Source organism: Ambystoma mexicanum, chromosome 10, assembly GCF_040938575.1.
Source record: "Ambystoma mexicanum isolate Mex_15411 chromosome 10, UKY_AmexF1_1, whole genome shotgun sequence".
Taxonomy (NCBI): Eukaryota; Metazoa; Chordata; class Amphibia; order Caudata; family Ambystomatidae; genus Ambystoma; species Ambystoma mexicanum.
In genome coordinates this window covers 1,132,650,449-1,132,722,537 of record NC_090932.1, presented here as the reverse complement: position 1 = coordinate 1,132,722,537, position 72,089 = coordinate 1,132,650,449, and positions in this window count along the sequence as shown.

Below are 72,089 nucleotides of genomic sequence, written 5' to 3'. Positions count from 1 at the left end.
GTTTCCCGTTTTGTATGCGCAAGTGGAGTTCTCTTCTTTGTATTTTGTATTTGTATGTATTGATTTGTCAAGCGCTTTGCCCAAAGTGTTGTACATAATAAAGTGGCACACAAATATAAAAAAGGCAAGTTAAGCATCCATGCAAGGTTAAAGATAAAGAAGAAAAAATAACATGTTTAAGTTGTGAGTGGAACAGAGAGTAGGTAGGAGAGGATCTGATGTTAAGAGGCAGGGAGTTACAGTGTTCAGGGGCCGGTAGGGAGAAGGCACGAATGGGAGAGTGAGCGCAAGGTGATTTGGGGACTGCAAGAAAAAACTGGGCTTGTGATTGAAGAGGGTCAAGGGGGAATATAAAGTGAGATTAAAGAGGAAGCATAGGGGAGAGCGAGATTGAAGATGATGCAGAGGAACTAGAAGAGTAGACAGGATTCAAAATGTATCTAGAAAAGGGACTGGAGTGAGGGGAAGATAGAGGTATGGAGAGAAAGGCTGCTGGGCATGCGGGTAGCAGAGTTAAAGACAGAGCATAGGGGGAGAGTTGATAGGAGGGTAGACCAATAAGAAGTGGAGCGCAGTGATCTATGTGAGACAAGATGAGTGTAGTGATAAGTAGGTTAGTGGCATAAAAGATGAGAAAAGAATGAGCTTTACATATATTGATCCTCAGGAGTGAGCTGATGTTAGCAATGTGTTAAGAAAATGAAAGAGGAGAGTAAAAGGAAGCACCCGGATTGCATGCTGAAGGGAATAGAGGAAGAACATTAGAGGGAGTAAAATGGAGGTTGGGGAAATAGGGATGAGTACAGAGGAGGGTTCCATGTGTTAATAGCCCGCAAAAATATTGGCATACAAAAATATCCCCATATTTTTGCGCCGATATTAATGCATGGAACCTGCGGGGGACACCCCCGCAACCCCTGCATTATTTTTAAAGGAGCGAGGCACACCCCCGCAACCCCTGCTGCCAAAACCCCCCAAAATTGTCCCCCCAAAAAATATCGCCTATGGGCATTCCCGACGACCATATATATGGCGATATTTTTGGTGGGGATAATATGTAGTGATACCCAGCGGAGGCAGGGAAGAAGAGGATCTCAGTTTTTGATGCATTAAGCTCCAAGAAATGAGTGTGCATCCAGAACCGGATTGCAAAGAGACAGGGAGAGATGAGAGGCATGAAGAGAGTCAAAGAAGGATGAAAAGGAAACACAAATCTGAGAATTGTCGGTGTAGAAATGAGAAGATAGCCTGAAGGAAGAACTAATAGAGGAAAGGGAGCGGTATAGTAAAATAAGGGAGGAGCCAGGACAGAGCCCTGAGAAACACTATGCAAGAAAGGGAAAATAGGAGAACATTTGCCACCCCATGAGATAGAGAAGGATAGATCAGATATGATTGGAACCACCGAAGAGCAGAACCAGAGAATCTCACAGAGGCAAGAGTAAAGCGAAGATAAAGGTTGTTGACAGTGTCTGCAATGCTGGAGAGAGGTCAAAAAGGATGAGGATAGAAGAGAGCTCATAGTGGCCAGTAGATAGAAGTTAGATACACAGAGGAGGGCAGTAGCTGTAGAATGGAGTGGATGAAAGCCAAATTGGGATTGCGGAAGGAGAGAGTAACAGCCCAGGAAGGTGTGACAAAATGGCTTTTGTCTCACAGCAATAGAAGAATGATTGATTGATTGATTTTGTTATATGCTTGTAACCGATCGGCTTTGTATATACAACATAAATGAATACATGCATTAACACATAATTCTTCCACTTAATATGCAGATATATTCATGGTTATAAACAAACTATATTATAGCTAAATAGATTAATGGCCTATCACAAATTAATTATATATTAAATACTTCCTAATTTAGGATAGAACTTTAAAAATCATCAACATTTTCAGATAAAATTTCACCATAAAAAACATAAAATTAACGTCATTGCCATTCATAAAATGAGGCCATATCATATTTGTAACACTAGTATCTACAGCATTATCATAGGATTCACGTAACTTAGTTAAGCTTTACCAATTAACAAGCAAGTGATCTAATGTTTCTATTACATTACATCTAAAAGCACTAGTTTTTTTCCTCGTATTGTTGCTTATTTGACTGTTTTTGGCCCTTCCAAGATGGCCGCCGTGGTTTTCTTTGTTGTGTAGACAGGCTATGCTGAATCGCCTCTCCCTGTGCTGCACTCCCATTGGTTGCTGAGTGTTTTCTTCCATCCAATCAGGGACCGGCAGGTTTCAGCCGGCCCTCTCAGCAAGGCCCACTGGCTGGAACTGGTTTCTTTCATCTGCTTCTCACTGGGAGTGAGGTCCTGTTTCCAACCTCCTGGCCATCTGTTGTTCTCCTGCACATGTGGAGTTTGTGCCTGGCTTTCTGTGCATTACTGCACCTCCTGGGGAATTATTGAACCTGAAAAATCGAAATTTGAAGAAAAAAAAAGAAGGAAAAGAAAAATAGAAAAATGTGCATAATATTGTTGGAAAAGACTGTTTTATTTGGCATTTTCATTGTGCAGCCATTATTTTGAGCTTTTTAATGCCTGGAGCTGCGTTGCTATTTTGAAAGCACTAGTTTTTTCCTCCTATTGCTGCTTATTTGACTGTTTTTGGCCCTTCAAAGATGGCCACTGTGGTTTCCTTTGTTGTGTAGACAGGTTGTGCTGAATCACCTCTCCCTGTGCTGCACTCCCAATGGTTGCTGAGTGTTTTCTTCCATCCAATCAGGGACCGGCAAGCTTCAGCTGGCCCTCTCAGCAAAGGCCCACTTTCAAGGCCCCTGTCTGCTCCCTGTCCGCTTCCAGAACGCTAATTGGGGTCCTCCCTGCACCTTAACCACAATGATGTGGCCACCTCTCTCCTCTAGGGACTGCCTTGACTTTGCCACCTCCAGAGCTATGGGTTAGTTCCCTCCTTATGGACTCACTTCTACTGCCTTTGACTATCACTGTTCTTTCTGCTTGTTGGTCCCATGTTGTCATCTTGCTGCGCAGTGCTTCCTAAACCCTTTGCCAACATCCGATTCCAAGATTGAAAAAGTCAAATCTTGCTATTTTTGCTTTGCTCTTAAAAGTCAAATCTTGCTGTTTTTGCTTTGTGCTAAAAAGTAAAATGTTGCTGTTTCTGCTTTGTGCTAAAAAGTCAAATCTTGCTGTTTTTGCTTTGCTCTTAAAAGTCAAATCTTGCTGTTTCTGCTTTGTGCTAAAAAGTCAAATCTTGCTGTTTCTGATTTGTGCTAAAAAGTCAAATCTTGCTGTTTTTGCTTTGCTCTTAAAAGTCATATTGTGCTGCCCAGTGCGACATTCTCTGTATTTTGCTTGTATACTGTTTCTTCTCTGTAACATGCCAGCCCAGTGACCTCACCACTCTCTTTTGTCTCACACCTACCTGCCTTAGCCCCCCAGTATCTCCATCCTCTCCTTACTTCCACCCCAATGGCGCTTTCTGTTTCTCCTATCTTCTCCAACTGCTTCTCCATTAACTATCCTTCCCTTCTCACTAAGTCTGGTAGGAAGAAGTTCAAAAAGGATATCTTGGCCTCTATTCCTGGTCTTCCTATCGCTGACACCTACTCCAATGCTTCCGCCAGGCAGACCCTTACCGACATCCTCTTTGTCGTTCCTTCGCCAGATCTATGGACTCCTCATATGGTCTCTGTGCTCTGCCCTATCTCCTCCTCTCCCATTAATGGTGGCACTCGCTGGGAAGTTCTCATGGCTTCCTTCGACTCCTCTAAAGTCATCATTAATGTATACCTAAATGGCACTGTCATGGTCCAAGGCCCTCAGGCCAATCTCTTCCTCTTTGATAGGTGCGTCCCTCGTCTCATCAATTTCCTCTCATCTCCTGCTGTCCCCTCCTCTCCCCCATTGGCTACCTTGCCCTCTTTCTCCTCCTCCTCCTATGCCCCTCCTAGGGCTCTTTCTCCTCCACTGGGCGTACCTCTGATCTGTACCCCTCCCCGGAAGGTCTTTAAGGCTGGCAACCTTCTTCATATTGCCACTCTCAACTCACGCTCTGCCATCAAACACTCCTCTGACATCTGCCACCTCCTTGAAGAACTAGACCTTGATGTCCTTGGTCTTACTGAGACATGGCTCACGGCCAGCTCTGTTCCGAGCTTTGACACTCCCGTCCCTGATGGCTACAAGATTCTCTCAGCACCCAGATCCTGCCGGTCCGGTGGGGGGGTAGCCCTGATCTTTCCTGAGTGGATTCCTGCCTCTATCATTCCCACTCAGACCTACTTCTCTTTTGAATGCCTTGTCTACAGGCTTTCTCTCTCGCCTACCCATTCTCTTACGGTGGTTACCATCTACCGGCCTCCTGGTCAAATCTCTGAGTGGGCAGACCTCTCCTCCTCCCTCCTGGCCTCTACCACTCAACTCCTCCTCCTCGGTGACCGAAATATACATTTAGACTCTCCTCCTCTGTACTCTTCCGTGACCTCTGCAACTCCCTCTCCATGTCCATCCTCCCCTCTGGCCCGACTCCCTCTGCAGGGCACACACTCGATGTCTTGATCTCCTCTGACCTCCCCCTCTCCATCCCTCTGACCACTCCTCTCTCCTGGAGCGATCACTCCCTCCTCTCATCTCATCTCTCCCTCTCTTCCCCCCAAGCCAAGCCTACCCCAACACTGCCACCTACCTTCTCGGACATCCTGCCCATGAAGCGTGTGTCAGTTGAGGCTTTTGCTGCCACTTTCTCCCATGCCCTCCACCTTTGGCTGTCTCTCATCCTGATACAGCTCTGTCTCTGCTCTACTCTTTAATTTCTGATACGCTTGATGTTCTTGCCCCTGTCATGAGGATCCGTTTGAAGTCCAAAGCCAAGTGCAATTCCTGGTATGACTCTGACCTAGCTACACTTAAACGTAAGTGTAGGGCAGCTGAGAGGAAATGGAGAACTTCCTGTTAATCCGCTGACAAAGTGGCCTGTCGCCTGCTACAAAGGCAATACCGACTCTCTGTCCTCACCAAGAAGAGAGTCCACATTCAAGCTCGTGTCTCTGCGGCATCTAACAACTCGGCCAAACTCTTTAAAATCTGCAAGGAGCTGGCCAACCCTGCTGCAGTCTCTACCCCTCCTGTTGCCTCCCCGGCTCTTCGCAATGCCCTTGCCTCTCACTTCATTTAAAAAACCCAGGACATCCTGTCCACCCTCTCCACCCACACTCCTCCTCTTCCCTCTCCATCTGTGCTTGCTGACCCTCCTTTAGCCACCCTCCCACCATCCTTCTCGTCCTTTCCTCTTTTCAACCCTGACAAGGTTTCTAGACAAGTCCGATCTATGAAAGCCTCTACAAAACAGGTTCATCCCTGTTCCTCTAAAACCATCAAGGACCACATTGACACCCTCGCTCCGACCCTTGCTGATTTTTGCACCACTCCTTTCCCTCTGGATCCTTCCCCTCCCCTCTGAAGCACTCCTTTGTTCATCCTCTTCTCAAGAAACTCACAGCTGATCCTTCTTGTCCAGCTAACTATTGCCCAATTTCCATTACTCCCTTTCTTGGCAAACTCCTGGAAAGGTTGGCCATCTCTCAGCTTAACCTGCATTCCAATTCTGTTGGCTGTCTCCATGACCACCAGTCTGGCTACAGAGCTGCCAGAAGCATGGAAACTGCTCTCCTAAACATCCATGAAGATCTGCTCACCAACCTTCACTCTAACATTCCCTCTGTCGTCATCCTCCTCAATCTCTCTTCTGCCTTCGACACGGTCAACCATACCATCCTGCTCAACCGTCTCCGTGAAAACCTGAGTATCACTGATCAGGCTCTGGCCTGGCTGACCTTTTTCCTCTTAGATTGACCCTTCCAGGTCCAACTTGGGTCCTTCCTTTCATCTGTCTTCCTCTCTACCTGTGGTGTTCCCCAGGGGTCTAACCTCTTGCCCTGGCTTTTCAATCAATACCTGGCAACTCTCGCCCACTGCATTGCCATTTTCTGCTCAAATTTCCAGTGCTAAGCTGACGACACTCAACTCATTTTCAGGCTGCCCTCTGCCACCTCCTCTCCCTCTCTCATCTCTGATTGCCTAACTGCCATTCAAGATTGGTGTGCCGCCAATGATCTTTGTCTGAATGCCAGCAAGATGGAGATCCTCCTCATCGGCACACCTTCACCATCCTTTCCCCCTCACTCTCTGGCCGGCCTCCATTGGCCCTCCTCCTACCCCCACCTGCGAGGCTAAGAACCCCTGGGTCATCTTTGACTCCACCCTTTCCTTCTCCGCCCACATCTCTGAGGTCTCTAATAAGTCAGATTTACGACTGCACCTCCTCAGAGGTAATCTGCCTTTTCTCTCCTTCCCCCAGAAGCTCATGGTATCTCAAGCTCTGGTTCTCTCTAGCTTGGACTATTGTAACAGCCTCTTTCTAAATCTACCTGCCTCTACTCTCCGCCCTCTGCAACTAATCCAGAACAGGACTGCAAGACTTGTCCTTGGCCTCAAGCCCTGGGATCGTATCTCTCCAGCTCAGAAATCTCTTCAGTGGCTCCCAGTGGATGCAAGGATTAAATTCAAAACTCTCTGCATTGACCACAAGGCTTGCTGTGGCCTGGGTCCAAAATACCTTCAGCTATCCCTACGCAAATACCTCCCCTCTTGAGCTCTTCGCTCCTCTACCTCCAACTCACTCAGGGTCAGTCGTTTTTCTAAGGCCTCCCTCTGGAACAGCCTCCCTGCCACTCTAAAACTTGAAGAGAACCATCTCCGGTTCCGGAAGCACATCAAGACCTTCCTCTTTTCTTCTGCCTTCGCTCTCCCTCTCCCCTGCTGATCTGTTCTCTCTTGGCACCGTGCACCTGGCCACCGTCTGTCTTTTGGGCCCAGGTACCTGCTCATCCTGTCATCCTCCCGCACTGCCTCCGGGCCACCCCTTGCACTGGGGTCTGTATCTGTACCCATACAGCCCCCCCTTTTTCTTTCTGCACTTATCGGACCTACCCTGTCTGCTGCCTTAAACCTAGCACTTGCAAATTGCTGGCTGCATTACCACTGTTTGTTGCCTTTATTATTTATTTATTGTTATTTATCTGTTTCTCCTCTGCTTCGCACTTTCCACCTCTCCGCCCTTCCATGCACTTTTCCCCTCCCCCCTCTCCCATGCACTTGCGCGTTCTCAATGTCACTGGGCCTAGTAAGATCGCTGTTTTGTCTCCCCTGTTCCCCTCCCTTGCCTTGTCGCGCTCTGAAACACTTGTGTATGAGCACGATAGAAATAAAATATCAATCAATCAATCAATCATATAGCCTGCACAATCTTGAATTCCATATACTCCCCAATCTTTTCCCTACAATTTCTAATGCTAAACAAACATTGAATTTCATCAAAAGATGATTTCGAAATATGTAGGAATTTCGGTATGCTCTAATGTATCCTGACATAGCCATTCGAGCCATCCAATATTGGCAATATTTCCCACTGTTTTTCCTTGTTGCCAATTCTATCAGATGGCACTCTTGGCTATATATCACCATTTTATGTTTTAGTCATAGTTTAAACCTATTATGATAGCATCTGGGTAAGACTTGTACAAAACCATCAGCCTATTTCGTATACAATTCCGCAATTTTGCCAATGGTCCCAAAGGCCATCACATTGTCTATTTGCATGTACGCTTGAAAATAGGTGACTGCTATTGTATCATTATCTAGAAACATCAAGTTGTCATAAAATATCACAATTTTTTCAAACATTCAATAACAACTCCTTTCAATCCAAATGCTAAATATCTGTACTCAATAGTTAGGTTTTTTGGCATTCTGAATAATGTTCTTAATACACAAGCTTTTATTCTTTTTAGGTCATCTATATACCTCTGACTCCAGATCTCACTGCCATAGAGCAGCAACAGCATTATTTTCGCTTCATAAAACATCACTATCGCTTGTGTGGAAATGCCTGCGTTCTTCCCAATGAAAGCACTTCATGCATTTGTTGCCTTCATACATTTCCCTTTAGAGCTTTTCAAATGGTGATCCCATTTCAGTTTTTCATCTATCAATACTCCTAAGTATATGTATATTTTAACTTGTTCCAGTTTTGTACTATCTATTTCCCACGTATAATGTTTTGTGGTTGGAGTTGCACTGAACACCATTTTCTAAACTTTTTTTGTTGTTCACTTTTAATCCATTTAATTTAGCATAACTCATCAGGGTAATAGGGTTTGTAGCTCACTTGCTGTTAGATCGAATAGTAGCAAGTCGTCCACGTATGCAAGCCAACTTATTTTTGTGGTACCCACTTTCACAGGGTCGATCATCAGGTTCATGATGTGGTCACCCATGTCAGCCAGATAGAGGATAAACAGGGTTGCTGCCACCATGCAACCATGCTTAACCCTCCAGACTCGTAGGCATTGACACTCAGAGCTTCACTCTACCATCTAACCATATTCGTAGTGTTGTGTCTGCATATAGCAACATCAGCATTTTCAGCAGTTCTTGTCCCATGCATTTAGTTTTGTCCATAGTCTTTTTCTAATAACGTTATCAAACGCTGCACTGAAGTCGACGAAGGCACAACACACACTTCTCTCTTGCCTCTTCCAGGAGTATTCGACTGCTGTAGTCAATATCATGATGTTGTGCATAGTATTGGCCTTTGAACGAAACCCTATATGAGTTGGAGGTAGTATATTATTTTCTTTAATCCAAGTATTGAGCTCATTTAGCATTGCCAAAGTGCAATAGTTTGCTGAGTTATCTCAGAGGCCTTTTTTATATACAGCTAGCAAGTGGCTCATATGCCATGTTTTAGGAATCTTGCCACTTCTTCATATTTCATTCAATAGGATAAAGAGTGCATGTGCCCAAAGTTCTGGGGCAAGTGTAAGTAGGGCATTACACACTCCATCCGGTCCTGCGGTGCAGGACTTGTTTAGTTTTTCTATTATTACTACTAAATCAAGGATACTACAATTACAACTCCATTGTTCATTTGGAAGAGGCAGACGTTCTTCACAGTCTCTTTTGGATCCTAAGGTGGATTCAGTATGTTTGCTCCACGGACCTTCTGAGATACAATTAATGGTAAATTCTCTCTTTTTTGCCCCCCTCATCACTTCCCATATAGCAGAGTTGTTACATTGCGTAACAAGTTGTGTGATATTGTTCCATCGTTTGAATTCTTTTGATTTTTTATAGTTGGCTAACCATTTTTGAAATATCTTCTTACTTGTTTGAATGCATTTTACAATTATAGCCTGATCGCTTCTTGGTGTAGCTAGGCTTAAAATCGAGGTTCTTGCTCTGCGTAGCAATTTTTTAGCATCAGATATTTCCTTTTTAATATGTAGTCTTTTACCTTGATCTTTGTTTACTCGCGCTCCCGAGGATACATATGATCGTTTTTGGCAATTATTCTTGCTAATTGCCGACATCATATTAGAGAAAAGATCACCTATATTTTCTTCGTTAGTAATTTCAGCACATTGTTTGATGTATTTTGGGACAATCTGCTTTACAGGCTGATTTGCGAAATCCAAATTCTTATCGTGCCATTTAATGCGATTCTGTGCTTCATTCCAACCTATCTTAGCATTTTTATCATGCAACTTTTCAACAGGTGCAGTTAGTATGGGAGCTATCCATACACATAATGGAAAGTGATCACTTTTGTGTCTATGGACTATAGCCATATCAACTGTCAACCTAGTTCCACTATCATTTGTGAAGACATAGTCGATTGTGGACAATGTCCTTCCATTTTATCTAGTGTGGGCCATACTTGCATCATTGGGACAGTTACCATTAAGTCTTATAAGCCCATACTCCTCAGCAATTTTTGCCCATGGTTTACCTTGGCGATTAGAGGCGTTCATATTGACTGGTTCAGACACACATCTATCTTTATTCTTTTGCACTGGTGGGTTACTACCTATTTTTGCATTCAAGTCTCCTAGCATCCATATGGGATATCAGTGCACATATTTCTGTAAAACTGATGCTGCTACTTGCACGTTCTTAACCGTAGCCTTATAATTAGGGGATCATAGATGTTTATATATACTATAGTGCAATTTCGATGTTTCACTATTACTCCCTGGACGTCATTTGTTGATTCTTTTACAGTTGTTGCTACCCACAGAGATTTCACAGTTGGCAAACGTCCCCCCACTTGGCCTCCCTTTCGGTCCTTTAGAGGCTACTTGCTGAACTGTAATGTGACCATCAAATTGGACCGGCTCACTTAACCATGTTTCTTGCAAAGCTACCAAGATAAAACTATCTAAAGCCAATATCAGGCCACCATCTCCAAATATATGACAATGACCGTGTGTATTCCAAGAATAGATGAGATTTTCATCACCTGAGCGTTGAACTAAAGTGTTGCTTAAAAGCAAATAGGAGCCATTGCCAATAACTAAGGCTCTCAGATGTTTCCAATGCTTTCAGGAATTACCTATGGCTCTCGATCTCTCTGAACTGCCATTGCAATGTTAGTTACTCCACTACGGTTCGCTGGGGTTCGCTTATCCTCGTTATTTGCCCTGGTCTGCGGTTTACTTATCTTTTGGTGTTTCTGTACGGCATCCAGCTTATTGGACACTTGTCTAGCTCTAGTTTTAATCACTGGTATCTGCACTACTTTACAAGAATAACCTATTTGAAACAGCTCAACTTCCGATCGCAGCACATAATCCAAATTTGCGCTTCATTGGAACCAAATGTTGGTCTGATATTCCTGCATCTCTTCTTCTTGATCAAATATTTTGATCTCTTTGGAAGTAATGACTCTCAGTGCTACTACCGAGTATAATATACATAGCACTGCAGCTCTATTTAGGGGGGCCATATTTTCTTCTCATAATATTGGTTGTATTTGAAGTGACTATGTGAAACTTTCCTGTGTGAAACTTTCCTGTTCACTATTCCCTTCCTGCATTGGTACCAACTCACTTTGTTCTTTGGTACCAGACCAAGAACCTGGAAAGGAACTTTGTTTCAACGGTTTAGCACTCAGTGGGCATTCACTCAGATGCTTTTTGGTTCTATTTTCCACAAGTGCATTACTGGTCTGATCTGATTTATCTTTACTTTTTTGTAAACTGTCTTCATTTACACTGTTTATCGTCTACTATGCCGATTACTCCATTGCTTTGTGTTTCTTTTTTATTTTTGCCATTAGCTAAATTTGTCTATTTCAGATGTACCTATAGGTTAGTTGATGTACCTGAAATAGCCAATTCTGGTAAGCATTCTTTCTTAGAATTGTTCGATTATTGTACATAAAGGCATGATTAATTAAATTAGCTTTCAATCCTTTGATTTTGTTTGTGTGTTTTCTTTTTGCTTGATATTTGTCTTTCTTAGTATTCTGTTTGGTAAACACCTTTGCTTTTGCGCCATTTCATATTAGCTGCACTTCAACGCAGTTTACCTCATTAAATTCATCTGTATCTGTGCTACGCTCACATACCAAATTCCTACATTGATTTATGCTTTTATGCAATAGCAGTGATTGCAAATCTATCTTTTTTTCAATATTTTCTGATTTCCATATAAGATGTTTCAGTAAATTCTTGTACATTATGATTTCTAGGAAATCCTATCACTTTATATGGTTCTCTCATATTTTCATTTTGGCCATTCACCATATTAACTATTACTTTCAATTATTTTAGTGTGCTAGCATCTTGTTCGTGCGCTGGGGCAAAACATTCTTGAGGATCTATATCATTACAACTGTGAGAGAAAGACTTAGCCATATTCGCTCCTAAATATTCTATATCCATGTCATCACCCATCTCACACTCCAGATATATACTATTTTCTAAGATTTCTTTTTGACCATTTATACCTTTCCCACTGTTATGTGTCATCACTTTCAACTTCTCTTGCTTTACTAGGGTATTATTCAACTTTAGATTCTCTATTCTTTCTAAGTTTTCTATGTTATGTTTTTCTTTTTCCAAAGTGTACTCTTTTCCTGAGAGACATTCCTGTGTCTCCCTATTCATCAATGGAGTTGAAGCCAATACCCCTTCCAGCAATTTCGAGCCAACACAGCCAAACGCAGCATTTCAATCTTCTACTATTTCTTTAACCGGTGCCTCTTTATCTTGTGGTTCTAATTGCTGTTGTGGCATCTGTACTTTTGAAAAGTATTCAGACATTTGTTTATGTTTTCCAGTTATACTGGGCTTAGAGATTGTTTTGGGGATGACTATGCATCGTCCGTGCCTCAGTACTTTATGCAGACTCACATTTGTTGCTAACAGTGATAGCACTCCCAGAGACTTTTCACGCTCTGCGGAAGTACTATTTGCCATCATCTTGGTTAGTTTTTTTAAGTTTAGGGTTGTGTATTTTCCAGAACCTATTAGCCTATTAAATGCTTTTTCGGGTTATTATACATGGTGGTTGGAGAGTAGTTTCACACAACACGTTATAATTTTCCTTAGCACGTGCTTGATGTTCACTGCACTGTGTTTCAATGTTCCATGTTCTATTAAAGCAATTTGGAACTCTGTTAGCGGACTACTGAACCATCATCAGGGCACGCGTAATATAGATATACTTCAATTCCTGCCCACAAATCCAAGTTTTCCCGGCTTGCCTCAAAACGTTTGCAAGACGTTCGCAATTAGCATAGAAAGGCTCTCAGATCACTAACATTAACTAACATTCATCAACAACTCCTTGCACAACTGTATGAACAATTGACTCATTCAGGGTAGACATAATCGTAATCATGATCATAAGCGGTGGAATCGCTGGAACTATCACTTACAGTTTTTCCTGGCAGTTTTCGAAATACAGTTGCGGGTTCGCTCGCACTCCCGCGATAGTCGCAGCTCGTTATTTCATGTTAGTTCCCTTACTCCACACTGTAATCCACTGATTCGGGCTCTACCAGGCAGTAACCAACAGGTTTTTTCTTCTGTTTACATAGACAGCGGGCTGATGTGTAGCCTCTCGTTAGTTCCACCTACTAGTAGCTTCATACATATGACGGATTTGTCAACTCCTTACGTGCATATAATTGTCTATTGAAACAGGGGGACAGTGTTATACCACTATACCACATTATCTACTTTACTGATTACTCCATGACTATTCAATAAGGTCTGGATAGAGTTCTGATAGCGGGGGGAAATAAAGGCACAATTTCTTACTATTGCTACGTAGGTCTGATCGCCTGTGCTGTGCCGCGAGCCAACAAACAGCAAACAGCACAGACTTCAGCACGTGACTTAATGGGCCCAATCAGGAATGGAGACTTACCATTCCACCAAACCCGTGATCTGGCGCTAATAGCACTGGGGGTTTGGCGGTAGGGCTAATAGTCCCGGCAGTAATACCGCCAGGGTTAGCGTCCAACTCGTGATGAGGCCCATAGTCTTTCAGACTTTTGTCCTGCTGGCTGAGCAGAGATAGGCTGTCTGATTACAATACACACAACCTTTTCACAGCTGACCTGGGCTCCCATTGTTGACATATGTGTGATTCAAATCAGAGGTGGCTTTAATAATTATGTGAATTACCAACCACCATACCGCAAACTCAGGTATGACTTATCTTTAAAGATTACACTGCCAGATGGGTGAGAATTAAGCATACTTATGCAGCCTTGAAACATGGGTCCAGAATTAAGTGCGTGGTCTACACTGCAGTGACTTGGCTGGCACAGCAGCTGTAGAGGGAACCTATCAAATTTGAACATGCTCTGTGCCAATGGAGAACAGGATCTGTAGATAAGAAGACTGATTCAGCAGGGCACAAGTGCCACTATGTTTTGACATGGAATTTAAGGAAATGGTGGTCTGGTTTGCAGACCACCCTTTCTAAGATAGAATCACCTGCATCATTTTATATCCAATACAATTAAAAAAATCCAGGGCTTCGACAGTCTTTCCAGATGACAATTCCTCACAGTAGGATGAAAATTGAGAGTATACGACACGCTCTAGAATTTTAGATAAGAAAGGAAGAAGAGAAACAAAGCGGAAGATAGATGGCAGAGAAGAGTCAAGAGTAGGTTGTTTTAGAATAGGCAGGAGGACAGCGTTCTTAAAGTCATAGGCTAACATAGGTGAAGAGAGAGATATGATGATAGGGAGGTCAAGAATGGGAGTAAGAGGGGGTACGTCTTTGGGATGAGAGAGGAGGTAAGGGGATTGACGCAGTGGAATGAGCTCTGGAAAGATAAAATAACATGTCAGAATCAGAGAGATGAGTAAAAGAAGACAGAGAGCAGGACACCGGGGTGCAGCTTAGGTCAGCTGTATTTACTTGGGACTATTTAAATTGGGGGGGGGTTCACAACATAGCTCAGTTACAAGGAACTGAGCTATGCGGTCTAGTCTTTTGGGTGTGGCAGGCTTGGGACTACTTTACCTGGACTACTTTGTGTGTGGCAGGCCTGGGACTATTTTACCTGGACTACTTTACCTGAGTCTATTTAAACCACACTCAAACACAGAACATGTAGTGTGTTATTCTGCTGTGGGCAGCGTAACACTCACTGTGTCCAGTTCTTTGATGCCAGTTTACCTGAAACCAAGGACCTGCAGAGAGAGAAAGAACACTACGAAACTTACCTGGAACAGTATCCTGTCTTCAATCCATCGCCGACTTCATTTCCACTCACCTGCATCTTGGAATACCATAACCTGGAAAGAGGAGAAAGAAAGACAGCATTAGTAAGCGTTTACTCACGTTTCCTCCCGAATGAAGAAAGCCACACAATTCTTACCTGGGTAATCATCTCCTGGTCAGTATCATTGCTGGAACATTACTGCGCTCGGCTAGGAACATCGCAACCTGCAAGCAGAGAAAAGACATAGGTTAGCAATATAAAAGACGAAACAACGCCACGCATCGCGCATTACTCACCGGACAGCATCGCGCACACCGCGCTTTCACCTACCGGCCCATGCTCATCTTCAAACTGCATGACAACACCAAAATACCTTTCCATACCTAAAAGGAAAGAAGCAAGACGTTATTATTCAAACTAAGAGGAACATAAGAACTGCATATAAAGATTGTAAAGCAGCAAACCTACGGAGTCGCAGCAGGCCTGGATTCCCACAGGTGGGCTTGCACCAGTGAAGTAATTTGGTCGCTGCTCGCCCCCCACATCTACGTGCCCCTACCACGAGGAGCAGGACGGAGAATCCACCTTTTACAATATTAAGGTGAGGAGAGGGCCCAAGGGAGAGGAAGGAGTTGAGGCCAAGGGAGGTGGGAAAAAATAAAGACAATCTGGTATTGAATCCAGCTCTCCTATATTGCAGACCCATCCTTAACCAGAGGCCTTACCAAGGGACTGGGAGAGGGTTTGAGAGTGCAAATCATCCAACCAGGGCTGGGTGGCATCCCTCTGGATACCAGGTGAGTGTAACATAAAGGGTGGCAAGACAGGAAGCCACCAACAGTTTACCAGTGATGGACAGGTGGGCGAGGCTTAGGCAATGTGACCTAAATCCGCTTGCACCTGCTCACCAACTGCCAAGGAAAAGAGGCTGGATGGCTGCTTAAGTAGGGAAAAACTGTGGCAAAACAGGAAGGCACCAACAGCTTTAGCAGTGATTGACAGGTTCGCAGGGCTTAGGCCACGTGGCCTAGATCCACTTGCAGCTGCTCATCAACTGCAAAGGAAAAGAGGCTGGAGGGCTGTTTAGGCAGAAACAAAGTCTAAAGATCTCATTACAAGTTTGGTGGTATTACTATTGTTGAAACTGCAAAACCAGAATTACCATCACCACCGGCTATACAAGTGCTGCCACTGCATAATTTTGAGAATCCATTATTCCCCATCCAGATGTGCTACTGGACTTCACTGGGAAAATATGGTATTACCATCGATGGTAACACCATCGGTACCAATACTGCCTGTTTATGTGGATGTGTAGGCATTTTTCTTGCCTATGCGTTTACAAACCCATTCTCAGGCATCGGTAAAAAAGGTTCTAACAGTAGTACTATCTGTTTTACCACTACTGGCAAACATGTAATGAGGCTTATGTAATTTGTTGAAAGAAACCTTGCATGTTCTCGAGTGACTCATCAGTTTGTGTATTTCTAATCCTTGATGTTTAAATACTCCAAAGGAGTATGGTAGTATTTTTAACTCTCTAATGGGCATTGCCAGAGCCCGCTGGTGCTTCATTTTGTGCAACAGAACTGGTGCAAGACTCCCTGTTTGGTTAATAGCAGGGCCTGAAATTTTCTGACTTCACCTCCAACTTCACCTTCCCCTCCAGCTCTTCCTCTCCCCCCTCAAATGACATTCCTACTATCCTCCTCATCCCATAAAGTACTTTGAAGGAGATCCAGGGCATCTGTAAGTACGGTACAAACAACCGGTTTCCTATAGATTAGCACTCCTGCCTTTTCTTTCCCTAAATACTTCCCTTTCTCCATTTCTCCCACTTTCCCTTCCTCTTGATCCCCAGTGTACTTTGTGGTGGCCTCTGTAGGGCTATATTAAAGCAAGTGAATGAATTAAGCACCTTCTCATTCAATATAAGTAGTAGAAGGGGTCCCCTTTTGCACAAGTCAAAATGTTGACAGGTGGTCAGACCCCCTGCTTCCGGTCTTAGTCCCTCCCCCTTTTGATGTGCTTTGATATAAACTTAATATAAATTTGATATGAAAAGGATATAAAAAATGTTTGATATCAATTTTATATCAAATGTATATTGGATATAAATTGTTTTCTAATTCATATCAGTTTTTGATATAAAGCGAATATGCATTGTATATAAAATCTATAAATAGATGGGAGCGGCTGGGAGTGACACTTGCCGATGTTGCTTAGTCGAGCTCTGAGAGCGAAGTGAGCTCTGAAGACAGGGACTGTGAATCTAGGGTTTCGCAGAGTGACACAGTGATGATGTCACAGAGGGTTTCCGCCGGGCTGCGATGGGAAGTGGATATACATTTTTATATCAAATTGATAAGCCCCCCAAAGTTTTTGATAGCAATTTATTGAACCCCAATAATTTGTACATAAACTTTATAGGAAGTGGAAAATGACATCAAGCAATTTCAATATAAACATGTATATAAAAATATTTTTTGTATACATTTTTATAAAAATTAATATTAAAAATCAGATTTTGATTTGGAATTTTATATACAAAAAATTATACTAAAAAGTATATGTTTTATATGGAATGGTATTTATAAAATATTTAATATATTTTATAGAGAAATATATATACAATTAATATAAAAAGAATCCTCTTTTTTATCTGGAAATTTATATAAAAATTAATATATATCTTTTATATAAAATATTCATTAAAATGTTGATTCTAAAGTTCCCCAGATATGTTGATATGAACAATGTTTCATATAAATTTCAATATAAAAATTGTATATCAATCTTATATGAACTGGCTTTGGTACAGTGTCAATAATGAAAAGCAGTTTACTTTATAAGCAAAGTGTGCTTCCCAGAGCCTGTATAAAAGTCAAACTATTGTTTCTGAGGGGTCTACAGCATCTCATGTGCGGCATATGCGTGTCCTTCTGCGACCCACCAAAGAGCTGTGAATCAACACTGCAGTTTTTTTTTATTACGACAAGGCCCGGGGAATCCCTTAAAAGTGGTGACTCATAGAGAGGCATTCTAGCCACATCAGCAGAAAAAACAGATGGTCTTTATGTTTAGATCGCCAGAATATAGGGTGGTTGTGCCAGCTGTATAAACAAACCGCCCATGTAAATACATGTTTACCAACTAAAGCTAATGGTAGTTAGCAAGGCAATTTTAACTTATCACTGAAGGCCGGCAAAGGAAGCAGCTGCAGGCTGAACTTAATTTTAGATGTTTCCTGGGGCTGATGCCACTCGCAAACTCTTGCAGAGTATGCATGAAATACCATGCTGTGCTTCTGTTTATAAGAAAAATGGCATTGAGCCCAGGAAGCATCTGCAGGGGTGAATTTATTTTTAGATGTTGCTATAACATATAGGAAGCAGTATGCATGAAATAGAATGCTGTGTTTTGTTGATAATAGCCCCATTTCGGCAAACTAAACAGAAATACATTAATCTGTGCATTGTTGATAATGAAGCAACATTGAGCTTTCACCCCTTTAAAAGGACCCTTCTGATTCCTGCATGGCTACTGTCGACCACAGTGTCAGAGTCCTGGATTGATGCACCACTGCGGACACTGGCTAATTGACCTCAGGTGCTTTATTGCAACTCTGCAGTGTACCGTACTTCTCGGCTGGATTTGATCATGGGTATTTAAATACTATGAGAACCCCAGCAAATCCTGCTGATTGGAAACTGGGTCTGCTGTTTATTCTGAGTTTTATTTCAACAACAGCAGAAATGTGAGTTTGGGGGGGGTATTTAAATAATGTATTGTTTTTGTGGCTTATACAATTTATGTGGTTTTATTGAAGCTTTTTTTGTTACTGTATTTATCGATTGGCAGGCTATTTTTAAGATAGACCATGAGAAAGGTAATGAGACAGGCCCTTTTTGAGAAATGCCATGAGGCATGTTCTTTCAGAGACAGGTAGGGCATTTTTAAACTAAACAGCTATATGCTTTTAATGACATGTTTGAAAATGTATACTTGACTTAGAATGCTCTGTGGTTTTGCATGTCAGCCAAGATAGCGCATAGATGTTGGTCGCAGCAGATTCTATTTCTATGCATGGAGTTTATGTTCTAGAACTGTTATTCAATACTTGAATGTATTGTTTTTGTGCTTTGTACAATATATGCGGTTTTATTGAAGCTTGATAAGGATTTTTTTCACTGTATTTATCGATGGAAGGCTAATTTTAAGACAGACCATGAGAAAGGTCATGAGGCAGGCCCTTTTTGAGAAATGCCAAGAGGCAGGCCATGAGGCATGCTCTTTCTGAGACAGGCTGTGCAGTTTTAAACTAAACAACTATGTGCTTTTAATGACGTGTTTGAAAATGTATAGTTTGCTTTGAATGCTCTGTGGCTACGTATGTCGGCTAGCATAGCGCCTAGATATTGGTCGTGCTGTATTCTATTTCTATGCGTGGAGCTTAAGTTCTAGAACTGTTTTTGAGATTTTGACTACAACGCTTTGGAAGAAGTTGAAAATGTGTAGATGGTTTTGCAAGTGTTTAGTGTTTATGACGCTGCTACACAATCATTCAGATACTTCAACATCAAAGCTTGGAACCAGTCACCCTTAATGCCATTACAAACACTAAATTAGACATTAAATAAACCCTGGCTGCACTTTTGGGGCACTTGTCATTTTGTGATGCAACATATTTGCAAACGTGCAATGCCTTGTTGTAGTTTCACAGCGCCAATAAAGTTGATAAAATATTTCCAGTGTGGAAAATATTCAGCACAGAGGTAATAGTATGTGCCACACATGTCGTGCAAAAGCCATAGCCAAGATTTAATTTGTACAAACTGTTGGTATGACACTTTTTTAAGGGTTGTGAATGTCAGGGTGCTACATCTTACTTGATATGTTTGGTGATGTGTTATGTATTGATCAACTGTGCCAGTGCATGTTTTAGATTGTGTTAGATTTGTTTTTTACTTCCAAGTAGGCACTACATGTTATTTTATTCTGCATGTAGAGCGGCACAAAGTAAAACAAAATGTGTCTAATCTCTGTCTGCAAAAGGTGCAGTGTGGTGCCCCGCATCTTTACTTGCGGAAACTGCAATGTGTACTTTAAAAACACAATTGCGATGTAGACGTGTACTAGGAGTTTTAAAATACGGTTCTAAGTTTTTGTCAAGTCTTGATAGTTGTGTGGATTAGAAAGACCTCTGTCCCCAAGTACAACACAGAGAGATATATGACTACTCCCTGTGCAATCTTTGAGGCCACAGGTGACAGGTACTGGAATGCCGGAAACCCCTGACTGCTGTAAGGCAAACAAGCAATTTTTTAGAACACCAATGTTAGAAAGAACAAGGCAGCAAAGACCGGGTATGTAACAGAATGCAATGGTTTACCAAAGCGTAGGGGAAGGGAGATCTTGATGGAACCAAGGTGACTCTGCTAAGTGCGAGTACCTTGGGAGGCGTTGCATAGTACCCTCAGTGTAAGGTGAGAGGCGGCAGCAGAGAGGAGTTGGCAGTGTCCTCCCCAGGCAGGAGTGACCTTAACACTGAAAGCCCCTGAGTTCATAAATGGTGCGTGATGCTGAATTCAGGAAGCGTTGAAATCAAAATTGCCATAGCTAACGGAGGAACCAGATACAATCCGTGACAAAAAAATCTGTGGTAGGGTAAGTCTAATGAATGCAGGCCGTAGATAACCAAATATTTCCAAGGATTAAGGCAAAGGCAATCCAATGTACGTAGTCTGTGGTCCAAGATAACAGGTGAGTGGTTCGCAAGGCGGAAATCTGAGGGATAAGACAAAGGCATTCCGAAGTACATAGTCCATGATCCAAGAAAACTTGTAAGAGGTTTGCAAAGCAGGATGCCAAAACAGTGCTCGAAAACAGCTGTGAAGCACTGAATACATGCGAGGGAAGGATATTTATCATGTTGCCATGGGAACCACATCATGTGAGCACGCCTTGCACGTCACGTGACACGTAGTGGAATGTGGGAGCTTAGCAATGCAATGCCTTGCCTGGCCCAAAAACAGACGCCAGGGCAGTTGCCAGTGAAAGAAAGGGTGTAAACGCCCGAATGATGCAGACGTGTCTGCCCCGTCCTGAAGCAGTCAACAGTCCGTGAAGGAAATAAGCAGACATCCAACTGCTACCCCCATGATCGGGAATCAGAGGTAGAGTAGGGTGTGTTCGTTTTTGAAGCAAGGGTCTTTCGGGGCATGGAGTGCATGACAGTTTTGCAGTGTTTTGTACAATCTTGACATGCCCCAGGATACAGTGGATTTGATTTCTTGCCAAAGAACACACCTTTGATGAAGTGTTGTATCTGCAATTCTTTTTATATAAGCAGATTGAAATGTCTATTTCTTAGGCAGCTGCACTTGGTTGTTAAATTGGATTTAATATTTTGACGCTGACATTGTAAGATGCTGTGTGTTGCTACAGTTGTAACATTGTTGGTGAATATTGTTATGTGCTGATGCTCACTGTGTAAAAGATGACCTATCCTGATTCTATATTTTTCAGTTTTTTATAGAAATGTTTTCCAACAGCTGGATGTTATAGCAGGTTGTCCCGAAAAACAGCCTGCAGAGCGTAGCATTCAACACCGATTGAATTTATGAACATTTCTACATATAATTCAACAATTCCTTGTTGTTTTGAGGGTCAGAGAATGGTGTTTGGGGGCCTGACAAACCATCCTGGTCTCTATGCTGTTCCCGCACTGTGTTGGCATGTGGCCTCTCGCAACCAACATACGCTGACACAATGGATCTAGGAATACCCATGAAAATCATCAATGCTGGATCTTCATGGCAAGGATTTATGGAGTGTGCCATTTGCTGGTTCTCAGGGGCTTTAAGCCACAAAGGCCTGAAGAATGTCTTTTGGGTTAGTTTAAGGAACCCCAGTAACAAGTGTCTTGGGAAGGGACAGGGTTTCTGGATGCCCCCTTTATCCAAAAGCAAAAGGTATAGAGGGCGTGATGGCATCCTTTGCTTCATCATCACCAGGAGTTAAACCTCAGAGGAGCTGCTGCTACCAAGTTATCAATCAGAGGGTGCTACAGATAGTGGTTCTAATCTCCAGAACCGGCTCTACAGAATGTGAAGCATTGTTTTGAGGGCCCGAGGATGGGTTATCTTTGCTGTTGATCATAAGGGCCGACGGATTGCCTAGAGGGCCCTGCACATGCTATTTCTTTTTGTTTTTGATAAATCCAAGTGCCTGAGGAGGCCCGACAAGCAGAGTTGTTCTTTTTTTGATTCATCAAGGTCCATGTAATGTCTGGGGGCCCGACGAGGGCAGTTGTTCTTTTTTTGAATAATCAAGGGCCATGAAATGTCTGGGCACCATGATGAGCAGAGTTGTCTTTGATTTTTCAACAGGCCTCGAGAACAGCTGTTATGGGGTGTCAGACAAATGGCAACCCATTGGCCCTCATTACGACCCTGGCGGAAAGCAACTGACCTGACCGCCATAGCGTAAATAGCGTTTCCGCCATGGCACGACAGAGTAAAGTGCGGCTAATTCTGACCCATCGGGCACGAGCACTACGCCTTGGCGGAAGTGCAAAGTCCGCGATGGCGGAAATGTCCCCAAAACGCCCCTCACCGCCGTCGTACGGCGACCTAGGTGCAATTCCGCCACCGGACATAGCGGTCACCGTAATGAGCGGCAATCGGAAAATACGGTGACCGTAAATATACGGAAACGGAAGCAAAAACATGCTCCGGGAACGGGAAACAGCACGCCGTACACCTATAAAATCAGAATATTCACACAACCATTAAAAATACTACCCTGAGAGACATCCCAACCCGTCATCAACCCTAGTGAAACCAAAACAATGGGAAAAGTAGCGAAAAAAGCGTGCGACCGCAAGCGGCAGGTCCACTTCTCATGTGAGGAACTCACGGTGCTCACAGAGACCCTCCAGGAGAATGCTGCCGTCGTCTTCTCGACGCAAATTACCAGGGCGGCACTTGCGAACAAGAAGGCCATATGGGCCCTGGTGGCACAGCGGGTAAGTGCGGTGGGGACCGCACCCCGCAACCCACAGCAATGCAGAAAGCGATGGGACGACTTGCGGATACGCGTACGGAGCATACTATCCGCCAACCGTAACATTGCCACAGCTACCGGGGGAGGATCGGAATCACCCATCAAGTTGACCCCCTGGGAAGAAATCTGTGCCTCCACCATTGGAATGGAGACCATAGAGGGAGTCGGAGGGATGGAGAAAGGAGTGCAGACATCCGAAGAATCAGGTAGGTGGGCCAAATAAAACTATGCTAAAACCACAATGTCCAATCATGTGAAGTACCATGTGTCCACATAGTGCAACAGAAACACATGTCCAGGAGAACGTCCACTTACATTGGCCTGATAGCGGACATTAAAAGTCACAATAAATAAATAAATAATTAAAATTCCTAAAAACACCCTCTACACGTGCAGCAGGCACCCCCTAACTGCAGGCTGCAATACAACTGCACCCTCAATGCACACAAAAATGAAACCACCTCCAAGGCCCTGACCCAAATCACCCTCAGGTACCACCCCAATGCATGTGACACATTGCCATTCCAATTTCCACAGACCCATTAATAACGCTCGCCCTCCTTTACTCCACCACAGGGTCCGATTCAAACGACGAGCTCCAGGACACCCCTACCAGCACACCTGCAAAGAGGGCCAAGACCAACGGCCAAAGACCCTCCACCTCAGCTGCACGGATCAAGACACGGCAGCAGCACAAATCAAGTGGCAGCACACAGGAGGGGACTTCAACAGGCACCCCAGCAGCCAGCATGGCCACAACACCACCACCACCACAGGCCCCCCCAATGGATGCCACAGAAGGCACTGCTTCTGGTGGCAGCAGCACCATAGGTGACACTGCATTAATGGCAGCATGCTCCAACACAGAAAACGGTGATGTCGATGTACGATCCATCCATGACCTGTCCCAATCCCCCTGTTTGTTTCATCCCGTACAACATGAGGATACCACGCAGGGGCACTCACAAGACGACGACTGGCCATCCCCCACAAGCCCTGTGTCAAGGCAACATGAGGTGATCAGCCCCTCTGTGACACCACCGCAAATGGCCATGGCCCAGCAGAGGCAACAGTCCCTCGACCAGGTGATCGTGCAACAGCAGCAACTGGCCACGCTCCTCAAGGACCATGCTGATGAATGTGGGGGTACTAAGGCAGCCATAGAAACATGTACAGAGACACTAAGGGCAGAAATGGAGAGAAGCACAGAGAGCCTGAGAGTACAAATGGAGAGAAGCACCGAGAGCCTGAGAGTACAAATGGAGAGAAGCACCGAGAGCCTGAGGGGGGGAACTGCATGCGACGTCCAAAGACGTATGTGCTGAACTTGCCGCTGTGCGCCGTGTGCTCACTGAGCTCTCACAAACCCTTAGGGACATGCATGGACGTGAGCAGGCAGAGACATCATCCGTTGCAAGTTCCGTCCAGGGCAGCCCCCAACGTAGATCTGGGAGGAACCTGCGCTCCACAGGCAGGGGTGCCCCTGATACCCGGAGAGGGGGCTTGCAATAGCGTCTGCCCACTGACAATGAGCATCTTTGGACACTGGTGTTCGGGGGGGAGGTAGGAGGGTGGAGGGGGTGTGTTGGGCTTACTTGGGTGGCGGGTCGATGGGGTGTGTAACACAATTTCACATATGCTATAAACATTTCACAATCATCCAATGAGATGTGTGGACATTGATCTTTGTGTACGAGGCCATCATAGGCGTACAGTCCATATTGTGCATGTTCCAGACACACACACTGCCACAAGTCCCGTGTCCATGTATCAGCCACCAGGCGTGAGTGCTAGAAGCATGAATCTATGATAATCTGACGAATTTCACGGCCCTCCTGTGCCTCGCGGACTCCTTGAGGTTCTGCCACATCCCCACCCACATCATCACCATATTCGGGTGCTTGCAGTTCTGCGTCAGGGGGCATGGGCACATTTCTACGTATGCACATGTTGTGTAGCATGACACATGCCATGACCATCTTTGCAACCTTCTCATGGCGGTACAGGAGTGCCCCGCCAGACCTGCTGAGGCAGCGGAAACGACCCTTCAGTAGGCCGAATGCCTGTTCTATGACTACACGGGTACGTGAGAGGGCATGGTTGTAGTCCTCCTCATGCTGGTTCTGTGGGTTCCGGAGTGGTGTAAGGAGCCATCTCTTCAGTGGATACCCGGCATCACCTGTATGTGGACAATAAAGGATGTTTGAGGAATGACATTGCTACGTAAGCACCCCCCCCCCCCTTCCTGGCAGGTCATTGCCGCATCACATACCCCACATTATCATGCATGAAATGAGACTCACCGAGTAGCCAGGATCTGTTCCCTGCATGTCGCTCCATGCAGCGTGGTATTGTAGAGTTCCGTAAGACCATGGAATCATGGGTTGATCCAGGAAATCGGGCACAACAATGTGTAATGATCCTGTTTGAGTCACACACCATTTGTACATTAAGAGAATGATATTGGTTTCGGTTGCGGTACTGGGCCTCCATGGCATGTGGGACAACCAATTCCACATGGGTGCAGTCGATGGCACCAATGCAACCCGGTATGCCGGCAAGTGCATGGAATCCCACTTTTGTGTTCGTAATTTCCTGCTCCGAGCGTGGTAGAGAGATGTAGTCGTCTGCGTGCTTCAGGAGGGCATCAAGCACTTGCAATAGTGTCCGTGACAACAGTTGCTGTGAAATGCCATGCAACTGTCCGACTGTGTGCTGGTAGGTGCCTGTGGCCAGGAAGTGGAGTACAGACATCACCTTCAGTAGGGGTGGGATGGCGGTTGGGCTATCTATCATGCTGACAAGGTCAGCGTGTGTCATGTCCACAATGGCGGTTATGGTGTCCCGGTCCAAACGGTAGAGGGTGTGGATCTGCTCATCAGTGAGGTTGAACGGATGTGCTCGGAGGCGTGGGATTGCGGGCTGCCTGCGTGATGGTAGTGGCTGTGCTGGTGGGCCTTGCTGGCCCTGCCTTGCCCTCCTCCTCCTCCTGCGTCTCCTCTGTGCGGCTGGTTGTTGTAGTAGTTGGTGTTCGTCTTCTTCTTGAAGTTGGAGTACTTGCAGTGCTATCAGGTCCCCCAGGGCCAACATCGCAAGTCCTGCCGGTAGCATTTTGGAGTGGGTGTGGTTGTGGGAGGGGGTTGGGTGTGCAATTTATGTGTTTTCAAGCTGTATAGCCTCCACCTGTGGTGATTCATTCCACCTGTGCAAGCTGCAATCCCCTTTGGGCGAGCACGTCCCGCACACAACGCTGCAAATCGACGCATGGCATCTTGCTATTACAATCATGTATTTCATCCCGATGGCAGTGAGATATTGCTTCATATGTTAATTCTGCTATGGTCCCATTGTTTCACATAGAATCTTTGCAGTCGGGAACAAACTTGTGAAGGGTCAGTGGAATGTAGTACTTGATTAACGGTGGACCCTCATGCAGCGCTGTACCGCGGTTCACCGACGGGCGGGGCGTCCCATTTGTGAGTGAAGCCAGTTGCCATTTTTACACACTGGCGCACCAAATGGATGGATTTGTGATTTCAAGCGGTCACAGATGCCTTTTCGACGTGATGTTGCAAATGAGGAATTCGAAGGAAAGCTCTTTCGGTTTCCAGCTAGCGGCGAGGAGACGCCCACAGGTCTGACTGCAGATAGAAAGTTCTATTGTTTAATGTCCTTGGGACAGGGGCCATGCCGAGAATGCAATGATTGATATGAATAGTATGGGATGCGCAATAGCGTAGTGGAGGATAAGGCAGGACGTTCCCAAATACATGTTACTTCACAACACTAGAATTCCGGCCTGGAGCACAGTGGATTTTGCAGACTGCATTAAGCACAGATTCAATGGAAATTTCAAATGTTATGTGAGTAAATAATCAGGCGTTTTTAAACCGGGATGAGGGAATGATGTATGGATGCATGGACAGATGATTTAATAGAGAGTCTGCCATGTACATGGCTTTTTGGAATCTATCAACTTCCTCTGCGCTATGTGATGCAGGGCTGCCATAGTGGGACCATCGTCTATCTGCCCTTGTTGAACCCTCCCTGTCTCGACGCGCCTTCAAACACTTGTGTCTATGCACGTTACTAATCCCATCTAATGGATTCTGTTTTAACAGACGCATGCACACAAACACTTGTTTGTAATAGTGTTTTCACCTCGATTTATATAGTTATGATTCGCAAGTGATTTTTGGGTGCGAATAATCCTTTTGAGTGGGCTAGCATGCATATGGCTGTGGATTTAGTGTGATCTTTGAAGTGAGTAATTCAAACGAAGTTCAGATGCCCATACTATTCTTTTTCGTGTCATTTGGGTGACAGGTATCTCCTCCCCTTTTGCCGCTGCCATCTGTATGCCACTCCTGCAGATGGCTTTTACTCCCGACACCTGCTGCTTCGTGTTAATCAGTGGAGCACCATTACGATCTTATGGGACGATCGCCAATGGCCCACATGCCCTTACGCAGTACTAGTGGCTAGGAGCAACATTTCGAGCTTTCAGCTGGACTAGTGCCTACCTAATGGGACGGACCTGCGGTTCTAGGCGCTTCCATGTTGCCTTTTTGAACGTGAATGTAGCCCCTGTGTACCATGGAGGAACAGGGCGTCACACAAGAAGAAGCTGGTCATTTATTGCGGATGCAGCCCACAATTATGAGATATGATTTGGAGTTCATGACCTAAAAGCTGTATGGCCCGGGTGATTTTGTTGTGCATTAAATTTTGATTATGATATTGACCGTGTAGCGTTATTCTTTGCAAGTAATGTAGCATATTCCTATTTGTGGAGCGATGTATTGTGAGGAGATCTGCTTTGGGTTCGGCCTTCTGAGTATAGTTGCGTGGTACTGTACTGGGCGCGTTTGCCTACGAAGCCCAGTAAGGTCAGGGATAGGGGCTGCAATTATGTCTGTTTTGATGATGTCATGCTCATGGGAGGGGGATTAGCTTTTGTGTAACAGATGCCGGTCAGCCAGGTGGATTGGTGGAATGATGTGATTTTCAGAATATGGCTGGTCACAGGTGCCTGTGTTTGCGTGCGTTTCTTGGAGGGAGACTGAGGTCATGTCCATTGGAATAGCTTCTGTATTCGTGCCATCTGTGCCCTGCTGCTCCCATTGGCCCCTCTTGAGATGTGCCTGGCTGCTCAGTCACTCTGCCAACTTGTGTGGTACATGCTTATGCTGATGGTTGGTTTGTTTACTGGCAGGAGTACAGGGCTGGTGCAGTCTCACTCAGGATACTGCTTTGTATGTTGCCTTACACTGGTGTCAAGCGATGGGGGGCCTGTTTTTGTTTGTCTCAGTTTTCAGTTCATGTTGCTGTACTTGAAGCTTCACATGCCTGTGCTGCATCAGTACGGCAATGGTGCCATGGCTAATATGGATGGCCACTCACAAGGCACTTGGAGCCCCTAAATTCATTTGTTCGTTGGCATGCATGGGTGACTTGTACATTTCACTGGTTGCATTGTGTGACTTCATTGCACCTACGAGGAGTTGTGCAATGTGGCCAGGGAGTTGTGTACAGGCACTCAGTAGGGCCTTTTACGGTTGGTTCGCAATGCCGTACTTCTCACCATGGCGGAATGGTACTTTCCGCCATGCTTGATGGCGTTAGGTACATGTCCGCTAGGGTCAGAATTCCCGTACCGTTGCGCCATGGTGGTAATTACGGTTTCGCAGTGCGCGCGTGCGCGTACTTGGTGCAGTTAGCGTTGGCGTTCACTACGGTGTCGCTAATGGCATCGTACTTTACGGTGACGGGTCATAATCGCACCGAGCGGTATTCGATGGCGGTATTGCATTTCCGCCATCGTTTTTCGATATCCGCCAGGGTCGTAATGAGGGTCATTGTTTTCTACAGGAGTGATGGGGCGCTATATGTTGGATGATTTATTATAACTTCTAAAGATATGTTGTGTGTGATATACAATGCATAGGTTTTATACAGTTTTAAGGGGTGTAATGTTACATGTTTTTATTTGCCGCTTCTTGGTACGCTAGAGGAGGCCATGCATTTCATTGTAGGTTTTTACATAGCACTTCAATGCCAAATAGAGTAGCGCAAATATAGCAGTGTTTGTTTTATCAACCCCTAAAAGATTGAAAGGCCAACCACCTGCTGTGATTTAACCTCACCTGAGAAGCTTGCACTTAGATATGTGTACATGGTTTGTTAGTGGACTCAAATGTGTAGCCAGTGTGATGTTATTTAGTTATACAACATTTAGCATTTATAGTAAATTGACCCCAAAATAATATGGTCCACTTTTTATACGTTAATTGTATGTTGTATAATACATGTCTAAGTAAATATATAATAAGGTGCATTGAAAATAAGCTTTGAGCACACCCTCATTAGATGCAACAACATCTACTACCCTACAGATTACTGTTTCATGAACGATAGTAAAAAAATCCATGGAAGGGACATAATAGATATTGGGCCTCATTCAGACCCTGCTGGTCTGGAAACAAGGGTGCCATTAAGCTTACCGGCTCTGTGTTTTCCAGACCAGCATATTACTTGTCTGCCTGCCAGAGCCAACGTAACCGACATGTCTGACCCTGCCGGGCACAGCGGCCATGGTAGGCAGACTCGTCACGGAAGCACCAGCACCATTAACAACAGTGCCGGTGCTTCTGTGGTCCCCATTCCCATATGACTCTACGACTATATGGGAATGGGGACTTACAATTTGCTGGCGTCTGACTTTCCAGGCCGCCAGGGATGTAATCTCCCGGGGGCAGTGGGAAATCAGGCGTTAGTAAATCATTATGGGTATGGTGGCAACCTGCCAGTAGCAACGGCACAATTACCACCGGACCCGTAACGAGGCCCATTGTCTTTGAATGTTTACATCCTCCCTGCCAAAAGTCACATCATTCAAGCCTCATTATTCAAAGCTTTCTTCTCACAAATCAGGTATGCCAAACACAAAACCATTGGGTTGGGCCAGGCCCATCAACCCTCTTCTTCAGGCTCCCCACACAGATTACACAATGCAATGGCATACTAAAACAAGGTAGACAATGCAGTGGTAACTGAAAATGTACCTATTGAAGCAAAACGATAGAAATAAGCAGTGAACTTAACATCAGCATTTTTTTCTTGTAAGCAAATTTAAGATGCTAATTGTTTCTGCAAATATTCCTTAACACATCCTTCAGAGGCCTTTCTGGCTGGTGCACTCTGCTGTCATGTTTTCACTTATTTACACAAGAATATTTCTATCCACTGCTTAAGAAGTTCACTGGCCACCACTATGCATTATTATGCTTTTAATTTTCATAGATCAGTGGGAGCTGGTTTTGAATCCACTCAATTCACCTTTCCAAAGGATTCTGTGTCCCCTGACCTGAACACTTTTTTTTCTTTAAACGTAAATTCTAGGCAAGCTATACATGCCGCACTATGTGACAATAGATCACTAAATTCCCACTGCCCTTCCCCAGCCTCCTCTTTCACTTCCCGTGATTTGTGAGAGTAGTCTGATTCAGGCTGGGTCTGCAGGAAGCACACTCCAGATTAAAAATATGGTTCTTCTATAGAGATGAAAATGATACCCAACGATGTAAAAACAGATGTTTGCATTGACTGACTAATAGGATAATCCTTTACACATTAGAATTCATCATCTGTTGATAAATGGTTAAGTCCACTTAATTCACCTGTCTGAGGCTCATGTGTAAAGATGTGCACTCTCAAAGACTCTGAACAATGGGTCAAGGAGCATCAGAATGATACTGTATGCTTTTTTATTGTAAGCTCGCCATACAAGATATTCAGCATACATCATTTAACACTTTCTATGATCACTTTCCATAAGAGATTGTTGAGGTATGTTGTGAACAGTGTGTGTCCTTCAGCAGTGGTTAAGTATGTAGAGCTGGGATGTTTTTTACAACATGACAATATAAGGCCTCAGATTTTTATATTTCCTTTAATGCTTGTACTGAAACACATGAAAAGTAAAGAGACAGACCAACAAACACACTTTCGACATGAAGTCTGAAAAGTTTGAAATCGATGGTGAATGCTTTAAAATTCCCTATTTTTCAGTGATTATCGACTAGTACCTTCATGTGGTAGTGTCTGAAATAGACAATCAAGCTCAAAGGTGTTGCCTATTTAAAATCTGCAAAAAGGCCAGATTGGTTATATCCAGACACAATTGAGCTAGCACACCACAGGCATCAACACTCCAGACACTGGAATCTCCTATTTATTTGGAGACGGTGTGGACCTATCAAAGAATTTATGCAGCATTCTTGACCAGCATTATGAGGAGTTCAGATTCATGAACTTGAACCACTTGCGCTCCCTTGGGCATGGCTAACAGTTATAACTAAGGCTGTGAAAATAGTGGTCCAACAAATACTGCAAACTGTTAGTCCCAATGATTTTGTTCAAATAAGAATGAGGGTTTAAACAGACCCTTGTTTACAAGGCAATCCCCTCTGGGTGCTTTCTGCATTTTACAGTTTTTGGAGAATTTGCAAAGGCTTCTGCAGAGTAAGACTGAGATTTTGTGTTTTGTGCCGCAATAAATTGTGGCACTAGTTGTCAGGCCACGCTCCAGTGGTGCTCAAAAACATACCAGCAAAATTCTGCGCAGCCACATCATAAAATCCAGAGGCAGATGGTTATTAGATTTTGATCGCAGACCCCTAAATCTCTGCCTGGAGTCTAGTCTCATAGGTTTAATCGAACTGCGAATCCTAACAGATGCTGGTATACATGCAAACGTTTTACAAGTACACAAGAAGTTAGGGCTTCCGCTATACACTCCGGTATGGTTTAGACATCTGAATCTCTTTGAAAAGTATTTTGATAGACCCATCAGGATATTTTACTTTAACAATGGGGTGTTGCCGTATTTCTGGCTAACGGCTAAAACAGCCAGAAACACTTTGTATGTTTTATACCACGACAGCCATTTCTGTGGTATAATCAATTTAAAAGGTTTCATGGGGGCTAAACATCTGTCAGCCCTGCCATCACATTTCCAAAAACAAACCTAGACACAGTTGTCAATGTCACTGTCATTTGTGTTTGAGAAAAGAGTGTCAAACGCATAAGGAAAAACTTGAAAAATGTCCTCACTGTCAATGAGTTTGTGAGGTTTGGGAGCTGTCTAGACACGCACATTCAAAAAGCAGTATTGGGTAGGCCATGTGCGAGTCACGCATTGATTGCCCCGTGTGCGAAAAATGTCTTCCAGAGACTCATAACTGTATCGGAATAATCTGTCGGGTGTGTAAAGTTTCGGTTGTGAACACGGATGAACACATGTGCCACATAACACTCGGTCGACCTCAAAATAAAGCAGATAACTACATAGTATATGAGATGGAGGCTCGACAAGAGAATGTAACCCACCAACCAAACTGTATCCATGCCAGACATCTAACAGGGAAGAGTTATTGAAAATGTACAGAAGACTCATGTGTGGCTGGCTGCTAACCAGAACTACATATGTCCGATTCCAACCCTGGACCAATACGGCATTCAAGACATGATGCCTAGCAAAAAAGACCAGTTTATGGTATGGTACAATGCGAATGAACACGGCGTGATTGACTTTCGCCAGGAGTTAAGGGCCTACTGTCAAGAAGATGTCAACATTTTAAGACAAGCTTGTAATTTGTTCAAGGATGGGATCATTCAAATGAGTCATCGTGAAACACCTATAAAGAGTGAAGTCTCCTTTTTAGAGCACTATGCTAGCTAGTTGTTGTATCTAGATCTACAGACAACTATATCTAAAACCTAAAACAATTGTGCTGCTGCCCCATGATTCATATCACAGATGTCAAATATTGTATTTGTTGCCATTTATTCAGTGGCTCTTATACATCTCAGAAACAGACAACATCTCTATACAGCACGCCCAGACTGGCTGTAGTGAAAAACACTACGGACAATATTGGTTGGGTGGCAATGCAGGGGTTCAGGGAGTGGGCTTACATTGTTGATTATTATACAAATCAGGGCATACACTTGTGTATGGAACACATTGAGGACAACCCCTCTCAGTGGTTGCTGGCAAAACTATGCCTTAATTCGTTGTGGGGTACGTTTGCACAAAGAGTTAATTTGCCCAACACAACCATCATCACAGACCCAATGTGCTTCACGCCTATCTATTTGATAATTCTTATGACGTGAGCTGCTGTGCTTTCATAGACGATGACATGGCTTCTCTGTGCTGGCACTATGCCGCGTCATATCCAACAACTTCAGACAACACAGAGATATTTATAACAGAGTTCTCCACCACTCTTGCATGCTTAACACTATTTGCTGTGATGGAACAATTGCCAGAGCGGGTTCTGTACCACGATACTAATGGCATTATTTTTGTCAGCTGCCCTGGGCATGTCAACCTGCCCACCACCAATTATCTAGGGGATCTAACTTCGGAGCTAGCTCCTGTCAAATACATTCTGGAGTTTGTATTCACAGGTCCCAAAACATACACCTATCACACATGTCTGGGGGCCGTCAGTATGAAGGTAAAAGGTATAACGCTGAATGTTAACAGCACTGTTGCGATACATTTTGAAACTTTGAAAGATCTGGTGCAATCCTTTTCATAGGAAACTGCATGTAACACCCCACAATCTATCATTGTTAGACATCCAGGTATAGTGCGTGATAAAAACTACGGGAAATTAGCACTGTCACGCAAAGACGCTCAGTGTTGTGTTTGATAAAAGAACACTGCCACCAGTTAGATTGACGCACCCCCATGGCTATTAAATATTTTTTGTGTTAATCTTTACCAGCCCTTTCAATATTCCACAACGACCCTGACATCTCTCGACCTCTAAATCATCACACAGGTTTTACATCCCTCCTAGCTGAGTGTCTGAGCGGTCATTATTTGAATCTGCATGTTTATTTTTCTTTTGCATTAAATGTTTTTCTTTCTGTATGACATATATCTTTTTTTATATAAATAAATATTTTTACAATTCGTAAAATGGTCAGGCTCTTTATTATGCGGTCCTATTTATTGTGTAAATCTACACAGAACACCTGTTCGTTTTTAAAGTTTATTTCATTTACTCATACGTATAATGCTAGGTTGTGGTGGTGTCAACAATTTTTAGAGAAACTGATTTTAATCCCACAGTGTATGTTAAGATACAAGTTAAAACTCTGGTGTTGTTTTCTAAAATGTTGTTTCCATATTTTCACAGGTGATGTTACAAGCTCTCAATACCAATTTGTCATAATATATTTCTAACATTGCTTTTACACTTGCAAAACTTTTTTCCTCTTTACATTGTACTGTTTGTGCATAACCTTTTTTTTCCTTTATGTATTAAACATTTTATAAATAAAATATTTGTTCAAAATGATAAAACAGTCTGGGGAATTTATTACGTGTTCCTTTTTATTATGTATAATAACACCCATCACTTGTTGGTTTTTAAAAATTATTTTATTTTATTCAAAAGCGTAATGCTGGGCAGTAACGGGTCAACAATCTTTTAGAGAAACAGTTTCTATGTTTTTAACCACCCTTTGTAAATTACGACACAGAGTAGAACTCTGTTGCTGTTCCAGGTGCTGACTTTTTTATTTTCACAGATGTTGCCACAAGCTCTTAATGGCCCTGTGTCTTAATTTATTTCCAACAAATTCATGACGGGCATGTTCGCCCCAATAACCATTGAACACAAAGATGAAACTGTGTATTATAAGCAACACATTTTTATTAACATTTAAAACAGTGATTTATATTCAGATTTTATTCACAATTGTTTGGGTTATCAGATGCTGCATGATGATCCTATTGGCTACAAATTTGAGGTATCAGCAATTACTTCATAGACAGACTGTCTTTCACTGTGTCGATAAGCAAACATACATAATAGAGAAACGGTTGACAAAAATTCATAATGTTCTCAGTCAAACAGCCACTGTCCTTTATCACACCGAAAACTCAGTTGCAGGTTGGCCACCTTCAATCGCAATGAGGGGCCCACCGGCGACCTTAAATCGTAAAAAACCCTTTGTGGTGCTTTTGGCAGTAGTTGTCCATTAGCGGGTGGCATGTGTTGATGCAGATGTTTGCAATACATAAAAGATTGTTACATTCCCATCTGTATATCTCTGTTGGTGCTTTCAAATACCACAGCAGTCTTGGTCATACAGTACTCAAATGCTCCTTAAATAAATATAGCAAAAATCATTGTACACATCCAACAACGGTTTTCACATTAAATTGATAGCTTTCCAACAGGGGTTAATTTTTTTATTTCCTGCAAATAAGCACAAATGCATATCATAACATCTACCGACTCAATCCTCGTAGGTCAGTTTACGGGGCTCCATGCACGTTGCTCTAACACACTGTCTTTGATATACTTTATCCCCCCACTTCGCAAACTGTTTTCTCAATGATGCTTCTAACACACATCAGCCACCCCCATCTAAACTGCTTCATTTTCAAAAGGGGGTTACGTGCCGATCGTATAGCTCATAAAGTTTTAGATATGCATCGTTCAGTCCCGATGCCAACCCTCAGCTGTGTTACCGGCTGTGTCACTCACATCATTTCCACGAGGTGTTTACAGCTCAACATGTGACATATTTTACACCGTCGACTTTATAGTTTAGATGCTGTAAACAAAACAGAGACACATGGTTTTATCTATAGTTAGTTCTTACGTACTACAAAATACAAACTCTTGCTTTAAAATATACCTAACAGATAACAGGCCATTCGATAGACAGGGCTCTTGGACCCTGGTTTTTCCTGATGCTCCAGTGGGGCGAAGTCACTCCTCGGCATCATGGCCACCCGCAGAACCATAGATTCATATACACTGTCTTCGGAACCTATATCAGCCACAGATGGTCGCCCCTGTGCCACGCCCATCGGCTGCTTCAGAACCACATCATCAGCATTCACGGCCACCATTTCCAGATTAGCAACTGTAATGGGCACATGCTCCTTAATGTTTTGAAAGCAGTCTCCAACAGAGCGCCACATAACCGTAACAATGAACAGCGGCCCGCTGCCGACTGAGAGTGTAGACATGTTCTCACAAAGCTACCCGGCCTCGTGTTCCGCCATCAAGTCCTATGCATCTTCCAGCTCATCACCCCCATTAGACAATAAGGGGTATAACTATCCACTGAACCACCGGGGCATCCAGGGGGTGAAGTCCCCTCATCGTAACTGTAGCAGTTCATAATCGTTGTTTCCTGAATAGCCCCTGCAAAACTGAAAGAGCGCCTGTGTTTCCCAGGCCTACCAAAAAGGCTATATATCTGGGTTGTAAGCCCCTCCCACAAACATCACTCTTTCTCAACTCTCATGCTGGACTTTCTTTGCATCTTGTACTCATGGTGGCCCTGAAACATGCTGTTCCCATCTTCATCTTGTATCCTGGCTTGCAACATTATGTGTTACTACTGACTTCTGCAATTGTATTCGCTCTTCACTCTTGCTTCTTCACTCTTTTTGACTGCTTATTCTCTGTTCTCTCCTCCTTTCCATTCTCCCTTTTCCTATCTCCTCCCCTTACTTTCTTCTATGCACTTACTCTATCAGAATTGTCCCTGGATCTAATATGATAGCAACCTCGTCTGTTTCCTCCACCCTCCCATTACTGTTTTTTTTCCTCCCCACCACCTCTCCAGCACCATCTGAAATGTCGTCAGGCCTAGTATGATAGTCGCTTGTTTTGTTCCTCCCTTCCCTTTCTGCACCCCTCTCCCTCACCTTTTGTTTTTTTCCGACTCTACCAGAAATGTCGTCAGGCCTAGTACGGTAGTCGCCTGTCTGTTTCCATTTCCTTCCCACTCTCCCCCTCTCTTCCTTATCTATGTCTTAGCTCTTGCACTATCTGAAATGTTGTCAGGCCTGTAAGAATGTCATTGTATTTTCCCTTGTTCCTTCCCTTGCCTTGAAGCGCTTTGAAACACATTGGGCCTCATTACGACCCAGTTACCGCCTGGGCCGTGACTTTACCACCATGGCGTAAACTACGTTTACGCCATGGTGGTTGGCGGATTTACCGCCCCATTCCAACCTTGGCGGGGCGGTAAATCCCCATTTTCCCATTTACCCTTACCCATTCCCATTTTGCCCCATAGGGCATAATGGGAGTGGGGAAGGCATTAATTACGCCACCGTAAATTACGGTGGCGTAATTAACTCCATGGTCCCTTAGCGCCATGGAGGTTTTAACACCTCGTACTCAGGCGGTAAGGGTCGGCGCTGTTTACGCCGCCGTAAAACCCTTACCGCCTGAGTCGTAATGAGGCCCATTGTGTATAGGCGCTATATAAATAAACTATCATATCATATCATATGATAGCCTTAGGACCGTCCTTTTAGATTAACATTTATATGAAACATTCTTGGGATTCTTAAAATATATATAGAAATTATTGGGGTGCAATAAAATTGCTATAAAAAAACTTTGGGGGGGCTCATCAATTTGATATAAAATGTATATCCGCTTCCTATCACAGCGGGCGGAACCCCTCTGTGATGTCATCTTTGCGTCACTCTGCGAAAACCTAGATTCACAGTCCCTATCTTCACAGTTGACTTCGGTCTTTGGTGCCAGACCGAGCAACATCGGCGAGCATCGTTCCCAGCTGCTCCTATCTATATATAAAGATTTTATATAAAATGTATATTCACTTTTTATCAAAACTGATATAATTTTAAAAAACATGTTATATCCAATATAGATTGGATATAAAATCGATATAAAAAACTTTTATATCCTTTTTATATCAAATTTACATTAAGTTTATATCAAAGCACATCAAAAGGGAGAGGGACTAAGAGCAGAAGCAGGGTGCATGGCCACCTGTCAACATTTTTACTTGCGCAAAAGGGGACCTCTTCTAATACTAATATACTGCAAATACCAATGATAAAATCTGTTTTTAGCTAGAATAAGGGAGAGATATTGTCTCTGCAGAATTCATAACCAAATTTGTTCTGTAGGTAGCCATTTTGTGCTGTAAAAATCTCTCAAAGTAGTTCCTAGGGCCTAAATATGTAGCTGCAATGCTGTACATTCAATTCACAAATGCTGTGTAAGCAAACTAACATACCAACATGCAATCACACGTTCATGCATACATCAGTTGTTTATGTAGTTGTTTATTTTACCCCTCCTTTATTTAAGTTTTGTGTGTGCGACCTCCTCCTCTTTGGACACCATTAGCGCACAGATGTTTGCCAGCCACAGACCTCTCAGGTCTCAGCATGTGTGGGTTTCCTCACTAAAAAAACACTTAGGGCCTAATTCACAGAGCATTTCCCAATGCGTCTGAATCAGGCCCTTAGAGTATGCCGCTTTTAAACATTTACCAAAGGATTTCAATAGACACATTACCAATATATATGTTATAGAAAAGAGGCTAGTCCTGTTTCCCCCCGCCCCCCAAAAATGCTAATTCCGTGCTTAGCAGTTCACTTGCAATCCTACATGGTGACGGGAATCGCTGGTGAACAGGAAGCTGATCAACAAGCACACATTGTACGATAAGCTTTGGCAATGCCAACAGTTTGGGCTTTTGTGAAGGCATGTGCGAGTACCTGGGCAAGTAATAGCAGTGCCCGGCAAATGCCTAATATGTGTACACAAGCCAAAATTGTCAGCATGGCCAATGATTGTTTTTAAGAGGACTTCATTGAAGGACAAGTATAGTGTTTATAAATCAAGAGGCTGAACGCAGACCTGGTTAAGAAATTTGAATTACACCAATAGTGGGTTTACAAGTCCAATTAAGTCATTAACTCTCGGAAGTCTGCTTTGAAAAAACACTGGCAGGCACTTTGAGTGCACAGTTTGATAGCAAGGCTTTATTAAAGGGAGCTCAAAGAATTTCCATGAGGAGGTATTTTGGGCAGGAAGGAGCAGGAACTGGGTGGGCATGGATAAGCATGGCCGAGGGGAAACAATGGATGGGCAAATAACCAAACAACCCCTTCAGGTTTTGTGTCCCTCCTCATATGCCATTTCTCCCTATCTGCAAACGGTTTGGTATATAGGTGTCGCAAGCTACACCTAATAGCCCAACTAAAATGCTAGCAGTGCAGCAACGAATGAAGTGTATATGCAGAACGACCCCCTTCATGTTGGAAGGCTCCGCATTTCAGGCATTTCCCTATTATACTTAGTTGCATGGAAGATAACTAAAAGTAAATAAGCCTTTGCAAAGCCAGCAGTCTTGGTGTTGTGTAGGTATGGGATCTGCATTGCCCAGACACCACATAATGTTGCTGCATGGCCTTAAGATTACAACAGCTGGCAAATGGTCCTAGTACCTGATCCTATTATGCCTCTGCCTGGTAAATGCCCATGTAATGCCTTTACAAGAGCCAACACTGTTTGCTTTGCCAGTGTTTTATTTAACAGGAGTTCATTTGAAGGAACACATTCAAGGACATGCACTGCTTCTAAACAAAATGGCTGAAGTCACAAGTGGTTAAAACTGTTTTATTTTACCTGGAGATGGCCTGGCTGCTTTAGAACTGCAATTAAGCCATTACATTTGTGAAGGCTAGTCTGATAGTTCAGAGCTGGACTCCAGGAGTATGTATTTGGGGTGGGGTGGGACTGGTCCTAGGGACAAGCACATCATTGGTCAGTCAATGGCTGGTAAATAACCAAACAACACCCAATGGCTGAGTCCCTCCTTACATTTTATCTCTCGCCCATGTCACTATTTAACTTCTGCATACTGAAGGGAAGACTACAATTGTTGGCATCCAGAATATTTGGAGCCTAAAAAATTCACTCTGGGTTTTACAACTGTATGGTCGAGATGTAAAGACACACTGAATGAAAAAGCAAGGCAAGGTCACCTGCTTGTAGTCATTTCAAACAGCTAATTTCAAGAGCTTGTTATGCTCCTCTCCCACTTCTAATTACTCAATAATTGCACTTCTTAAGTGACACCCCACTACTAATACTCAATCCTAAATACTCACTCACTGTTCTGTGTAGTCACCAACCTCTAAGCACTCCCACATTTGAAGTGCTGCGCTGCTGAAGAGAGACACATTAAAAGAAAACATATTTAATATATTCTGTGACACTGTTTCTTTGGACTTCAAATGCAAAGTGAAAAAGTTAACAAACAGAACCAGGGCTTGGCGGCTGGTCCTGCTCTCTCAAAATCCCATCAGCTGATGGAGCCACTGCGTCACCAGCCCACGGACACGTTCCTGGTCCCCCCTCCAAGATTTTCTTTCTAATATCTTCCCGTCCCATGTTTTTAGACTTCTGTTTACCCTTTTGCATTTTCTTTCTTGGGGAGGAGTAGTAACGGTTCCTGTTTGTCTCCTTTGCCTTCAGTTCAACCCCCATCACTTCCTCATTTAAGGGAATAAGGACTGTGTCACAGAAAGGCTTTGATGCTGCTGAGATAGAAGAAGCTTCGCAAACCTCCATATGTCACACTTCCCGCCTCCGAGTCAGACTCTAATTGTGGCTAGCATCATAGCTGACCACAACCGCATCTTTCTCCTCCATCTAGTTCCTGTTCAATGGCTCACTGCGCTCATGCTCTATTTCCTTTCCTTATTGAAACATTATTTTTCTTAAGCATCTTGATCTTCGGTATGGGACCAACAATGCATCAAAGCCTTATGGGAGCCACCCACCCCGGATTAATGGCTGCCTCCCTAAGCAGGATGGAAGATAATCTGTGGCACCTCTTCGACCCAGGCTGGGTCTTATTGGGAGAATTGCCAGTTTATGTGAAAATTCCCTTTAACCTGAGAGACCCACAGCCCTTTTGCTGGACTCTGGACGTTTTTTGATTTTAATCTCCTAAATGAGTGGAACTTTTACCACTCACTCTTTCTTTTTCTCTGACAGTTTTCTTTTTTTACATTTCTACTGTTTTATGGATTCTGATAAACTCCATATGTTTAATACAGGCATCTGCTTTTTGCTTGGTGACACCCAGCACCCTCTGTGCAGTGTCCCTAAAAAGTCCCGTGGACTTCTCTTTGTGTTTAAATACATTTTCTTGTGAGAACTACAGTTCCCAAAAATAATAAGATAACCTTTATCTTACTTAGCTTTTCTTTTGTGGGTACAGCACACACCACCCTATGTAGGGTGGCGGGGGTTACATTGAAACCCCTTCTCACACTCCTCATGTAACTTTTTGTTACACTGACTAACTTAAATTGCTGGTGGCAGTGTTTTTTTTTTACTACTTTTTGTGCAGGTTACTAGCAGGCTGATTTCTCAGCTGCAGTACAACACCCATGGGGGACCATTTTTCCAAAATGGCCCGTCTCCTTTTGTCACCATTTTTCATTTTTCAGTTCCTTCTGGGGTGTTCTTCTACCATTTCGAATTGATTTGAGTGCTTTGTGAGTTTTACTTTTGGCAGGCTTCATCCCTGAAGCCCCACCCAGGGTCCAGTGTGTCTGAGAAGGCAGGAAGTGAAGGAGGAGCCTGAAACTTCACTGCCCTTTGTCTGTAGGCATGCCTGGGTGAATCCCGTTCTAACTGGTTGGCTGTCTGTCCTGGAGGACAACCACCCTCCCCCAAGTGATTGACAGCTCTATGAGTGTGAATGAATGGGTTCCAGCATAAAAGGTGAGGATTTTCGGACCACAGGCAGAGTTGGCAACTGGAACAAGGAATTTGAAGCAGAAGCCGAAAAGAGACACCAGCAGCATCATTCAGGACCACAGAAGCACCAGTGAAGTCTTGAAGCTGTGCTGACCCTATTTTCAGATCAACAGGGAATATCCGCCAAGGATGACTTCCTCACTTAGGCTAGTGGGACCAATTAGACTCAAGACATTATTCATTTTGAGCCATCCCCCAATGTCCTTTGACTTTTTCAGGCTGCAGAACACCAATACCTAGGGTACCTGAACCATTATCAAGTACATCATTTCCAGAAGATCAAATCAAGCTGAAACTTTGCAGACTTCCCTGTGCATCTCAAGGGGCAGGGATTCTTTATCAAAAGTCCCCTCAGCAGAGTTTAGGACCAAGTAATCAAAGAGAATCCAAACAATAATATTAATTACTTCTTGATGCCGAGAAAAAGCTGCCAAAAGCACAAAGCCGCTGAAGTGAACTGAATCCATTGCTGCCAACTCCTTCTCCTCAGTGCTGTGACAGAAGCTTGTCAAAGGTCACCCCTTTTGTCACTACGACCAAGGAGCAGGAATCAGGATCTGCAACAATGCACCTAGACGAAACCCATCTGCAATTTCTCCTTCATCTTTAAGGTACTCTGGGGATTGGGTTGTAATTACCTTGTTCCATTTCTGGTACTTCCTGGCTTGGGCAGTGGTGAGGTCTTCAAGTAAGAGTTGACCTCAACTCCTCTGTGCAGGCCTTACAGCCTGTGTGCTATCAGGAATGCTCCTCTTGAGCTCCTGTGTCTTCTTCATGAACCACTGAGTGGTTAACTACCCTTTCCTTTGAATATATTGATCAGAACTGGAGCTGTCCATTTGGCTTTGGCTGTGCTGGTTTCCCAAAGGTCTATCTTCTTCTTAATCCTATTGGCTTTGGCAATGCTGGGTCCTCCATGGGCTTTGTTTGTGAACACTTTTATTTCTAGGAAACAGACTGCCTACATCCCTCTGGGGGAGTGTACTTGTTATTATAAGTGGCTAGCTGTGCCCTGTATAACCTTTACTTCCCTCCATACTCAATTTTGCAACAGTGATACTAATACATGCTTTTACTGACCTTAATTGATATCATTCTGTGTGCTGGATATGAATATATGAAAAGTTACTCACCTGCATTATTGTTCCTTCTATAATTTGATTCTATGTCCAGTTCAATGTTATTGTTAGTTGCTGCATTTTAAATTTGATTGTGTGCCTTGTGTATATAAATATATATATATTGGCAAATTCTACCTTCAGGTACCAAAATCGAGCTGCACTCTCCACAATGCCATGTTCGCCCAGTATCCACAAAAAAAGGGGGGGGGATTTAAAGTCCACACCAACTCTTTCTCGTTTTCTTGTTATCTTCCTTTATTTATTTACACGGGGAAAAAACAATGGAAATTCGTTTCCACAAAATAGAAAAATGACCCCAGTATGGGTCCTCCCAAGTGCAACACTCCTTCTATTTCGAGGCGTTAACGCGTTTCGCGACTGACTCGTCGCTTGCTCACAACAGTTAGCCCTCTTCACCATGTACTGATTTAAAACATTAGGCAAGTGGGAAGGGAGGGAGAAAGGGGGAGGGGGAGCAGCAAAAGTAAAAACCAACAAAGGACCACATTTTAGATCAGCATTTCAAGCCAATTCCATGTCAGACATCTTTGCCTAGTGTGGTTTTCCTTCGGTAATGCATTCTTTAACGGACAGTTCTGGATATATAGTTTTCTCATTGGGTAAAACGTTTGTCTATTATTTCTGTTGGCTCAGTGCTCATAACCTCTGGATTTACATTTTTTGTTTGCCAAAATGCTCATGCAATTTTCCAGCTAGTGCAGGTGAAAATTTGCTGAAACAAAATTCATTAAAACCCATTCGACCTAGTTGCTTTTCTACCCTTACCTCGTACGTCTGTTAATCGTACTGGGTAGGGATTTTAAAGTGCATAGTGCATTTAGCAGCTTTGGTTGTTATGTAATTTTAAAGTGACAAGTGCATGCTTAAAACATCTTCTCCCACCTTGTTAAAATATAAAGGTGTGTTAAAAAACTACAACTTCTAGGTCTCCATGACTCACCCCCGATGCATGATCATATTGTACTGGTATCCCATCCACGATTTACTTCATGGGGCTAGGGTCTACGCAAGGGCCGGCAACATTACCAATGTATCAGTTGTCTGTGCTTATTTATACCTATTCTGTGCATAATCTGATATCTACTAGATCTTATGGAAATGGCATGGTGGTGTCCATAATCGAATGATTAACTATGTTAAATCTCAAACTCCGGCCCCTATGCGTTTACTTGCTTTATGAGGTGCTTAATGCACAGAAATTCTCCGTTTTGTCCATAGTGGCTGAATTGGAGATGACATAGTGGTCATTATGTAACCATAGACCAGACCTTTTATTCCAAAAAGCACACCTCAATAATTGTGGGTTGCTGATTGGTTGTTGAGCTGTATTAATCCAGCTTAACCTTCTTCCCACCAATATTACAATGTCTCCCTTTGTCCCCTTCTCTATTCTCCCAGCCTCTTTAAAAGAAAAATGTGTGCAGAATTAAAATTAATTTGCAACAAATGTGATCAGAAACAAACACAAAACTACCTACACCATTAAAATTGTTAAAAAAGCATTAAAAACGACTGCTGTGTAGCATATGCACCCAAATCTACAATCAGGCATTTCTTGTTAGTCCATTATTACAACTAATCTCTTCACTCTTCTAACACCAAGATGCCAATGTTTAAAATGAGTATTTGAAAGCCAAAGTACAACAAGGTGAACAGCAAGTTATCGTTCTTCCAATGACATATGGGTATGAGAACTTAAAAAATCCTTTAGCAGCCCAGAAAGGTGTATAACTCCTCATCGATGTTATGCCCATTGGGCTGTTTGCTTTCAAAGTCTAGTATACACCTTGTTTCTTTTTGTCCTAGCTGCTCCTCCTTGTCACCTCCACGAGGGCCCAATTCTATTTTACATACACCAAAGAATCTGAAACTGTGTATTTCCTTATTGTGGCATTCATAAAAGTGTTTGGCCATTGGATAGTTCACATCATTGTGTGTAATGGCTCGCACATGCTGTTGTATGCAGATCTTTAACTTGCATTTCGTGCTGCCAATGTAGTATTTCTGGCAGGCACAGGTGAGGGCATAAACTACATAGTCAGTTTCACAGGTAATCCGTTGTTTGATCTCTATTTTGTGCCCTGTCACTGGGTGTGTAAAAGTGTCCCTATCAATTGCATATTTACATAGATTGCAGCGTGTGCATTTATGAAAACCTTTCCTTTTTGCTGTTAACCAGTTTCCTGAAATCCTCTCTTCTTCCTTGGTCATGAAGCTTTGGACCAACATATCTTTGAAGGATCTATTCCTTCTAAAAGTCACCTCGGGATGGGGTTTAAGGCTTTTGGCTAAATCCGGGTCAGCTAGCAAAATGCTCCAGTGTTTCTGCAAAATGTGTTTGATGCTTTTTGACTGATTATCAATTGTTAGTATACATCGAGTGCTCATTCCCCCTTCTAGCTTTCAGGAAGGCTCTCTCGATGACTTTCTTCGGATACATCTGCCGTTTGAAACCTGCTGCCGTCAATTTGCTCTCTCTGTCGTAAGACTCCAAGGTAGTGTTATTTCTTCTGAGTCTTACGAATTCCCCATAGGGGACACTCCAGATCACATGTTTGGGATGTCTGCTGTGTGCTTGTAGAGGAGTATTTGAGCCAATCTTTTTCCTGTGCAGCTCGCAGGTTATTTTATCATTCACAATTCTGATGATCAGATCCAAAAAGGTAGTCAATGTCCGGCTGTGAGTCTCAGTGAATCTTAAGTTCTTATTGTTTTGATTCAGTACCTTAACATACTCCAGCCAGCCCTTTGCAGTCCCTCTCCAGATGACAAACAGGTCATCGATGTATCTTAACCATAGAACCACATTTTGCGTATAAATCTGATTTCCCTCTGACCATGCCTCAAGTTCTTCCCATGCCCCATCATCAGGTTTGCATAAGAAGGCGCAAAGGTTGTTCCCATTGCTGTCCCTTGCATCTGCTTGAAATATTCATCATTGAATGGGAAGACATTGTTCGTAAGGCATAAGTTGATCATTTGCATCACCATCTCATTATGTTTCAAAAAGTTCAAAGAGTAGACATGCTGTTTTCCCTTCCTCATGTCCGATCGACGTGTAGAGGGAGACAACATCCATAGTGGCCATCAGGTATTCTTTTTCCCAGGGAATGTTTATATAGCTTTAAGTGAGTAAGCGTTTACATGGGTATCTGTATGAACTGATTTCTTTGTACTGCTCTAAAACTTACATGAAAAAGTGACTTATAACATATGGAAATTGATAATTTGAATGAACAGGCCCTTGGAGTAGAATGACTGAAAGAATTGTGTAGACCAAGGGGCCCGAGTTGTAAGGGAAGAAGAACTTAAGAAATTCAAAGGTTAAATCACCAAATTCCTGGAAGTAGGCCTGTGACCCCTACTCCAAACATTGATCTGGAAAAGAATTCTGAGGATGAACATTTAAAGCTTAGTTTTAATCTGTCTAATGGGTCAGAAGGTGGAGAGTGTCCTCAAGGGTCTTCCAAATCCCCTCTACAGCCTTCCCGTGTATCTCTGTTATCTCTTACCATGACCCTGCTGGGTCACAATGTAAGCCCAGATTATCTATCTCTTGGGAAAATGAAAATTGAACTTGAATTCAAGAAACTGACTATTCAGTCTGAGGACAAAGAAAAAGAGAGAAGGCACAGGGAAAGGGAAATGCAACATGAATATGAGATGAAGAAATGTCCCTTGACTCTGCTTCCTTTTCAGGGTCTTCTCAGTCTGATGGTCCCAGGAAACCTTGCACCCCAAAGATGTGGTGAGTGTGTATGATCCAAAGCTTGATGTGTTGGATTGGTTGTGTACATTTAATTGTAGTCTGCAAGATGTTAGTGGGAAAGATTTAGTTCCATGGGCTATGTCTAGGCACCCCCGGAATGGTAATTTGTATTTATTTATTTATTTATTTATATTTATGTATTCTTAATGGATGTAATGCTCTCATGGAGAGTAATGCAGAAGACAGAAAAGATTATGAAATAGTCAAACAGGCTCTTATAGCCAAGTTTGGGAATACTCCTTCCCAATACCTAAGACGGTTGAGAGATCATGAGAAAAAGGATGGTACTCTTTGGGCTACCTGGGTGTGTTAATGCCGTAAGAACTTAACTTAAATGGCTGGGTAAAGGGTTACAAGGTGACCTCTTTTGACGGAATGAGGAATTTGTTTTTACTTGAAATTATTTTTGATGCCTGCTCCCCAGAGCTGAGGCAGCACCTTGCTGACTCAAAAGAAATTGATCCCAAGAGACTAGGACAAGCTGCTGACTTGTGGGTTTCCAACGGGTCCACTCACAAGGACTCTGGGGCAACTCATAAAAAGGAAGACAGGAAAAGGAACAAGAAACGGGTTAAGAAAATGTGAATCCTCCACAAGCCAAAGAGAGCCACAAACACCATAATGGTAAATTCCAAGGGAAACCATAAAGGTCTAGTGAAAACTCTGGGGCAAAACCAGAGGGAGGTTACCAGAAACCCCCATTCCAGAAACATTTGGAGGGGGAGAGGGCCGAGAGGCGAAGCTGACTAGAGAAGGCCAGGGGAAAAGGCCTTCTGTGCTCTTTGCAGCTCCGCTGCGAGCACTTCTCCGCTCCCACCAGCTGGAATTAAGATCAGCTGTTCACTTTACTTTCGGAACAGGCTGCTGCTTCAGCCCGCCCACGGCCGCGTATTCCGCCGTCCCATCTAAGATGGATGCCTGCGTCTCCATGACTATAGCTAAAACAACAGGATCAGCTGAAGCCATGAAGTTCACCGCCGCAGCCCAAGGTCCTGATTCGTTACGTCGGCCCGCCCGCCCCTCCACTCCTGCTTTAAATGGTGGGGGAGAGGGCCGAGAGGCGAAGCGGACGAGAGAAAGCCAGGGGAAAAGGCCTTCTGTGCTCTTTGCAGCTCTTCGCTGCTCGTTCGCCACTTGCCACAAGGTCATGCCGCATCAGGCAGGTAAGGAATCAGACCATCCCCAGCTGTATTCTAACCTCACCCCTGTTACCACCAGAAACCTCAAACTATGTGCTCGCATTCCTAAGTCCAACTTCTGCTCCCAGCCACTCGCAACAAGCACCCGCAATTTAAGACTATGCTCCCGGACTCTACCACCCACTTGCTACAAAGATGCCACTCTACAGGCAATCAAGGCCAGAGCCTCCCACACTACTTGCAGAGACATTAGAGTCAACTCCTATATAGTTGCCAATGAAGCAACACACCCCACTGTTAATCACACTGACTCAATATTAAATGTCACCCCATATGCGCCCACTGTAAATGAGCCCCCCAATGCAAAATCTGTGTTAGGCAAATCTTCTACCACCATTTTGAATGCTACTGTGCCAATTGCTACTCCATGTGTGTCCACCACCACTGAAAATATGCCCCCCAATGCAAAATCTGTGTTAGGCAAATCTTCTACCACCATTTTGAATGCTACTGTGCCAATTGCTACTCCATGTGTGTCCACCACCACTGAAAATGTGCCCCTCAATGCAAAATCTGTGTTAGGCAAATCTTCTACCACTATTTTGAATGCTACCGTGCCAATTGCTACTCCATATGTGTCCACCACCACTGCAAATATGCCCCCAATGCAAAATCTGTGCTAGGCAAATCTTCTACCACCATTTTGAATGCTACTGTACCAATTGCTACTCCATGTGCGTCCACCACCTCTCCCTTGCTCCCCTCCCCCCCTCTAGCTGTTACGCAACCCCTTCTCAAATGCGTCATGATCAACGCCAGGTCCATTAATGCCCACGCTCTGGACATCCATGACCTCATAATCTCCCATGATCTTGATCTGCTCATGATCTCAGAAACCTGGCTACAAGAAGCCTCCGGTCCTGCACTCTCCCTTGCACTACCTCCGGCCTACTCCACCATAGATTCTCTTTCCATTAGAAAGATAGAGAAATCCCTGCACAACAACAGTGACTACCTCCAAGTCAAAATCAACCTTTCTCCCCACTGTACCATTGGTGTTCACATTGTCTATCGCCCTCCAGGCCCAATAGGTGACTTTCAAGCCTCTCTCATCCACCTCCTTTCAGACAAACTTAAAAAGAACTCTAAAGCCGTTCTCCTTGGGGACGTCAACTTAGGCCTCCTTGACTGCAAGGACTCAGCAGCTAAATCCCTTGACTCAGCCCTCAAGGCACTAAGCTACAAAAACACCATATTCAGCCCTACCCACACCCAGGGACGAATGCTCGACTGGATTGCACAGCACAACTGTCCACTCACCATCACTGCTAACAGGCACACCATGTGGTCTGACCACCATATAATCACCTTCAGCATCCCCACCACCAGCCCCTCTAACCCGGCACCCCAACCCTTGACAACCTGCCTCGCAAGAAGCTCCCGTCAGCTCACAAAGGAAAGACTACTGCCTTTCCTCCAAGGCCCAGCCTTCAGACCTTCTTTCTCCACAGACCCAGAAATACTTGCAACAGCATATGACAGTGCCATCAAAGGAGCCATCAACTCCATTGCCCCACTGAAACCCCGCAAATCCGAACCCACCACCCACTCCAACTCCTGGTTCACCCCAGACCTTCTCACACTTCGCAACGAGAAAAAGGTTGCAATCACACAATGGCAAACATCCCACTCGGACAAAGATAAGATGATCTTCAAAGCCCTCTCTACCAAATACAAAAACGCAATCACCCAAGCAAAGGCTAAATCCTTAGAATCCAGAATCTCGGAGGCCCAATCTAGCACTAAAGAAATCTTTGCTATCTTCAGGGAACTAGAGACGCCCACTCCCGCCCCCCCCGAATTTCACCAAAGACAAAGCCTGGTGCGACGAAATACAAACTGCCATGCAAGCCAAACTGAACCTCCTCCAAAAGAAAATATTAGCCACTAAACAAGCCATGCCTAACACACACATCCATGTCCCCCAACAGCATCCAACCCCCCCAACCTTTCTCTTTCAAACCCATACAGCAAAAAGACATCATCAACATAATGAGGAATATCAAACCCTCTAACTGTAAAGGTGATGCATGCCCAGCTACCCTCATCAAGGACTGCACTGAAGCACTATCTCCTTTCCTGACAGCCTTTGTCAATGCCTCCTTTTCCACGGGGAAAGTCCCCGCCTTCCTCAAGGAAGCCTGGGTTCACCCTCTATTAAAAAAAACAACTCTTGATCCCACATCCCCTAACAACTATAGACCCATCACCACTGTCCCATTCCTCCTCAAAATACTGGACAAAGCAGCCTATCTGCAGATGCAGTACTTCACTGAAGAGAATAAACTCTTAGGTCTCCGACAATCTGGCTTCCGCCCCAAACACGGGACTGAAACCACGCTACTTGACTTGAAAAACCAGATGGACGATGCCAGAGACATGGGCAAACCAGCACTTCTCCTACTTATCGACCTAAGAGCGGCCTTTGACCTCGTAGACCATGACGTCCTATGCCACCACCTCTATGCCACCGCTAAATTCTCCCCTGAGGCCACAGCATGGATCACGTCCTTCCTACAAGATAGAACCATGCAAGTATTCTCTGACTTAGCCTCCGCCTCACCCACCATCATCCTCTGTGGTGTGCCCCAAGGCTCCTGCCTCTCCCCCACTTTCTACAACATCTTCACACAACCCCTCTTCCTCATCCTCGACGCCATGGGTACCTCCTACGCCAACTACGCTGACGATACCCAGATCCTCCTCACCCTCACTGGTAACTATAACACTGACTCACTGACCCTCAACAACCTCTACAACACCATCCAAGCCTGGATGGCAGACAATGGACTATGCCTCAACTCCGACAAGACCGAACTCCTCCTGGTAGGCTCCCCCGACACGCTAAAAAATTTAGACTCCCAATTCAGTCATTTCACCATTGACTCCATGAAAATACCTGTCTCAGACTCGGTCAAAACTCTTGGTGTCTACTTGGATTCCAACCTCTCCATGGACAGACAAGTCAATGCAATAGACTCCTCCGCTACGTACCACGCCAAACTGATCAACGCAGTCAGACCCTTCCTCTCCAAAGAGAATTTCACAAACATAGCCAGAGCAATCACCGGCTCCAGGCTAGATTACTGCAATGTACTCTTCCTAGGAACCTCCAACAAAAACCTGGAAAGGCTACAAATCATACAGAACAATGCCCTCCGCGCTGCCCAAGGTATCACGAAAAGAGAACACATCTCTGAGGCCAGAAAACCAGCCCATTGGCTACCAATAAAGGAAAGAATCATCTTCAAAGCTTTGACACTGGCCCACAAGTGCATCCACCTCACCGCCCCGGTCTACCTCTCACAAAGAATCCGCCCCGTCTCCTCCTCAAGGCCAACCAGGTCACCATCTACCAACATGCTCTGTGTGCCACTAGTAAAAAGAGCCAGAGCTGGAGGATCCAGCTTCCCTTATCTCGCACCATCACACTGGAATGCCCTACCTCCCACAATCCGAGGTGAGCCCTCCCTCATTGCCTTCCGGAAATCTATGAAAACCATCCTCTTCACATAAGGTCTCTCGCAGCACCATGTTTGCCAATAAACTACCTGTAATGTAATAACCAAAGATGCATGAGCTGTAATGACTAATCTGTTTGTAGCAATCATAATGTGCCAACGACTGCTACCAATCCTGTACCCCCTGTAACTAAGTTCCTGCAAGTAACAGCGCCACAATGCCCCTGGGCTGTCTGTGCGCTATATAAATATAAATAAATAAATAAAAAATGGGTAAATGTGTAGTTTGTGGGTCTGGAGACCATGTGAAAGTGGGTCCCAGATGCACGGGTAAACCTTCAGGGGTTCAATCTGTCTCCTTAGCATTCATCCCTGAGGGAGAAGCTCCAATGACAGGTGCTCACTTTCACTTACTAGCTGATAAACCCATTGGAGTTCAAGACAGTGTTTCTTTAGTGTCCTTGGGTCTGTGGGAACAACAGAATATTGATGTTTATAATACAATCCCTGACAATACCAGAGAATATTACAAGGACAGTGTACTTGTAGATGGACAGGAGAATCCTGCTATTAGAGAGGCTGGGTCCAGCATTGCAGTGGTGGATGAACATTTTTTCAAACCTGAGGATGTAGCTAAGGCACCCATAGGTCCCACTAGGCTTGCTGGAGGCCCTATCCAAATGGTCTCCATTTTGCCAGCCCTCATTCAGTGTAACAACATGACTGTAAGAATTCCTGTTAGTGTACAATCTGAAGTACCTGGGAGTGACCAGTTGCATATTGCTTTGAAAACTCTAGGAGTGGTCTCCAGTACCCCAAGGTCTCCCAGTAAAAAGAAACAAGAGCTGACAAGATTGACCAGAGAGAAAACCTTGAGAGACTCTCAGTTTGATATCAATGAGAAATCTAGTATCTCAAACCCCCAGGCAGGCCAACTGTCCACTTCTCACAAGAAGAAAGAGACCAAGGAAAACTCCGGAGTCTCAGGGAAGAAAAAGGGTCTTAAGCCCTAACCTTCTCTCAAGAAAAGGACTTCCCCCAGAGGAAAGTCCCAGTTCACCCCAGTGACCCCACCTCCAGCTAAGGCTGAGCTGGATCCTAGAGACCTTTCTGAGCTGCAGATTTTGCTGGCAGAAGGTGGACCATCTAGGGCAGATTTCAGCATATGACAAAGAGAGTGTCTCTCTCTAGAAGGTCTGCATTAGCAGACAGATTCCCAGCTGGAAGTGCAAGAGCCAGGGAACCATAGGCTCTACTGGGAGGATGGACTACTCTAGACCGAGCCTACAGAGTCTACCCCAAGAGACAAGACCAAGGCTTCTAATACTAACACATGAGATCCCTCTAGCTGGTCATTTCAGTGCCAAGAAGACCAAAAAAAGACTCCCATTGTACTTTTACTGGCCCAAGATGGGTTCAGATGCTGACAACCATTGTAGAAGCTGCCACACTTGCACGCTTTCTGGTAAAAGTGGCACCAAGAATGTGGCACCTTTAGTGCCCATCCCAGTTATGGGGGTTCCTTTTTGAGAGGGTGAGGACTAACATTGTTGGTCCCCTAGACCCTCCAACTTCTTTAGGCAACTGATTTATATTGGTTGTAGTAGACCATCCTACTTGATAACCTGAGGCCATACCTATGAGGACTGTTACTGCTCACGCAGTGGCTAAGGCGCTACTTGATATATTGACCAGGGTAGGTTTTCTTAAATAAGTAATCGCTGGGAGCGGGTCAAATGTTATGCCCCACTACATGCAGGCCATGTTGATAAACGGTAGAGTTACTTATAAGTTATCAACTGCCTAACACCCCAAACAAATGGGCTGGCAGAGAGGTTTAACTGTACAATGAAAAGCATATGTGCCTTAGAAGAACCCCTAAGAAGAAAGTGTGACCTTCTTCTGCCATGCCTTCTGGAGTGGGTTTCAGCCCCTTTGAGCTCCCCTAAGGTCATCCTGTTAGAGGCCTCTTGGCTTTGATTAAAGAAGGATTGGAGAGTTCTCCACCCTTAAATACAGTCTGTGTAACTGCCTATGTCCTAGGCCTCAGGAAGAGGATGGTGTAATTGATGACTGAAGCTTCTGAAAACTTGAAGGCTGGTCAAACCCGGGTCAAGGATTGGCATGACCAGAAAGTTAACATGGTGGAGTTTACTCCAGACGAGCTGGTTCTTGTTATGGTTCCCACAAGACAAAGAGTCTTGCAGGACAAATGGATAGCTCCCTTCAAAGTTGTAGGCAAACTTGGAGAGTTCAATTATTTAGTGAACTTGGGCAAACCCAAGGAGGCCCCTAGGGTCTTTCACACTAATCGTCTAAAGGCTTATTTCTCCAGACCAGAAATAAGAGCTTTGCTAGTCCTGTTGTACTAGTGCCAAAGGCAGGTACCAAAGAGTTAACGTTCTGCATGGACTATATGGCTCTGAATGCAGTCACCAACACGTATGCTATCCTTTACCTAGAACGGATGAGCTGGTGGACAACCCTGGGGCTGCCAAGTTCCTGAGCACATTTAACCTACCCTTAGGCTATTGGTAAATAGCTCTGACAGACCATACCAAGGAGAAAACTGCATTCTCTAGCCCTGGATGCATGTACCAATTCAAGGTCATGACCTTTGGACTAAAGAATGCACCTGCCACATTCCAAAGGATGGTGAATAATGTTCTGAATGGGTTAGAGGACTTCTGCATGGCATACGTAGATGACATTGCAGTATTCAGCCCCACTTGGGAAGACCATCTTCATCACCTTGGAAATGTGTTGCAGGCCATTGAACAGGCCCATTTGACCACAGAGGCAAGCAAATGTCAAAGTGGTCAGAGTAAGGTGGTCTACCTTGGACATGAGGTAGGAGGAGGTGAGATTAGGCCCTTGCCTAGTAATGTACAAGCTGTAAAGGACTGGGACACCCCTACTGCTCAGACCCAAGTGAGAATCTTCCTAGGGTACTACCTAAACTTTATAGAGGATTATGGGACCATAGCCTCTCCACGAAATGTCATTGCTTCACCAAAATTTCCAAAGAAAGTGAGATCGAATGAAGAGTGTGCCAAGGCATTTGAAGGGCTGAAGGATGCCCTCTGCAAAGCTTCAGTACTAAGAGCTCCTGATTACACCCAGAACTTTATTGTGCAAACAGATGCATCTAACACAGGAATAGGGGCAGTCTTGAGTCAGTTGTATGAGCAAGGCAGGGAACACCCTTTTTGCTTCATCAGTAGCAAACTGAAGGACCGAGAAACAAGGTGGGCAACCATAGAACGAGAATGTTTTGCCATTGTGTGGTCTTTGAAGAAGTTTAGGCCATACTTGCATGGTTCTAATTTCCTTATTCAGACAGACCACCAACCCTTGAGATGGTTAATGCAAATGAAGGGGGACAATCCTAAACTGCTCAGATGGTCTATCAGCCTCCAACGCTTTGATGTTACCATTAAGCATAGGTCAGGAACCAATCATCAGAATGCTGATGGTCTCTCCAGGAAGTATGAGTGACTGGGACAAGAGATTCATCCAGGAGTGGATTAAATTCTCCTGTCCCTTAGTCTGGGGGTACGAGTGTTAGGGAGAATTTTCAGTTTCTGTGCTAATTCCCTTTAACCTGAGAGACCCGCAGCACTTTTGCTGGACTCTGAACTGTTTCTATTTTAATCTCCTAAGTTACTGGAACTTTTTTCCACTCACTCATTCTTTTTCTCTCACTGGGCTTTTTTTTATTTCTACTGTTTTATGAAGTCTAGTAAACTCCATATGTTTAGTACATGCATCTGCTTTTTGCTTGGTGATACCAGCACCCTCTGTGCAGTGTAACTAATGAGTCCCTTTGACTTCTCTTTATGTTTAAATACATTTTCTTGTGTGATCTACAGTTCTCAAGAATAGTACAATAACTTTTATCTTGAGGCTGGAAGGTCTGGTTGTCAGCAGCTGTCAAGCTCAACCTTTCCATGCACTAGTATTCTCCAGAGGTGTAGGAGAACAGTCGTATCCCCTTTTCGGTTTTCCTTTTCTTCTCTTTTATGGAAGGGTGGTGGGAGAGCTTTAATTTGTTTGATTTCCATCACGTCAATAACAAGAGTGAGACTTGCTCACCCATGTATAAAAATGTTAATAGTGGATTACTAGATGTCAAGTTCCCCATTTTCGTATCAAATGAGGACACTGTCCCCTGGTGAGTCCTTGTCTTTTTACAGTAGTTATGTTATGATATTATGCCTTTGTTCTGAGAAAAATCACCACTGTAGTAGTTCCAAAATGCTGAATCATTGTCCGAGGCATATTGTGCACCAGCCCGGAGTCGCAATGCCATAGTCTGCTGGGAAGAATGGGTTGCTAGGTGGGAGACCTATAGCATGCTGGGATATCCATGATGGTAGATGTCATCAACTACACCCATGTCCTGCCTTTTCTTGATCAAAGTCCCTGGCCGCAGTGGCTACATGATTTGCTTAAAGTTTGTTGGGTCTTTCCCAATCCTTTAGAATCCTATTCTTGACTCCTTCATAAGGTGTGAACTACACCTGGAGGAGGGTTGAAATTCCTTTTGTCTGGGAAAGGGCTTGCCTGGTATGGGCTGAATGCAGTCAGTTTCAGTAACCCTGAGAGAGGGTTGCAGAATACATTATTTCAACTGTTAGGTTGATTTCTCAAAGTACACAACACCTCAGTCCCTATTACAGATAAGCAAATTGCAACAATTTTAAATGTTGAAGCAATATTGGCAATAACTTAAGTCCAGTTCACATCACATCATATTCCTTTGGTGATATGCTGCTTTGTATTTAAGAACACTGACCATGTCTAGTGCAAGGTAGTAGTGCAAAATCATCAGATATGACTGCATATGTACAATGTAAACAGAGTTTTAGCACTGGGTTTCCTTTAGAAAATGAATCTCATTATGTCTGTGCATAGCTTGAGGCCAAGCAGTACAGTGGCTTAATTTGATGCCCTCTCTGACTAATAGCTTTTGTTCTGATAAGATAACGGGTGCCACATGACAACGTATCATATTATTTGACATTCCTTATGCCAATGGGCTTGTAAAGGAAAGGTCGTGGACGCTGATATCCCGTCTACCATATGCATGGTTTTGCTGTGGTATGTAAATTTGAATGGTGGACATCTCACCGAGAAGCTGCTGGATTGTAAAAAGATCATTCACAACAGAAAGTTTAACGGTGTGCCTGCAGTATGTATGTCATTCATTCAGTTGTGGTCCCCATGGGTCACAAGACCCACTTGGGTGGAAACCACTGACACCACCTTTAAGCGCAGAGCATATCATGAACCTAAGACTGTTTGGCAGACCTACCTTTCACACAGAATCCATTTAACTAGGGCTCTTAAAACCTCCAAAATTCCAGGCGGTTTCACCTAGCAGATGGTAATGTGTTACAACCACACTTTCCCAAATATCTACCCGTGTAGGTAGAGACAACACTGTCCATTGTTGTAGGTTACAATCTGACAGCAAAAACAAAAGGTCGGCTTTAACTCATCTATGAGCCCTTTACCGTTCATCCAACCACCCACAGTTCTGTATTCACAGACTATTTTACGTAAAATACAATTAGTTAAAATGTGCTTGTGAAAAGTTTTTACAAGCACATTTTAATGAATGTATTGTTTTATTAAAGTACCCCAAAGGAACACCTGCACCACTAAGAGGTGGGGTGGGCTGTCAAAGATTGGAATGTTTGCTTAGCATTTTTCCCAGTTTTAGAAGAAAAAAACCCACAACAACCAGACTTTAATAAAGCCTTTCTACAGCAAAATATGCAAAATCTGCTCCATGAACCTGCCACATTATGAATCTCCAGAAAATAAATGACTCTAACAACTTTACAAACCAGATTCCCCATAAACCATTCTGACATAGGGGAGAGAGTATCATTTCTAAAGCGTCATGCAACACCCAAATACATTATGATTAAGCGTATTCCTAGCAGCCCACTTACCTGTAAAGGTAACATACTCTCTAGAACTATAGCTCAGATATCTCAGTGGGTTAATTGCTCACATCTAACATCTGTGCTGAACTTGGAGCACATGTTTAAATCCTGCCAGGGCTGACTCGCCACTTCATCCGTTTTGTGGTTGATTTGTTGAGTTCCATTAAACTGGGTAACAATAACAGCTATTATTACAGCCCTTAGAAGTGTGACGAATCCCGTATGAAGCACTATAGAAAAGGTTTTCATAAAGAAGTTTTGAGGATACCTCTTGGTGTGGACTTGTGGTGTCTCCATTGGTCCCCATTTTATACTGAGCCTTTAAACAGGAGGGGTGGAGAATCTGAGCAGTGAGGCCATTTTTTATAATCTGCGCCTCCTGCATCAGGCCCTACCCTATGTTCCTTTAGATAAGCAGGCAGCAGTGGTCGGAGTATTGGTTAACGCCCATTTGGACTACTGTAACAGCCTACTTGCAGAGATTCCAGCTAAACAGTGTCAATGGCTGCAAGGAGCACAGAATGCGGCAGTGAGACTGGTGGTGGGGGTGAAAACGTCTTCTCACATCTCGGGATTCCGATGTTCCTTGCACTGGCTAGGTGTGAGGGACACAATTGACTTTAAAGTCCTCTGTCTTATATTTAAATGCTTAAACAACTTGGCCCCGGCCTATTTGGCAGATAGAATCCACAGATAGTGCCCAACCCGTTCACTCTGGTCTGAGGATAAACTGCTATTGCGAATTCCTTCATCCTCATGTGTGTTCAGGGGCGACCAGAGTTTTTCGGTCTACGGACCCAAAGTATGGAACAGACCACCCCTGGAAATCCGGGCAGTTCATTCGCTGGGTATTTTTCTAAAAGCATTAAAGACCCATCTGTTTAAATGAATCCAGTTGTGAGCTAACAGTTTGATTTCACTCGACTCTGGTTGATGCCCGTTAGATGAATTTCGGTTCTCCTGCCTCTGTTGATGACCATCTGATGATCCATCTATGCCTAAATACGAGTAAGTTTGTCAGTTGCGCGATACAAATAAATGAAATCAAAAATCAAATCAAAAATCAAATCAAATGATCCACATAGCACATTTTAGGCAGGGTATTTGAGAGGGGACCTTCTGGATACACAGACTTTGCCATGAACGACACATTTACAAATGAAGACCTCCAACAATTTACAGTTGTCTACAGGGTACTTTAAGTGATCAGCAATTATTGATATGGAAATTAATGTGTAAAAAAGAAACACTCTCTTCCATGAAATTATGATGGATTTATATGTTTTTAGATACACTTTAATGCATACCAGTGCACCTGGGAACATGTTAACATGTTCCATTGTGTGGCGCTTCGAGTACATTTGGTGAAGACCTGTCTCCATTGGCAATTTGAAGACATGAGTATGGCCGGCTGTAGTGTAAAAACTTTAGGGAAATATCCAGCAAAGTGGTAATAAGGTACCTGAGGTGTGAAGATCTTCCTCCGTCAAACCTGCAGTTTATAGCACTTAGAAGAAAATGTACTTTCCAGGCACGCTATAGCGCTCATTTACGTAACGTAATTTAAAATAAAACACCATCACTCACTCAGCTTCAGAGCTCCCTCAGCCCTGTTGACATTTCAGGGGCAGCATCTGTGGGGATTTCCTTGTAGACCAGTTCCGAGAAGTCCATTCCTTGCTCTGTACCCCTTGTCAGCCACTCTGCATCTGTAGTGTTTGGGCTCTGGGCACTCCAGAGCCTGAGTGCCTTGGGGAAGATTGTTGCGCAATAACATCTGGGAATGGAGCAGGCGGGTGCCACTCTGCGGTCAGTGGTCTGACTTCCCCTCTTGGCATTCTCAGAGAGTCAATGAGATGCCCTCACACTGCTCTTCATTGATGCCTGCTTTCTTACAGGCAAGCTGAAAAAAATCCTTAAACAGTAACCTTTTCTGTAACTTTGGACAAACGGGGAATGTACACCTGGTGCTTAAACTGGCCTGCAATGTTACACCCCTAACTCTGCAGGATCCCCACGAACCTCTTCCCTGAGATTCAGACTTATGTCCACTGCGTTCCACAAATTTCTCTGCAGCATGTGCATTAACCCACTGAGTTATTTTACTGGGATTAGACCCCAAACACTTCATTTATTGGTTGATTCAGAACTGCCTTAATTTTTTTTAAAGAATCTTTTAACTGAAAGTTTCAAACAGATCACTGCAGCGAGTGCTCAACCCACTGAGCTACACACAATGTGTGCTCTCCTTCCATGACTGTGGACGTTGCCCTTTCCTTTTTCGCCACAGTAGCTCTACTCTGGCCACCCTAAATCCCTCTGCCCCAAGCAAAAGTTAGCAGGTAAACCCTTTAAATAGCTGCTTTACAGAGTTGGGTATGAATGTTCTCGTAGGGCAATAAAGACTACGTCTCTCTCTCCTTACCTGTCTCCCTACCCGATTTCCCCCGATTGGGTCCCTTTCCTTCCCAAGACCTGCCTAATGTCCTATGGCTTATGGTGCACACTCTTGGTGCACCATTGCACAGACTCTATATAACATTTTCTAGATACACAACCCAGAGAAATGTCTGCATCTGTCAGTTACCCACCACCAGTAACGTTATTATTGATTATGTCCCTAAACGCCCTGCCCTGGAAAGTCAAGGGTATTTCCAGTCTGACTAAGCAATCTAATACTATCCCAATTGAACAGATACAATTGTGACGTGTCCCTTACTTAAAAGATGCCTCAAGACAGCATTGAATCAACCAAACACAAAAGTGATTTGGTCGCCCAAGTCATAGCACTGCAGACAGCCATTTGTATTTTGTATTTGTATTTTTATTGTGCTTTATATAGCGCCTTTTTCCAAAGTGCTTTACATAAAAAGAAAACAACGGTACATAAGAATCAATAATGCATATCAACATTCAGACACTTCCGGTAACAGGCAATCAAGGAGAGTGAGTTTTCAGAGAACAGCGGAACAGAGAGTAGGAAGTAATAGAACGAAGAGACAGGGGGAGCATGTTCCAATGAAGAGGAGCAAGGAGCTGAAAAGAACGAAAGCGGGATTGAGCACAGGGGTAAGGAGGAGTATTCAACCTGAAAAGGCAGGAAGAACAAAGAGTACAAGAGGGAAGAAAGAAAGAAAGAAAGAAAGAAAGAAAGAAAGAAAGAAAGAAAGAAAGAAAGAAAGAAAGAAAGAAAGAAAGAAAGAAAGAAAGAAAGAAAGAAAAGAAAAGAAAAGAAAAGAAAAGAAGCAAGGTAACCAGGGGCAAGTCCATGAAGAGATTTAAAAATAAAGCAAAGAAAGTGAAATTTAAGTTGAGAATGGAAGGGTAGCCAACCAAGAGAGGCAAGAGAAGGAGAGATTGAGTCCTGATAGGAAAGGAGACAAAGTAAATGAATAGAAGAGTGATAGATTGATTTAAGAGGAGGTAGGCGTGAGCAGGGAAGGCCAAAGAGCGTAACAGAACAAAATAAGCGAGAAAAAATTAGTGAGTAGACAAGAAGTTTCGTAGCATGAAAAGTGAGAAAGGGACAGACTCTATGAATATTATAAAGGTGAAAGAGACAGGAGCGAAATGTGAGAGAAATATGGTAGGCAAAAGAAAGGTTAGAATTGAAATAAAGACCAAGGTTACGTGCAGTGGGAGAAATAGATAGAGTAGAGGGTGGGAAAGAAATGGACAAAAGGGGATGTGGAGGGATAGTGTTAGCAGGAAAGAATAAGACCCCAGTCTTTCCTGCATTTTAAGTAAGGAAATGAGAGGCCATCCAAGATTGGATGGCAGAAAGATATGATAAAAGGGTGTGATGAATATCAGAAGTGAAGGACGAGAAAGATGGGAGGAGCTGAGTATCATCAGCATATAAGTGATGCGATAGTCCAAAGGAAGAAATTATAGGAACAAGTAGTGAAGTATATAAGGAGAATAGAAAAGGACCCAAGACTGAACCTTGGGGAACACCATGATCAAAGGACAGGGGTGCAGAGGTGTTGCCACCCCAGGAAACAGAAAAAGTTTGATTAGATAAATAAGAGGAAAACCACGATTGAACAGAATCCCAAAGACCAAAGGAGGAAAGGGAGTCTGGAAGCAAGGAGTGATCCACCGTGTCAAAAGCTGCAGATAAGTCAAGAAGAATAAGAACAGAAGAGTGTCTAGAATAGCGGGCTGTGAGAAGGGAGTTAAGCACACAAGTCAAGGCTGTCTCAGTGGAGTGGCAGGGGCGAAAGCCAGACTGGGTGGAGGGAAGAAGAGACAGATCTGAAACAAACGTTGACATTTGTGAATAAACAAGGCGCTCCAGAAGCTTAGAAAGAAAAGGTAAAAGAGATATGGGACGAAAGCTTGAGGATTAGCCATAGGTTTCTTCAGAATAGGAATAATAATTGCGTGTTTAAAAGCAGAAGAAAAAGTGAAAGTAGAAAAACAGACATTGTAAAAAGAGGCAAGAAATGGTACAAGGAGCGGATAGATTTTGGGGATAAGCACAGAAGGAATAGAGTCAATGGGTGCAGCGGTAGTGTGGGCTTTGGCCAACAGAAAGCCACATCAGAGTCAGAAACAGGAGCAAAGTTAGAAATAATATTGGAAGGTGTAGGAAAGGCTAAAGGAGAAGGATGATAAGAGGGTGAGGATAAAACATCCTGACGTAGAGAATGAACTTTAGAAGAGAAAAAATATGTGCAAAGTCAGATGCTGATAGAGATGAATTAATAGAAGGATCAGGCAAGGGGGAAGAAAGAAGCTGAGTTAAAGTTTGGAAAAGCTGCCGAGGGTGAGCAGATTGACTATGGAGAAGATCAGAAAAATTAGTACTTTTGGCAGAGTTAAGGCAGTCATCATCGAGAGTGTGATAAGAGAAGTAGGCAGAGTGATTAGCAGGAGATCGGAATTTGCACCAACACCTTTCAAGACGATGAAGAAGATGGCACATGGAACAAAGATGAGAGGAAAGCCAGGGTTGGGCAGGTTTATGAGTAGGCTGAAAAAAAGAGAGAGGATAAAGTTGATCAAGACTTAAGGCAATGGGTGAAGAAAGGGTGGATGCAGCTTCGTCCACAGTAAGAGTAGAACAATGTAAGAGATGGGAGAGAATTTGTGCAAGTATCATAGAAGAGCGAGGAATTAAAGTTGCATAGATTGCGCCTAAAGAACATGTTGGATGAAGATGATACAGGGGAGCTAGGAGAAGTAAACAGGAAAAGAGATACAGAAAGTAGAGAATGATCAGGTAAATAAACAGGTAAAACAGATATAGATGAGGCAGTGAAAGTTGAGATGAAAAACAAATCGAGAGTAGAACCAGAGGTATGGGTAGGAGAAGTAGAGAGTGGGGAAAGTAAATGTGAATCATGTATAGAAAGAAAAGGACAGGGTATATGAGCAGAAGAAAGATGAAGATTAAAATCTCCAAGTAGAACAAATGGAGTAGGACTAGGTAAAATGTGACCAATAAGATGGTCAATGTCCTTGCAGAATGACCCAAGTGGGCCAGGTGGACGATAGACGATCAAAAAAGAAATGGCATGTGGAACAATACAAATCTTATAAATGAACTCAAAAGAAAAATAATCCGGTATAGACACAGGAGAAGGAATGGAAAGATAAGTAGAATGATAGAGTACACCAACGCCACTACTGCGACCATTGGCTCGGGGGACCTGGGCGGTGTCATTCCCATCCCGGCACGCCGCTTCTTGAGTAAAAGTGAAAAGAACAGAAAAAAGGCATTAGTAAGCATTCAGCAAATCTTCGCTTATTTTAATGACTGTACGAGCTTCAAACGCTTACCTGAATCCCAGCCGCTCTGGGGGAACTCTGTTTCCGGAACTTCTCATCCATCTGCAAGAGGGAAAAGACACTCCAGTTTAGCGTGGAAACATCTAGAGGCGCTGCATACCGCGCTTACTCACCGCATTTCTTCTTCATAACCGGCATCCACGCTGAAAACGTCGCGGCACCTACAAGACACAGAAAAAGAACTCAGTTCAATACAAATACGAAAGGGTCGTATCGCGCATCGCGCTCTCACTTACCTTCAGCGCTACTCATCTCAGCAGCACGTCACCATCCCTGGACGCCGACCATCATCTAAGGAAGGAAAGGAACGAAGTTAGAGAACTGTTCAAAAGACTCATTATACTTACCTGTCAGACTCTTGCAAGTGAAGTAACTAGGCAGCAACAAGCCCGCATCAATCAACGCGCCCCTGCGCTGAAAGCAGGATGGAGAGCACACTTTCCAAGAAAATAAGGTGAGCTGTGGATCAAAGGGAAGGGTTGGACCCCGGGGAAGAAGGGGTACAAGCACACAGAGACAATAGGGAGTTAAACTCTACCAATCCTTTGTTTCAGGCCCAGTCTCCAGTCGAGTAGACTCCAGGGAAGGGTTTGAGGTCGTAAGAGGTCAGAACAGGCTGAGTGACGTCCCCGTGGATACCAGGTGAGCGTTACAGAACACAAAGCCTCACATCAAAATCCACCTGGGCGTCATGGAAACATCAGAAACTGACCAGTTAGCCCACATGTTGGGGCAGCTACATTCTGAAGTACATGCAGCCAGGCAGGAGACCAACACCCTGAGGAGAGAGCTGATAGTAGCCAAAGAATGCACTGATGATTTAAGCCAGCAACTTCTCCAGTCACAAGCAGGGCATGCACCATTGCCGGGAAGCATGCCCTCGATGCCAGCACCATCAGCCAATCCCGTTCAGATAACCCTTCCTGGGGCAGTTCCCTTGGCCCCGCCCAAACGATTTATGGGTGATCCCAAAAGGTTTGCACCGTTCATGAACCAGTGCCGCCTGCACTTCCTTTGTAGACCAGGGGCCTTTCCGAATGACCAATCACGGGTCGCTTTTGTGCTATCCTACCTGAGTGGTAGTGCCGCGGACTGGTCTGTACCCTTTGTGGCCCAAGATGATCCTTTGCTGCATGACTTCAGGGGCTTTCAGCAGGAGATGGAAAAGCTGTTCGCCCGTCGTACTCATGGGCAGGCATTAGACAACGAACTTCTGTCCCTACGCCAAGGGAATCAAAACCTATTAACATACATAGCCACGTTCAATAGACTCGTAGTTGAAGCAGAATGGCCAGTGGAGAAGAGAACCACGTTATTTCATCTGGGGTTGCGGGGGGAGCTCAAGGATGTTATCGCACAAATAGTGAACCCCCCGAAAGACTGCTCAGAATTCATTGACCTTGTTGTTCAACTGGATCATAGGTTGCAGGACCGAAGAGCAGATCGAACCAGACCAGACCCTCGCCCTATGTATGTACGTTCAAAGGACAATATTGCCCGCACAACCGAAGGTTCAGGAGAACCAATGCAAATCGGGGGGGTCAGATCCCCCTTGACAAAAGCGGAAAGGGATAAAAGGAGACAGCAGCAGTTATGTCTGTACTGTGGAAGGTCAGGTCATTTCCTTAAAGAGTGCCCTGTGAAGCCACTGAGGAGGACGGTGGGGGCCATGGACAAGGAAGATACCATCAAGGAATTGGAAAACTCCCCAGCCCGGCAAGTGTACGGGTCCACTTGTCGAGCGAAGAAAGTGAACTACAGACCTCTCATTTTGCACTATCTGTGGTCTTGATCAATCACCAACAACCATCTTGGATGCACACAGTAAGAGCGTACATTGACAGTGGAGCCATTGGGAATTACATCGACCAGGATCATGCGGCAAAGATGGGGGCTTCCGTTACGCCCTAAATCAACCACCGACACTGTTACCACTGTCGACGGCACGGAAATAGCTTCTGGTCCAGTATCCCAATGCACTGCAGCTTTAACCCTTCTGTGCCAGGGTGGACACAAATAATCTATCGTTTTCATCCTCATTAAGGCACCACAGTTCTGGTTGATTTTGGAAATGCCATGGTTGGTAGCTAACAATCCTCGAATCGATTGGCAAGCAAAAGAATTGGCCTTTCCCGAGACTTGCGCCCACACATGTTATCGCCAAGAGAAACAACCAATAGACACCAGAACCTCCACGCTTGCGACTGTGGCAATCGGCACCCTACCAAGTGAATACCAGGACTTTTAAGATGTCTTTCAGAAAGAACAGATTAATACCCTGCCACCGCATAGACCATACGATTGCCAAATCAACCTGATACCCGGCGCACAAATCCCTTGTGGGCGAATTTACGCACTCACGGAACCAGAAAACCAGCACCTGAAGGCCTATCTTGACCAATACCTGGCCAACGGGTTCATCCGTCCCTTGAAGTCTCCAGCAGCCGGTCCTCTATTCTTCGTACTGAAAAAGAAGGGTGACTTGAGAACGTGCATCGACTATCGCACACTGAACCAGATTAACGTAAAAAAACGCTATCCCCTGCTACTGATCCCTGAATTGCTTGATCAAGTCAAAGATGCCCAAATCTACACAAAACTAGACCTGAGGGGGGCATATCACCTTGTTCGCGTAAAACAGGGGGACGAATGGCAAACCGCTTTTCGTACCAAATACGGATTGTACAAATATCAAGTAATGCCCTTGGGCCTTTGCAACACACTTGCAGCATTTCCATACTTCATGAATGATGTCCTACGGGAATTGATTAATGTCTGTGCTCTAGTGTACATCGACGATATTCTAGTATATTCCGCATCAAAGCAGGACCACGTTAAACACGTCCGATCGGTATTGGAGAAACTCCGTCAACACCAGCTCTACGCCAAGCTCAAAAAGTGCTCATTCCACGTCTCCGAGGTGGAATTCCTGGGCTTTATTCTCAGCCCGAATGGAATCCGAATGGATGTACACAAGGTAGATGCTATCCTGAACTGGCCATCCCCAAATTCATTCAAGGGGGTTCAAAATATGCTGGGTTTTGCAAACTTCTACTGCCGGTTCATGCCAGGATTTTCACAAATCGTGCATCCCATCACATCATTGCTAAGGAAAAGCAACAAAAAGTTCCAGTGGACAACAGAATCCGAGGAAGCTTTCCAGGAACTCAAAGCAAGATTCACATCTGCCCCAATCTTACGCCACCCTCCCCCTGATATCCCATACCTGGTGGAAACGGACGCCTCAAGCATGGCTATGGGAGCCGTCCTCTCACAAAAGGACCCCGAAACTAACCAATTACACCCTGTTGCCTTCTGGTCGCGTAAATTCACACCCCCTGAACTCAATTACGCTATCACAGACAAAGAACTACTGGCAATTAAGTCAGCCATTAAGGCATGGCGGCACTACCTCTTGGGTGCCAGACACACAATCACCGTAATAACTGTCCACCGGAACCTCCAGTACCTAAAAACGGCAAAGGCCCAATCCTCACGACAACTACATTGGGCTCTTTTTTTTGCTGAATATGACTACGTGATTACATTTCAACCAGGGGTGAAAAACAGGAAGGCCGATGCCCTTTCCCATATGGGGGTGGAAGAGCAAGGGTATCAGCCCCCTGACCCAACAGCAATCATCCCGAGTGACAAGCTACTAGGAATCACAGAAACCATAACTCAGAAAGAATTACATGAAGAAATCCAAAACCTGATGAGTCCGGCGCAATTACAAGCGTGGAGTGCACAACGAGTACATTACATGATAAAAGATCAGTTGCCCTACTTCAGGAATCGTTTATTCTTACCAAACCAAGAACTACGAGAACAAGTCATGTCCGGTTATCATGATTCTTTGATTGAGGGCCACCCCGGAATCGCTAAAACTCTAGCCAAGGTAAAACGAAATTATTGGTGGCCCATGTGGCGTAAAGACATTATCCAATTCATCCTATCTTGTGGAGTGTGTGCTCAAAACAAGTCATCCAAGCTGAAACCGGCTGGGCTATTGCAACCATTGGAAATCCCACCAGCACCCTGGCACACGTTGTCCCTCGATTTTATTACTCATTTACCACCCAGTCAAGGGTTTAACACTATTCTTGTGGTTGTGGACCTATTTTCAAAAATGCCACATTTCAATCCTCTTAAGGGGCTCCCAAATGCTTCCACTCTGGCAAAGGTATTTCTTGAAGGCATCGTACAGCTCCATGGGTTTCCTTCAGTTTTAGTCTCAGACCGAGGTACTCAATTCTTATCTAACTTCTGGAGAAAATGCTGCCCTATGGCCCAGATCGACATCCGGCTATCCACCAGTCACCATCAACAAACAGATGGTCAAACTGAGAGGACAAATCAGACACTCGAGCAGTATCTGCGTTGCATGTTACACCAAGCTGAAGGAAGCTGGTTCGACCTATTATGGATAGCTGAATATGCTTATATTAATTCCCTACACCCCAGCACTGGGCAGACACCCTTTTATACCATGTATGGCAGGCACCCACGCACTTCTGAGTTGGACGTTCCTATGACCCTGGAAATGCCAGCAGTCAAAACCTTGCACACAACCATTTCGCAAACCTTTAAAAGGGCAGCTGAACACCTACTTCAAGCTAAGAATCGCCAAAAGAAGTTTGCTGATCAACACAGAGCAAAGGCCCCCAACTACCGAGTGGGAGACAAAGTCTGGCTGGCGTCTAAACACGTGTCCATTAAAGTAACCTGAACTTTCCATCCAAGATACCTGGGTCCATTCACTGTCACCTCCATGATAAATCCTGTGGCGGTCAGACTAGCTTTCCGTCAAACATGCAGATTCATCCTGTGTTCCACGTGTCTCTCCTTAAACCTGTTCAACCTGGGACCCGGGTAGCAACACAACCGCAGCCAGTAGTAGTCACTGGGGAGCCAGAATTCAAAGTCAAGGACATCCTGGATTCAAAGTACATCAGATCCAAATTATACTACTTAGTAGACTGGAAGGGGTATGGTCCACAAGACAGGGCATGGGAGCCTTGTGAGTACATCCATGCACCTCGCTTGCTTAGACGATTTTATCAAAACCATCCAAACAAACCAGGACCAGACAGAAGAGCCACCTTGAGAGGGGCCTTGGGGGGGGGAGTGCTGTCATGATTCCTGCCCCTCATGTCCCCAGCGCTCCAAGATGTCAGGCTGGAGCCAGGCCACGATCAACTACATGGCCCTCAAGGGCCTCTCCATCCCTCCAAAGATCCACTTGGAGTCAGACTTGGCGCTTGTGGCACCAGACTCACTCACTCTCATAGGATAACATTGGGGATTGGACTTGTAGTGCATTGATGGGGACAAGATGGATGCCCCCCCATATTTCGGTTCCCACAACTGCATGTGCAGTCTGGTCTTTTGGGTGTGGTTCAGCCCAGAGACACCTGGGATACCCAGAGACTATTTAAGCCACGCCCAGGCTGAGAAACATGCTTTGTGTTTTCTGCACCTGCAGCGTGACACTCACCGTGTTCGGATCGGTCTCCAGTAGGCCTGCATCTTTCTTCTGCGCTCAGCAGCTCAAGAACAAGAACACTGTTAGGAACAGCCTTACCTTGCAGCGCTTCTGCCCATCATTCATCGCTCCTTCTGTTCTGCGGGCATCTTCGGCGGTGTCATTCCCGTCCCGGCACGCCGCTTCCTGAGGAAAAGGGAAAAGAACAGAAAAACGGCATTAGTAAGCATTCAGCAAATCTTCACTTATTTTTAAAGACTGTACGAGCTTCAAACGCTTAGCTGAATCCCAGCCGCTCTGGGGGAACTCTGTCTCCGGAACTTCTCATCCATCTGCAAGTGGGAAAAGACACTCCAGGTTAGCGTGGAAACATCTAGAGGCGCTGCATATCGCGCTTACTCACCGCATTTCTTCTTCATAGCCGGCATCCACGCTGAAAACGTCGCGGCACCTAAGAGACACAGAAAAAGAACTCAGTTCAATACAAATACGAAAGGGCCGCATCGCGCATCGCGCTCTCACTCACCTTCAGCGCTACTCATCTCAGCAGCACGTCGCCATCCCTGGACGCCGGCCATCATCTAAGGAAGGAAAGGAACGAAGTTAGAGAACTGTTCAAAAGACTCATTATACTTACCTGTCAGACTCTTGTCAGTGAAGTAACTAGGCAGCAACGAGCCTACATCAATCAACGCGCCCCTGCGCTGAAAGCAGGACGGAGAGCACACTTTCCAAGAAAACAAGGTGAACTGTGGATCAAAGGGAAGGGTTGGACCCCGGGGAAGAAGGGGTTCAAGCACACAGAGACAATAGGGAGTTAAACTCTACCAATCCTGTGTTTCAGGCCCAGTCTCCAGTCGAGTAGACTCCAGGGAAGGGTTCGAGGTCGTAAGAGGTCAGAACAGGCTGAGTGACGTCCCCGTGGATACCAGGTGAGCGTTACATTACCCATTCTGTACATACCCTTGGCTCCCACATGTTCGGGCTATGTGCCCTGTCATCCCGCATGTCCAACAGGAGGGAATCTCCTAATTTGCCCATCCTGCATACCTTGATTACTCCCTTGACTATCCTGAAAATATCCTTGGTAATTTTGAAAGCTTCCTTGTCCTCGGAAACCTCCTCTTCCTCTCTGCCTAAATCCTTTTCTTCCTTGATCTGGCTAGTTATTCTCCTGTGGCATACCTGCAGTCTATTGCGATCTTGTCCCATCTCCACTTGTTAACATTGCCCCTTAAATGGCATATTTAGACAGTTTTTTTCTGCACTAATTTGGATTCTTATACCTTCCTAGTACCCTCCTTCTTCTTGTTTTTCTCTTGCAACAATCAGCAATGATGCACAATGGTCAGCTGAATTTCTGGCCATGGCTTTGCTTTCATATCCACCAATTTCTTGAGCTGTTTCTGTACTTTCTCTGGCAATCCCTGACATAAAATATGATAAAACACTGGTATAGATTTCCCCCATGGCTCTCGCATTTCCAAGGACCAGTGCTCTTGAACGTTTTGAATATAAGCAAGCAAATCTTCCCCTTCCTGCATCTTACGTGCCATTATACCTCCCATATCTAATGTATCAGGATGCTGCACGCTAAGCGCTTTCCAGACTGCTGCTCTACACTTATTAAACAGCACCCCATGGTGTGCCGTGTTCTGCATGGTAACTCCTGCGTATCCTGCTCTAGACAAAATGTCATCAGCTTTTTCCCCCAAGAATCGCTGCAAGGAGACCTTTAACATCTCCTATAGCTAACGTGTTACCTCCTGTAATTTCCTCTAGTTTATAGATCCATTTTCCGGCACTCGATGTTAAACTGGGCAACTTACATCTTAGGTTGTCCTTTTTCCTTCTGAGGCCATGGAATATACTTTGGTCTGACCCCTCCTTTCTCCAATAAAGTGGGGTCTCTGCCCACTTTTTTGGGACCATCACGGGAGAGCGGAGCGCTCAGAGGACCATACAGCGCACACTCCCTGTTGGCCATCAAATGTGTCCCTTATGACAATTGTACTACATTAGAAATAAACATGGCTGCCGGATGCCAGACGTACGTGTCTCACATATTTCGCTAAATGACCACTGCAGCGTTATTTTTTTTGTTACAAATGTCATAACAAGGTAGGTAAATCCCTTTATAATTGTGCACATCTACATTTCTTTTTAAGTTTATTTGTAGGTCAATTTGTGACATTATTCTAACATATTTAAATTGCAGGATGCTGAAAGTTAAACAGAGTAACAATATTTCTAGGACGCCACACAATATCTTTCTTCTCGTATATATTTTTGAAAGTGTGCCCACCTGAAATTGAGGAGGGAAGTACCTAGAGGGCTCTAAAGGAGTTTATTAGGGGTAATTATTCATGAGTAATCTAATGAGGGCTGGCGCATAATGAACTATTCCTGAATGACAACAAAACTGGGATACTGCTCATTGGCAACCAGATCAACAACCTCTCTAACGACTACAAAGCCTTCATCATCGACGGCAAAACTATCTCCACTTCCAAAGAGGTTAAAACATTAGGAGTATACCTAGACTCCTCTTTCACCATGACTAGGCAGGTCAATGCCAGTGCATCGGCAGCAGCCTACATCGCCAAACTGATTAATGCCAGTAGGCAATTCCTGATTGCGGATAACTTGTCACACTAGCCAGAGCACTAATACAATCCAGGTTTGACTACTGCAATTCACTATTTGCAGGATCCAATACCAAAAACATTTAAAAACTCCAAACAATCCAAAATAATACAATAAGAGCAGTGCTCAGCATCCCAAGAAGGGATCAGATCTCAGCAGCCAGACGCAAAATCCAGTGGCTTCCAATACGGGAGCGCATTACATTTAAAATCCTATCCCTGACCCACAAATGCCTAACCAAGAGCACCCTCAGCTATCTGTCAAGCCTAGTCACCAAGACCCAGTCCACCAGACCCACCAGAGGTGCCTACTCCTCCTGCCTTGACATACCCTGATTCAAGTGGCAGGAAGTGGGAGGCAGCAGCTTCCCAGTAGTCGCAGCTAAACATTTGAATGCCATGCCTCTAAAGCTAAGATCAGACCTCTCCCTCTGGTGATTCCAAAAATAACTCAAACCTTGGCTCTTCAATCAAGGTAATTAGATACTCAGCTTAACGGCTCAAGATCGCGCTGAACCTGACCAGACACCAATTTGCTTTTCCCGCTGAAGTTACAATTTTCCTATGCAATCACTTGTAAATTTATGTCTGAACTCAACCACAAGTATACTTTGAAATAAGAATGTACCATAAGATATACATGTACTGTAACCATAAGCAACGTATGTTTCCAATCTGCAACCAACATGCTTGTAACCAGCGCCTAGATGCTCAAGGGCTCAGTGCGCTTACAAATGTCAAAATTAATAAATGTGTGGTTTAAAGACAAATGCTTATTTTGCTCAATTTATAGTTACTAAAGTGGTGCCCCTGGTGGATAAAATTGGAACATGCTTATTTTGCTTAATGGACAACCATAGCTATTTTGCTAAACAAACAACTATAACAAGAGCTAAAAATGTGCTTAACAAACGACCATAATGAAAGTTACGAATGCACCAAACATTAGTATAAGTAATCCAGGATAATTAATATAGGAAAATCCGGGAGATTTGTTTTAGCAACACTCAAGAAGTACACATCCCCAGTGACAAGAAACCTGTAATTCAATCATAATGCAGAGAAGAGACTATCTACTTTTGGGAAGTCGGCAGATGCTCGGTGTAGAGAGGCAACCAGGGCAACAAAGACAGTTGAACAACGCCATCAAAGTCTTCAAGCTGAAGCAAGCAGACTGGCAGCACTGAGACAGCAAGACACACCAAACCTGTCATTCAATCATCATGTCACCAAAGAGACAAACTACTTTTGGAAAGTACGGACGTAATAATGTATCAGTAATTGAATATCGCATTGATAACAAAATATGATTTTACCTGCTTCTTTAAAGCAGCGCATACTGAATGATTGAAT